General features: G+C 46.8%; 1 protein-coding gene across 1 annotated transcript; it reads left to right on the forward strand.

The window, feature by feature from the left end:
* Nucleotides 1-4,198: 4,198 nt before the first annotated feature.
* On the forward strand, nucleotides 4,199-50,307 carry SDAD1 (SDA1 domain containing 1). The gene is made up of 22 exons (XM_088456435.1): nucleotides 4,199-4,491; nucleotides 5,993-6,097; nucleotides 7,087-7,185; nucleotides 7,710-7,820; nucleotides 8,086-8,157; nucleotides 8,239-8,339; nucleotides 9,770-9,827; nucleotides 11,982-12,053; nucleotides 12,183-12,284; nucleotides 13,298-13,367; nucleotides 14,621-14,724; nucleotides 14,880-14,937; nucleotides 15,415-15,473; nucleotides 15,983-16,059; nucleotides 17,083-17,180; nucleotides 26,066-26,142; nucleotides 32,932-33,061; nucleotides 33,158-33,249; nucleotides 42,109-42,299; nucleotides 43,776-43,860; nucleotides 49,771-49,932; nucleotides 50,014-50,307. The coding sequence occupies exons 1-22, from the start codon at nucleotides 4,402-4,404 to the stop codon at nucleotides 50,062-50,064; spliced, it is 2,064 nt and encodes a 687-aa protein (XP_088312561.1). The 5' UTR covers nucleotides 4,199-4,401; the 3' UTR covers nucleotides 50,065-50,307.
* Nucleotides 50,308-60,948: the final 10,641 nt, after the last annotated feature.

A 60,948-nucleotide genomic window follows, 5' to 3' on the forward strand; every position in this document is an offset into this window, starting at 1 on the left:
GTTGTGCGACTATGTGTTTTGTGGAGTACATTATGGAGCGTGTCTTGCAGGGATACTTAGTTTATATGTTTTAGCGACTGTCTGTATTTATGTGGTAGGGAATTTTAATTTCTTTCTATTGCGTAGGAAACGCACGACGCTAAATAGCATCGTCGTATGTACTTATAGTGGCGAGTTTCACTAAAATGGCGCTGGGCGGCCAGTCGCAAAATGGCGTCTCGGTGCCATTTGAAAAATGGCGTTGCACAGATCTAATTTTAAACCGATCCTGTCTCAGCCAATTATCTGGCTTCGACAGTATATATATATATATATATATATATATATATAAATGTGTGTGTATACATATGTATATATACATGTGTGTGTAGACATGTGTACAGTATATATATATATATATATATGTGTGTGTGTGTGTGTGTATATATATATATATATATATATATATAGTGGAGCAAATGGACTGGCACTCAAGATTAGAAAAATCAATTTTACCGGGTGCCCCCACAGTATAGCAGACAGAATCCCAGAAGGTGCGGCACTCACGGAAGAAACATCCTGGTAGTGAAAATATTAAGGTTTCAGTTTATGTAACCCTTCAGGTAGAGAATTTCCCATATCCTAAATGCTCGGAACCAGGGGCATGTCGGATTTTCAGCATTTAGAATACCTTGGGGTACGACGGCATCGGTGGGTGTCCAGTGTCCAGCTTGCGTTGCGGGGATTCAGCTGCGTCCATGGCAGGGTGTGGGGGTTCAGCGGCATCCATGAAAGGGTGCAGGGGTCCAGCGGTGTTCGCGATGGTGTACAAGGGGGTTCGGCAGGGGTGTGGGAGGGTCCAGTGGCATCCACAGCTGTCAATGGCCATCATTACAGTATATCACAAAAATTGCTATTTTTATGGTATAAGGTGTTTAAAAAATATATTTTTCTATAAAATCATGTTTGATACGTATTAAAAGAACGTTCTTGACCTAATTCAGTCATAAGAAAAAAATGACAATTTGGAGCGAATTTTTGAAAAAAAAAAAATCGGCAGTTAAGTGGTTAAATTTGGGGTGCCTAAACTAATGAAAAAGTTGATTTTGGTGTATTTTAGCACTATTTTTTTTTTACTCCAAAAAATGACATTATGACAAATGATATTGGAAACTTCCAATTGCCTAATTAGTCATTAGGGGAAGTGTCCAAGGGGTTCAGCACAGTGGGCCTGATTCAGAGCCGGACGCTCTGAATCAGCGCCGGCCTTCTGGTTTTTTCGAACGGCCTCCTGGCCACTCGCATAGCTGTGGGTGACCACCTACAGCTATAGCGAGCGGCCCTAATGATGGTCGCGATGTTCAAGACCATCGGGCTTGCGACGAGACCCTTGTGGTAGGGTCTCGTTGCCGCAAGCCCCAGAGAGCTTTCGGCTCAAATAGAGCCGAAAGCTCTCCCACTGACATCACTTGTGATGTCAGTGGGGCCGGCCCAAGACGGTGGGCGTTCCCATGGGAACGCCTCCGTCTGGGCAGCCACGCCCCTCCCACCAAAGGGGGCGTGCTGTCACTCAACATCGACAGCACGCCCTCTTTGGTACGAGACCCGGAGCGATGGATTGCACGTCGCTATCCACGTCTCGCGCATGCGCACGACGGAGCTGGCTCCGTCGTTGCGAATGCGCACTAGGCCACCATCGACCCGCTTGCGAGCACATAGTGCTCGCGAGCGGGTCTGAATCAGGCCCAGTGTCCCAACATTTTAACCTTAAAATAAAGATTTTCCTGTCCATCTCTCAACTACAGGGAGGGGCGAATGGAAAAATGGGAATTCAGGGCCTGATTCAGAGCCGGACGCTCTTTCAGAGCGCTTGCTCTGAATCAGTGCCCTCCCTCTCTTTTTTTAGAGCGGCCTTCTGGCCGCTCGCATAGTTGCGGGTGACCACACACAGCTATAGCGAGTGGCCAAAAAGAGGGTCGCGATGGTCAAGACCATCGCGACCATCGGGCTTGCGACGAGACCCTTGTCGTAGGGTCTCGTCTGCCGCAAGCCCTAAACTGCTTTCGGCTCTGTCAGAGCCGAGAGCACTCCCACTGACATCACTTGTGATGTCAGTGGGGTCGGCCCCAAACGGAGGCGTTCACATGGGAACTCACCATCGACAGCACACCCCCTTTATAGCGAGAACCATAGCGACGGCTTGCCCGTCGCCATCTGGGTCTCGCGCATGCGCACGACGGAGCCGCCTCCGTCGTGCGCATGCACACTGGGCGAACATCGACCCGCTTGCGAGCGCTCAGCAAACAGGCCCTCAGTCTCTCTGGTTCAGTGCGAGATGCTAATTGGATTGCAAAATGAATTTGCTATGCGAATTCGAGAAAATAGCAACTCACACCTTGCAATTGGCACCAAATTGAATTGACCCCATACACTGTACCAATGCTATGGTGTGTGCAGCAATGAAAGTATCGTAGGATAAACACTGTGGAGGGATTAGCGTCGGTCTAGTACAGTATGCCCCAAGTCCCCCTCCATTCTGTGGCCATGTCACCTGCCTGGATGCACACCTCCAATGCTGGGAGGTGTAATACTTCAATTGATATTATATATACTTCGTATTGAGGTCAATACTTTCAAAGTGATTCTTAGACCACTGAAGGTTTGTATCCACTTGCCGACAATGAAGGACTGAACGATAACAATATAGTTATTGTTTAGTTGTTCATTATACTGTGCAGTGCCCACACTGAACGATATGTAGTTTAGTGCAGGCACCCTCCCTCATCCCCAAATATACACAACCTGCCGATATCGGCAGGTTTGCCTGCATGTTCAGGCGATGATAGATGTTGAAAACGACCAGCGGGAGCGCGCATTACTGGTTGTTTTCGATATTTTACTGCACGATTTATGAACGATTAATGAGTGAGTGAACGATATCGATGTCGTAATCGTTCACTTGCTCATTTTAATCATCTAGTGCAGTGATGGCCAACCTGTGGCTCTTCCGTTGTTCTGATGCGGCTCCCCTGCCGACTCTCCTGATTGATACATGGGGGGTTGCTGGAGTGACACATGGAAGGTTTGCTGGAGTGACACATGGAGGGTCTGCTGCTGTGACACAAGAGGGGCTGCTGGAGTGACAAATGAGGGGGACTAGAGTAACATGTAGGGCTGCCATGACACGGATTTATTTTCAATGTGTTTTTTGTGGATGTGACTTTTTCAGTGTATTTTGTGTGGATGTGGCTTTTTCAGTGTATTTTATGTGGATCTGTTTTTTTTTATTGTTTTTATGGCTTTTTCTTTCCCTTTAATAGTTACCTCCACGGTGATTGTGTGTGTGCGCTTTTACATGCTCCTACAAACATCATACCAGAGGCGTGGCCTAGCTGACCACGCCCCTTTATGCACATGCGCCTTCGGCGTGCGCATGATCTTGGCTCTTTGACATACCTACAGATATTTTTGGGCTCTTTGCCTCTGACTGGTTGGCCACCCCTGTTGTTAGTAGCAAAATCAAGAATGTGGAAACCCCTGGCTATAGGAGCACAGTCCTTGGCTAGAGTGGCTGCTCTAGCTAAATTATTACAGATAGGCAAAAGTATAGGGAAGTAAGAACTATGCAGTTGATCACAGGGGCGTTTCTAGAGAGGAGGGTGCCCGTGTGCAGTCTCCGACATGGGCCCCCTCCTCTCCGCCTGGCAGCGCACTGCATACGCGGCCAGCGCCAGAGTTATATACTCTGGGCACTAGAGTGTGTCCAGAGTCTATAGTGTATGCACAGATCACCGGGAAAATAGCCGCAGCAGCCATTTTCCTGTTGTTTGCGCAGGCGCAGTACAGGGAAAATGGCTTCCAGTCGTTTTACAGTGCCGGACCCCGCACAGACGTGGGACTCCGGAGAGGTAAGTGACATTATAGGTGCAGGGTGTGCGGTTCGAGGCCCATGTTCCCCGCACACCCTGCACCCATTATAGATATGCCCCTGGTTGGTCAATATTATAGATGGACAATAATTTGCACTGGCAAATCTTTAAAACCTGCTCATGTCCCTGCAATTAGGATCAGGCGATATGTGTGTGTCTCTTCCAGCGACTGTCTACAAAATCTTCCTCGCTCCGTCCTTTGTATAGTGATAGCGGCGCAGCCACCGCGGACATATAACACTACACTCTGTGGGCAGCAGGTGGCGAACTTTTTCTCTTTTCACAGATATATTTTGTCCTGAGTGCGCTTCCGTACGGTCGTCACCAGAAGTTCTTGTGCTAGTTAGGAAATGTAAAATGGCGGCTCCCATGAGTGTATACACGTGATCCGGGTGGTGAAACGTATTGCTGGGCAGAGTGTAGCTATTGCTTCGGTGCAGTCGGCGTTACAGTGGAAGTTGTGTGGTGACAGAAATCCGAGGTCTCCGCCGCCATGTCCGGGAGAAATAACAACAAGCTGCCGACCAACTTGCCCCAACTCCAGAACCTAATAAAGAGGGACCCGTGCTCTTATACAGAGGAGGTGAGAGCCGGGCACACATACATACACAGAGACCTACCTCCACCATGGGCGCCCAGGGCAGCGCTCGTTGTCTTGCAGAGGCTATAATACAGCTTTGTCTGTGCTCCCCCAATATAGAGCTAATCTGATGACAGTCTCTAGATAACCCCTGATATGTTGGTTATGTGACAGTCTGGGTTACATGTTATACGTGCGTTAGAGTAAGCTGCATGCATATACTGTAAATGTAAATCACACTTTCTTTAGGAATGAAAGTGTGATTTACATAGTAGTTTCCTATGGTAATGTACTGTTAAAAGAACCTTTTTGAACAAATAAGTAATGTCTAATCAGGTCCATGTGAAATGTGTTGGACTCTTTAAAAATATAATATATTAGCTTCTGTTTATTACTACTTTGTTACTACTATGTATGTTTGTTTTGTTTTTTTCAGGGCAGAGTGACAGCTGTTGCTATCACTGTTCTGACACTGCGCATACGCAGTTTTAGTTTGCTGGTTACCGGAACTTCTAAATACTAAATTAGCTTTGATTTCATCCATAACACACCATTATTCCTGCACCATTAGGACACTCAGAAATATTTTGGAGGAACTGTACAGTTCTTTAGTTACAGTAAGCTGGAAATTAATACATTACTTTTTAGCGGAGCTGCACTTGAATTATGGGATCACCCGAAACAATATATCTTACTTTCTTGGTTCACATCTGAAAATCTAAATTTTGGGGATTTGCGATCATTTAACCTATAAAGTACATTCTATAAAATGCTAGAAGTTGCCCTTGGCATCTAATCAGCTTCTTACATTTTATATAATGTACTTGATAAATGCTAATTAGAAGCTGGTTGTTTGCTATCGGCATCTTCTTACTTCTCCACTCTTTAGAAGATTTGATGTACTTTCCCCTAAATTCCAGTGTAGCATGGACTTATGAATAACTATGCTCTGTATAAGTGCTGCATAACAAGGTGGTACAAATAAATGACAATGACTGCTGTGTCTGATCTCTGCTGCTACAAGCTGAAGGAAAGCGTCTGAAGTACTATTGTTACGTAAGAAACTCATGGAGGACATCTCTCATCTGTATGTGCACTCCTGAATGCTGACCCCCTACACACCTGAGAAACAATTGTACCTCCTGAACATAGTTGCTTGTCATTTGCAAACAAAAGAGCTATTTCTAAATGAAAGCATTAAAAGATGATTGGTTGCTCTGGGCAACATCTCACTTGTCCACTTCTTCACTCTAGAAGGTTTGATACATTCTCCCTTATTCTTAATACTCTAGCACATACAGTAAATACAATGATCTAGCGAGGTGGGTGAATCTTATATTCCCAATCCTTTGAGAACCATTTGTAAACAGTGAAGATGAGCTATCTGAGTAAGCGTAATCATTTATAATTTTTCTTTTAGTGGAGGTTTAAGGTGCTCTGGCAAGGGCTACTGAATATATATATTTTTTTTTTAATTGTAAATGCTAAGTATTATTGTTTGTAGTTTTTACAGCAGTACAAACACTACCAGTCCATCATTGAGGTTTTCAAGCTCCAACCTGACAAGCCAAATAAGGATTTATCAACATTGGTCATGTTCATGGCACAGGTGAGAATGTGCACAGACTTTGCTTAAATTTTTTTACTCAGGTATGGGGTCAGTAGTGGTAATAAAGGATCATTACCACTTCATTATTCTTTGTTATTAGACATGTCTGTAAGGGGGCAATTTTATTTAAAGGTATCGCCTTAAGTTGCTAGCCTTTTGGACTGTTTCCCAATTTTTGCAAATCTGCATTATTCCTTTATTGTAATTCTCGGCAGTGTGCATATTAACAGGCATCACTCCTATAACATCCAGTCAATTCATATCTGGGGATACGTGGGCAAAATTAACTCCATCATAAACTAAAGGTGCACATCCACTATCTGATATTAATGAGCGATTGGTCGTAATCGTGCAATCGCTCATAAATCGTGCACTCCAATGTCGGAAACAACCAGCGATGCGCCCTCCCGCTGGTCGTTTCCGACATCAATCATCGGGTGAACATGCCGGTCAATCTGTTGATAACGACAGATTGGGCATGTTCACAGATGATGGAGAGTGCCTACACTGAACAACAAATTGCTCAGTGTATGCACTGCAGGGGAACAGCAACGACGGTACGATTGCAATGTTGTAATCATACTCTCGTAGGCAAAAAAGTGTTTCGCCTATTACATTGCATTGACTTTCCTCGTACGCGAAAAGTCTTTGCAATTGAGTACGGTGAAAAGTTTCCGTCTGGCGAAATGACTTCATACGCGATACTTTTTTAGCAGATTCTGACTTTTTGCCGCTAATTGAATACGGCCCTTAGTCTGCTGGAGTTACTTAATGGGGTTTATTGTCTAGCCCAGTACTTGCTAGAACACTAACAATAACAAGTGTTTTGCTCATGTAAGTGTCACGTTTTGGGGGCTCTCTGATTATCCTCTGTAGTTGAGCACTGTAATGTAGTGGCAGGTTAGTTATGAAGCTGATACTATAAGCACCCCTTATCTTAGCAACTACATGTAATTGCATTGAATTGTTCTGCATTTTATGCTTTTCAGACTGCGCATTGTTATCCTCAGCACCTTGAGGACTTCCCACAGCAGCTAAAGTCTATTCTGTCATCACAACACACAGTGATGGATCCTGATCTCAGAATGGTAATTCTAGAAATTACTAATCACGTCATCACTGTTCAATATGACGGCACCCAATACTGAGAATGTATGTGTATAGTTGGCCAGCTCTTGCATGGTTTTGTTGGAGGGCGAAGCATCACTGATCTCCACACATGGATCAGTATTACAGAATTTCAATATTTTGGAACACATTAGGTTTGAAGCTCGTTGAGATTTTATAAACTAAATATGTACAGTACATCAACCCTCTAAACAGTATTTTCCTTCTTCCCATTGATTTGATATTTTGGTTACTTTGCTAAATCATATCCTGATATATACGAGAGTGAATAAAAAAAATACTGTTATTAGGATTTATTTTTAAAATAATTTTTCTATTAAGTGTAAAAATGTAATGTTCAGTGTGAAAATAGCTTGTGTTTTCATTCTATATAATACTTTTTATTGTAAGCAGTTTCTATATTTTGAGGTCTTTCTTTGATGGGTGCAGTAATTCTGTAGCTTTATGCATGCAGTATATACATATGTTTTATTTTGTCTTCCAGACTTTATGCAGAGCTCTAATTATGCTAAGGAACAAAGATTTAATAACGCCCACAATAGTTCTTGAGCTTTTCTTCGAACTCCTGAGGTGCCATGATAAACTTTTACGGAAGGTAAAGTAATTTAGGATCACTTTGCTTGTTCTCCCTATATTCTGTTTTAAAAATTTACAATATAATCATTGAGTTTAGATGAATTATTTCAGGTTTAAATGTACTTTCGCTGGGGAACACTGAACCATGCGATTGTAGGTTGGGGTTGGGGCTGGAGCTGGCACTTAATAAAAGTTTTCTGTTTAAAAAGGAAAAACTAATTCTAACTGAAATCTACCACTTCATGGCAGCCCATATATCGTACTAATATAGTCTTTCTTTCTAGGCTTTGTATACTCACATTGTGACTGACATAAAAAACATAAATGCGAAACATAAAAACAACAAAGTGAACACCGTAAGTACCAAAATTTCTATGGACTGGGCAGAATAGAGACTTACCACAAAACACTGATAATTGCTTTCTGGCTTTATCTAGACTCTGCAGAACTTCATGTACACAATGCTTAGAGACAGCAATGCAATAGCTGCTAAAATGTCATTGGATGTTATGATTGAGCTATACAGAAGAAATATCTGGTAAGTGAAATTTAATAATTGAAGTTGGTAAGGGGAGATTATATATGTTGGTCCCTAGTGTCCTTTATAGCATAAGAAATTGTGGCAGGTTTTTTCTGTATTATTTAAACAAAGCGATATATGCGGCTATCTCTGGAGAGGGTTAGAGAGAGATTTATCAAAACTTGGAAGGAGATAAAGTACCAACCAATCAGCATCTAACTGCTGTGTTAGTCTGTTTGAGAAATGACAGCTAGGAGCTGATTGGTTGGTACTTTACCTCTCTCCACTTTAACTCTCTCCAAGCTTTGATAATTCTCTCCCCCTTCCATCTTGGAACCAGGAAAAAGAATAGGGGAAAAGGAGCCTAGAACAGTTCAGGGTACATAACTGGAAAGTGAGGACAGAGATGTTGTGGATCCAGTTCCTGTGCCTCTGATTGCTGCATGAAGAGTTAACACCAGAAATGAAAAAACAAAATTCTATTAACGTCCTGTTTCTTGTATAACTGGGTAATGTAAATATTTAGCTTTCGGTTTTGTTGCTGTACTTTTAGAAGCTGAACAGTTTTATGTTAGGGTTATTGGTACATTGCACATGAACAGATTCAGCTTTGTTGAGCTGTGTCTGCGTTTAATTAATTCCGGCGTAAGGCATTTATTTCTAAAAAAAAAAAAAAAAGTCCATGTCATTTGTGTAAAAGTGTCCGTGGGAAAATCCTAAAAGGTGTGAATGCTGGCTGTGACGCAGGTTCCAAGTTTTCTATGCCGACGATAATTGACATTAATATTGTTTGAACGAATCACTCTGTCCAGTCAAAGATGTGTTTCCCCTAGTTGTTGATGTATGTCACACCCGTGGCATTGTTAGATTGGACTGAAAGTAATAAACTCACATAGGCAACTCTTGTAGCTGGTGAAAGATGGTGCCTGACTTCTTTTTCACAAAAGAAGAATTGAAGTCCGATTGCCCCCTGTGGCCTGATAGGACGCTGCTCCTGGTTTGGTGCCCTGTATACCCCACTGTTGCCAGTGTCCCCTAGATGGACTTAGAAATATGGATTTAACTGTGAATATCAGATACCCTCTTTTACATTAGTGACCTTTTAACTGTCTTTCACAAAACCCAGTAATGCTACAGAAAGCTGTTTTGGTGTTGTATGTTAGATGAACCATTGGGAATGGGCTATTGCAGACATTTTTTTTTTTTTTTGAAGGTTGGTTTGTGTGCATTAATGCGAAGAATAGCGTTGGTCATTTTTTTAAACAGTCTGTTGTTTTTTTGTTTTGATTTTCTTATATTCCCTTAAAAGGATTTTGTTTTGTGTGTTCTGTAGTCGTGTTCTGCATACGTGTTATTTCTAAGTTTGATGGTCATTCTTTAATATTAGTGGTTGCTTTTTTTTTGTTTGTTTGTTTTTGTTTTTTTTAATCCTCTTGTGTTTTTGACAGGAATGATGCTAAAACTGTCAATGTGATAACAACAGCCTGTTTTTCTAAAGTAGTCAAGGTACGTTCGGAACTTAAAGGCAATGCCATTTTCATAGACCTTTTTTTAAATCTTATTCTATATAATAAGTTCAAAGAGTAACTTTTCTAAATGCTACATCCTACCTGTCATCTTTTATTAAAAATCAAAACAAAAAAAAAAAAAAACTTCTGAAAGAGTGTATAGCTAACAGTACCTGCAAAATAATGTTCTTTGGTCCCCGGAGGTCAAGCCTGCAGGTAATTGTGCCTCCAATGGTATTTCACCTGCCAGATATTAATCTATTTGAAAGTGACTGTGTAACTGGCTTTTCTGAAGACCTTCAATCACTGTTAAAGACCTTATTTTAACAAAGGAATTGTATATAGAATTAATTGGTCGGTGTGTTTGTCTGGTTATGTATTTGGACACCCCTGCACCGATGGGGATGAAGCCAACGTGAGGTGGTCCAGTTGGCTAGTTAGGGTCCCGTTCGGACCTCCCGTTGGTGTATGCTGGGCAGAACTTTGATCCGGGGAACCTGTTCTGGGCCTTCCACTAGATGGATTTGGATGACCTCACATAATAAAACCTAATAACTTGAAGATTTAAACCCGGGCAATGCGGGGTACTTCAGCTAGTTAGTTATACAGATGTGTCCAAATCTGTCCTCCGTGCACTGCAAGTCGCGCCACACGCGGGAGCACCGTATGTCTTGGTAGCGCCGAGTGCCTTTTAGCGCTACTGTTTACCTTCAAATGCGTCTTATTCGCACAGTGATGCCAGTAGATAGCACAAGCATTTTCTGCTGATTAAAAATGATATGCAGCATGCTTATGTTCTGTGAGCGAGTGCAGGTGTATCTGCATTCGAAATGCTACGTTAGTGTTACAGCCACTGACACTGTAATGTAGCCTTTTGCATACAGATACACCCGCACTTGCACACAGAGCATAGGCATGCTGCATATAATTTTAATCAGCAGAAGCTGCTTGTGCTATCTAAAGGATGCATTTGAAGGTAAAAAGTCGCACGAAAAGACACTCGGCGCTACAGGGTAACGCCACGGCATGGCGCGACTAGAAGGGCTGTTAAACGCACAAGGAGGCTAGATGTGTGAGGACCCATCTGTAAAAAGTCCCCACCTGCACATTTAATGTTATGACTCCTAGTTTAGTCAATATATAATATAATCATATTGGTATGTTAAGAATGGAAATCTCATTGTCAACAGCTATTTGAATGTTAATTTAAGTTCGACTTTTGTTTAAAGCCTTACATAAAGCTGTTTGGTGCAGTTAAAATTAATCTTATAAATAGAAATCCAGCCATGTTTTTGAAAAAGTCTTATGCAGTTGTATATTAGGATTTATAGGATGTGATTCTCACACAGGTGTTGTATTTTACCAGCATTGTGACAAAGGTTAACTGGTCTTTGCAGTAATAAAGCTGTCCACTGTGTACATCTTACATTCAGATGGCAGAACTTTATATCCTTGTGAATAAGTTCACACATTCTTGGAGGTTTTATTTAAAATCTTGTTCGATCTTTTTTTTTCTCTTGAAAATGAATGTTTTTTAATGTTTAAATCCTCAAATGTATCAATGTGCATAACATCAACGCTTTGTTGATGGGCAGTGCAACAAAGTAAAGGGTCAATTATAGCAATTAGAATTGCAAGCTTGCAATAGGTAGAGATCTGCAATAACTGGCTTCAAATGCAAACGCTCTATCTATTGCAGTAAGTTACTGGAGCTAATATTACTATTAAGATGAGTATTCTTTTTCAAAATTTAATTCTTGCATTTGAGAGTCAATGTTGGTAATATTCTCCTCTTGAAACAGTTTATGTATTTCATGATAGATAGATATATATATATATATATATATATATATATATATATATATATATATATATATATATATATATATATATATATATTAGTGTATGTGTATGGGAGGCACATATAGAAACCGTTGTAATTCCTACACCGTTCACGTGATTTGGATGCAATTACCCTCAAATTAAGTCTGCAAGTCTGCAGTTGAAGCACATCTTGTTTGTTTCATTTCAAAGCCATTGTGGTGGTGAATAGAGGCCAAAATATGAAAATTCTGTCAATGTCCCACTATTTATGCACCTGACTGTGTGTATGTATATGTAATATGTATGTATGTTTTTGGTTTCTTCTTAGATCCTTGTTGCTGCCTTGCAGTTCTTCTTAGGAAAGGATGAAGAGAAGAACGACAGTGACTCCGATTCAGAGGTCAGTTATGTTATGCTAAAGTAAATCTACTAGATTACACTTGAGTATTACATATGCTTAACTTTATAAGCAAGAGTTATGAGTTCACTGTTCATTAATGTGTATTTTCTAATGTGTGTTTCATTTAAGGATGATGGGCCCACAGCTAGAGACTTAATGGTGAGGTACTCCACTAGTAAAAAGAATACAAAGAGCAAGAAGAAGCTGGAAAAGGCCATGAAAGTTTTGAAGGTACATCTGTATAATAACTTTAATCTACCACAACAGAACAGTATATGGGAATTGTTGAGGTATTCAATAGCTCATTCAGCTACCACTAGAATTTTGGTAATTGCTGCATGATGGTGAACTAGCAAGCAAGGCTTCCAAAAGAATAAAGGTAGAGAATTGTTTGCTTTAAAAAAATCTTTTTAAGGCTACTATGAAGTATTCCAGCTGTCACCATGATGCTAAATACAACATAACTCCTCTTAGGACTCGGGGGCAAACGCAGGATTTGCTGGGGTGCGGGCTTCTTTCCTATACATATATATGCAGTGTATCTCATACTTACCTTCAGAGGTAAGATGCAATGCACCAGCTCTTGTTTATAAGAGTAGAATGATAAATGGCCTAATTCACAGTTGCACGTAAAGTGGCTGCAGTCTATGCAACCTCACCATCTGCTATCATCCACTAGTGAACGTAGACCTTATTATCAGCACGCATTTGCACCAGCCTTATTCTTGGTGCAAGAAGTCCAACTGAAGTCGGATGGATCTTTGCATACGCTGATCTCTGAATAGACAAACCTACGGCTCCTTCGTTCCAATGCCTGGTTACACTGAAACACCCATTATTGCTCAAAGTTGTATATGCAAGCCCCGAGACATGCGCGGTTTGCTAAAATCTTGAGATCCATAGACAGAGTTGCTTCTAACTCTGAATCGGGCCCAAAAAGTGCAGATCTACATTTCACTGTTGGTGTTGGCTATCGCCTTTTGATATGCTTCTTAAAACTCCTATTGATATTCCCCATTGTAATCTGTCCCCCCTCCAGTGTGGCCTTACAGAAGATTGTACTACAACACCATGTTTTTTGATCCTGAATTGCCTAACTGACAGGGAGTTTTCTCAGGCTTTTAGTCCTGATGATACCAGAGGGTTTGGGGAACCTATTTATTAATATTCTTTGTGTTTTGTAACTGGGCATACCTATGTACATACACACATTAACATGTTTCTTTTCTCTCTGAATTGCAAAGAAACATAAAAAGAAGAAAAGACCAGAGGTCTTCAACTTTTCAGCTATTCATTTGGTGCATGACCCTCAAGGTAAATTATAGACACACTGCTACAAATGTACTTTTAATACCCATTAAGTGTTTAATTAGCTTAGTCAACACCTGGCTTTCAGCCTTACAGCACACTCATTGAGAGGAATTTACATTATCCAAGTATTCCTACCTCTTGTGATTTTATATTTAGTGACACAGGTTTATGTAGTAATTATCTTAATTTAACTAATTCAGGTAATACCTGAAAACTTGCTATGTACACATACATGTGAAAAAGACTAGTTCTATAATCTAATGTATAGTGTCAGAAAAGATGTGCTCGTCATACACCATATAAAACCTCAACAAAAGAGTTTGTGCTAACACTTGGGCTCAAAGCGGGAATTCAGTTAGTCATAGGGTTTACCCCACAACTAATTGAACTTGCTTGCCCGATGCAGTTAGCTGCCAGAACCCTGCGCACTAAGCCCCAGAGGGTGGATTTTTCTTTGCAGCCCCAGCAACACTTTGCATGGAAACTATGGGATAGCGTGCATTAACCCATGGTTTACCATGCGGGGAAATTGGTGATTAATTGAATAGCTTCTGACGTGGAACCCTGAGCTTTTCCCGACACGGTAAACAGTCTGCCTCATTGAATTCTCCCCAAAAAGTGGCAAAGCAATGTCAGGTCAATGTGATCATTGCTATCCACAGACATCCCAGCCTTGCTGTAAATGCACTATTGGGTAAGTTCATTAGGCCTCAAAAGGAAATATTCACTTTAAGAACTTTACAAGCGGCACAACCTTGTCAATAATGGTAAGCAGCAAATCTAGTGGAAAGTATAATGCCGGGTAGACACTAGACGATATGTCATCCGATCCGGCTGGATCGGACGGCATGTCAGGCACATCATCTAGTGTGTACCCTCAATGTCACTGACAATGCACGCTCCCGCATGTCTTCAGCAACATCGCCCATTGGACCTGCATTCATGTCCAATGGGTGACCTAGTTAGCGAGGACTGTCGCTGCCGGCATTGGCAAGTGTGTGTGCACTTGCTATGCTGGAACCCTGCCAGGTCCCATCGCTTACGAGGTTGGTACACAACAGACATAGTCTAGTGTGTACCGGCCTTTAGAGCTAGTTTGTCAGATCTATTACAACAGAGACCACAGCAGCATCAAAGCTAATTGTCAGACCCATGCGAGTGACTGGACCCTTTTCAAATTTAGAAAGATTCTAATCAAGCTAGAAATCTGTTCGCTTTGTATGTATTTACAGATAAGTGTTTTAATATCCTTTCAGAGTTTGCAGAGAAACTGTTGAAGGAGTTAGAAAGTTCTAAGGAAAGATTTGAAGTTAAAATGATGCAAATGGACCTCATCTCCAGGCTAGTTGGAATCCATGAGGTAAATTGGTGTATTACAGCTGAACTTATTGACCTATTTATCTGTTACTTTCTCTATTTCTTAGTTAACAAGTTTATGCGATAGTTTGATTTGCATAATTTTTACTTAGGAATTTTGGTTGTAAAACCTGCTGACTGAACTATCCTTTCTTACAGTTGTTTCTCTTTAACTATTATCCATTTATACAAAGATTTCTACAGCCACACCAAAGAGGTAAGCACCCTATGAGTTGTATATTACATTTACTACAATTACAAAGTCTGCAAAAGTATTAAACCGTACTGAAGGACAACGGAGTGTATAACTTCAGTCATATGTGCAAGTTATTTTAAGGTGGCAACGTCATCACTGGCTGGCTAGGGTGTGCAGCACTGGATATCCTATGTTTTCCAGATCCGTTTCATATTTTGCTGCTTTAAATTTTGAACTCCACACTCTTCTTTCCTAGAATTTGGAAGCCTAATTCACTTTCATCGATCCTTGCAAATAGTTTGGCTTTCATTCTCACGTATACTGATCTACACACACTGCCTCTACTGTATATAGGCAAATGCTCCACTTTAATACTTTCATGTTCTGCTTCTCTTTCTAAGAATAATTTTGCAATGCCCACAGTTGTCCATGCTTAGACAGGTCATTCAGATCAGTGTGATTGCATTCTGTACTAATCCCCAATGTCTTGTCATTCAGAGGTGACCAAGATTCTGCTGTTTGCTGCTCAGGCCACTCATCACCTGGTCCCCCCAGAGGTATCTTCATACTTTTCCCATAATTGGTTTAGCAAATTAGATAAAATATAGACACCATGATCCTTTTGCACAATTCCTCATGCATCCTACCTGGGGGACACTGCAGACTGTGGGTTTAAAGGGGTGGCTGAAAATACATATGTGGTGTAAACTAGTACACTCCCTTAATCACTTTGTAATTGCACAAAATAAGTTTCCCATGGGAAAAGTCTTTATTCATAGTGTTTCACAAAATTGCATTAAACATAATTTATTAAACAGACTTTATCGTGCTTAATTAATGGGGAAGGACCATAGGTATGAAATACGTGCTGGTCCAGCTTTATGCTTTTTTTTTTTTTTTTTTTATTGTATATTTAAGAAATAAATGTTAGATTTCCTATAGCACTGTGGAAGAAGATGGCAGTTCCAATCCAATTCAGCCAATATATATTTTCAAAATTTCGAATTTGAAATGTGTTCGTGTAATGACTCTGCACTTTTATCTTTCTATCCCTGTGTCTTTCTAGATTGCTCAGTCTGTGCTCATGACCATCGCTAATAACTTTGTTACAGATAGAAATTCAGGAGAGGTGATGACTGTTGGGTGAGTGTCATTTTTGTTTCTAACTTGTCTGACACCACTTTACAAATGAGGTGGTTATGAGATTTTTTTTTTTTCTTTTGTTTAGGTTTAGTTTTTGCTTGAAACATTCTATAAATTGGTAAAAAAAATTCCTCACACCAGTGTAAGCTTTCACAGGAGAAGTCTTTCACAAAAGACTTCTATAATATGCCAGGGATATAACGCGCAGGGACAGCGGTTACCGCAACATTTGTCCCTTAAGCCGCATATCTACTAAACAATATAAATTAACGATAACTAACATCGTTCGCAATATTGTGCAGTGGACATGCCGTCAATGACCAGCGATGCGCGCTCCCACTGGTCGTTGACGCCGTTGTTCATCGCCCAGGGATGAGGAAGGGTGCCCACACTGAACGGTCTATCTTTCAGTGTGGGCTCCATATCCACTGCACAATATAATGAACGATAATTATGTCGTTATCGTTCAATCGTCCCTTAATTGTGTAGTGCATATACGGCATGAGAGTTCCCTTTGGCACATAGGGATATTTTCAATAAAAATTGAAATATCACCTGCGGTATGAAACCTTAATAATCGCAGCCGTTCCACGATTAGTAATACATAGGCCTCTTAATATGTTTTAGTATTGGCATTTTTATTTACTATGGATGCAGTGTTGAATCATGAAAGAGAACAAAATTCATGGAAAGGATGTCAGAAATTTGATTTTCTATTGAACAAGTCCAAAGTTTCTACCCTAGCTGGGCAATTCCGAGAATTCTCACATTGCTGCAAATTATGATCGAGAAGCATCACCGACTTTCCTGTGTATCTCTGTGGTGTTGGCGAGTTGCCGGGGGGGGGAAATGGTTCAAGCTCCAGTAACTCGCATTCGTGGCTTTTCATTGAATTGCCCCTTAGGACCGTTATAAGGGAGGGAAAAGTATGAATATGTTTATTTTATTAGTTTGTGCTTTTCGGTTGCAGCAACCCCATTTTGCTGAAAAAAATATATATTACACACACTCTCTTGTTTGCAGAATAAATGCCATTAAGGAGTTAACTGCTCGATGTCCACTGGCAATGACCGAAGACCTATTGCAGGATCTAGCACAGTACAAGACGCACAAAGATAAAAGTGAGTGAAATTTAATTGAGCACTAATCCCCAAAATGTAAATTTTCATTAAGGTACACAATTGTATATTGTTACCCTAACGTTTATGTGCAGTGCTGTTTAAAGATTGCATTACTATGTCAATTCATGATAGAAAGCTGTAGCATCTCACACTTCTTTTTTTTTTTTTAAGTAAATTACCCTAATGGGATCTGATGCAGATCAAAAACTTGCATTCAGGCTGCTATGACATCATTGGCCCTGCCTGTGGGTCAGATTCAATTACCCACAGTGTTTGCCGTGTTAAACCTGGAGCCATTTAATTATACTTAATTTTCCCTGCACGGTAAACCTGCAGGTACTGTGCGCTAAACCAAAGCTCAGGCACTAAAAGCGGAATCTATGGTTTCCCTGCGCATTAAGACATAGGGTGCATTTTAATGTGGGTTTTCTTTGCAGCTCCTGAGGCACCTATGTGAATAGGTCCTGGCTGACAATTAGTAATTTATTCTGCCCCTATGTGAATACACCAATTCGCACAGTGCATTTCTGCACAGCAAACCTGTTGGTCATACTCTTGCCTGCTTAGATAGATATGTGCCCCCCTTCTAACGTGGCAACTAGCTCCAGAAGGGTGAAAGAGAGCGTGATGGCCATATTTAGTTAAGTTACAAGCCCTGGAGGAAGTGCATAAAAAAGTGCGGAAGCCATCCTGGACCCCCAAAAAATAACTGAGATAGCAGGAACCAATAGAAGGCTCATTGGCCATAAGGAAAGTACTGGAGATTCTTAAAAGATGTCAACTGGTTGATTTTTGCACTTTTTATTAATGGTTGCAAAATGATAGCAAGCAAAACTGGATTTTTGTTCTTACCTGTAAAATCCTTTTCTCTGAATCCATGGGGGACACTGGAGACCATGGGTACACGGTGGAGCTGGAGGAGCCGGGCATCAAAGAGTTAAGTTTGTAGCAGCAGCACAGGTCTTAACTTCGGTTTCTTACCAATACCCTTCTTGTTAGGAAGGAGGAGAGAAAAACAGCTTTAGACAAATTGGTAATTTCTACATCAGGGTCCATAGGGTATCCACAGGATACCTTGGGGGTATAGGTGATGACGTCAGGCATCGGGCACCATAGAGTTAAGTTTTCAGCCTCCCAGGATGCACTAGGTCCCCGTCCTATACCCCGCCCCCGAGCCAGGGCATCTAAGTTTCATTGGTGCCCGGCTTGGAGTCTGAGCACCTGTTTAGAGGGGGGCTAAGGATAGCCCCTGAAGTTTTCTTCGCGGCAGCTGTGGCTGCACATCTGGAAGTACAGCATGGACAGTCACTACTGACGTCCATGCTGTCTTCCCTACATCCCGCCGATACCAGAACGCCGGTACTGATCTGGGGATGCTGGTAAGCATCTGGGGTCACAGCTAGCGGTGACCCCAGATGTTTTGGACTATGGCCGGATTCAAGGGGGCAGCGGGGTCCCGCGGTGGGTCCCTGCTGATACATGGTCCAGAGTCCCCAGGCAGGGGGCTCCCTGGGGACTGGCTGCAGCATGAAGCCAGGTAACCAACCTGCGCTTCCACTACCCCCCTGGGACAGCGGACAGCAGCTGAGCGGTAGCGCTGCGGCATCCCAGGGGTTAATTGCATGCCAGGGGAGCGCGCCTTCCCTGTACACAGCCGGCGCCTCCCCCGCTGCACACAGCCCTCTCTGTACCTGACGATTGGCCCTGTGGCAGCGCTCCTCCCCCAGGCCGGCCTCCTCTCCGCTCCTCGGTGGCCATCTTTCAAGAAGCATGGTGGAAGCTGCTGATCGTTGGCATCGCGGTCTGGGTCCCCCGGCATACCTCTCCTCCGTTGAAACAGGTCTGTGTATGCAGTGCTGTGTCCTACCAGGCTCTGTGTCTGCGTAGTTGAGGAACAGCGCTGATAGTGCAGGGATTAATTTCTTTGCGTAGTATGTGACTTCTGCTAGCGTCTGCTGCCTGTACTTTCACTTTCTACTGTCAGCCATTTCACTGTCCCTGCTCTCTTCTGCTAAAACCCCTGCGGTGCGGTGATTGCAGGGTGGTTCTCCCACTATACTAACAAGTATCAGTGAGAGGGGTCACATGCTTACCATCTTGTCGGAGAGTGAGTTTCCTCTCCAGCTTATGTGTACTAAGTGCAATGTACCAATAGCGGAGGGGGAGGGTAACGCGGAGGGGCTATGTCGGCAGTTATTTATTGGCGCGGCCAATTACTGTCACGGCTCCGGTACAGGAACCGCAGCGCTTACAACCCTAGTGGGCCAGTTAGCTCCGCCACCTACGTTTTCACAGATGGGATTGTCCCAGCAGTCAATGGTGTCGTCACCCATGCAGGGGTTCCCAAGACAACTGATGGTACCCCACAGTCTCCCTATTTCCCCTCCCCAGGTCTCTCAGGACCCTGTGTGGGTTAATTCACTGACAAATTCGGTACAGCATTTGTCGGACGTGTTACAAGGGGAGTCTGTGTTGCGGCCTGTGGCGTCTCTGTCCGCTCCTTATGAGGATGACGACCGATGATGGGGAGATTCTGGATCTATCTGACCAAGAACCTCTCCGTACTAAAGAGTCGGATGCTAAGTCCAAGGTTTATATTCCTGGCCTTATTCGGGCAGTCTGCACAGCTTTAGTTATTGAGGATGATGCTCCTCTGGTGTCCAAGTCCAAATATGCCTTTTTTAAGGATATTAAGGGTGACTCCACAGTGTTTCCTCTTTCAGGTCAGTTATTAGACCATTTAGAGGAGGCGTGGAAAGACCCTGGTAAACGGTATCAGCCTCAAAGACGCTTAGCGGTGGCTTAACCGTTTGCGGACAATTATTTTTCTAAGTGGGAATCCCCTCCACAGGTGGATTCTTATGTGACACGCCTAGTCCGAAGTGCCACATTGCCCATGCCCTCCATGTCCTCCTTGAAGGATGCTACGGACCGCAAGGTGGAGATCTGCCTAAAGTCCATTTATTCCCTCGCGGGGGGGGGGGGGGGCATCCAGACCGGCTATGGCCGTATGTTGGGTAGCCAGAGCTATGGAGCGCTGGGCTGATAGTTTGGAGGCATCTTTGGATTACGACTGTTCAGCTGAACAGGCCGAGTTGGTAGACAATCTCGGGGATTCGGCCACTTACATCAATGAAGCGGCCTTGGATATCAATACCCTCACATCTCGGATTTCTTCGGCAGCTGTTGCTGCTCGTCGCACCTTATGGTTGCGATCCTGGAAGGCGGACGCTGATTCCAAAAAGGGCTTGGAAGCTTTGCCTTTTAATGGAGAAGTCCTATTTGGTCCGGATCTGGACAAAATTGTGGCCACGCTGGCGGCAGCCAAGTCTGCATGTCTCCCGTCTGCTGCGGTCCCTTCCAGTTCGGGTACGTCGTCCTTTCGGCTTTACAGGGCCCAGGGTAGGCCTAAAGCACAGTCTTTTCCCCGACAGGCTGGCCCCAAGAAATCGGCCAAGCCCAGGAAACAGGCCTGGAGTACCAGACGTCCGGTCCCTAAGTCTGATGACAAACCTGCGGCCTGACGGTCCGGGCCTCCCTTTGGGGGATCCCAAAGTGGGAGGCCGCCTGCTGCAGTTCGCCCAGTGTTGGTCAGTAACCACGACAGACAATTGGGTTCACGAGGTGGTTTCTCACGGGTATGCCCTCTCCTTTCGGCACAGGCCCCCATCCCGTTTCTTCACCACGGGTGTTCCCTTACCAGGAACAAAGCCATGGAACTGCGGAAGGTTTGGCACACTATGCTCCAGGCTGGAGTTATATTGCCTGTTCCATTCTCCCAGAGGGCCCAGGGTTTCTATTCCAATCTATTTTTGGTGCAGAAACCCAATGGGTCGTACCGTCTGATTCTCAACCTCAAAGCCCTCAACAAGTCCTTGTGGGTGCCGCGGTTTCGGATGGAGACCCTATGGTACATCATTCTGGCGCTGGAACCTGGGGATTACATGGTGTCGTTGGACATACAGGACGCTTACCTGCATGTCTCTATTCTTTTACGCCATCAACAGTTCAACGATCACTTTCAGTTCCGGGCGTTACCTTTTGGCCTGGCGACAGCACCACGAGTGTTCACCAAGGTTATGGCGGTCATGGCGGCTTTCCTGCTGCTGCAGGGAGTCCGCATGTTGCCGTACCTAGACGACCTTCTGTTGATAGCAGGATCTCCAGAGCTCCTTCTACGCCACTTGGATCTGACGATTGTGGTACTGCAACGGCACGGCTGGTTAATAAACTGGCAAAAGTCCACCATGATCCCGTCTCAGAGGATTCTGCACCTCGGAGCCTTATTGGACTCCACAGCAAAGGATCTGTGTGACGGGGGAAAAGATCTCTTCCCATTCAGTTAAGGGTGCGCAGTTGTCTGCAGAGTCGCCGTGTGTCCCTGCACTCGGCGATGAGGTTACTGGGTTCCATGGTGTCAGTATTCGACATGGTGGAATATGCCCAGTTTCACTCCAGACCTCTGCAGCAATTGATCCTGTCCAAATAGAATGGACTGCCTCAGAGTCTAAAGTCCCAGACGATGGTGCTCACTCCGGAGGTTCGCCTGTCCCTAGCCTGGTGGTTGCAGACGACCCATCTCAACAAGGGTCGTCCATTTTGGGTGGCAAACTGGGTCCTGTTGACAACGGACGCCAGCCTTCGAGGCTGGGGAGCAGTCACGGGTCCACACTTGTTCCATGGCAGATCAACTCAGGCGGAAAAGGAGCTTCCAATAAACATCTTGGAACTCCGGCGGTTTTCAATGCTCTCCAGCAGGCACATCGGGTTCTCCAAGGTCACCCCGTGCAGGTCCAGTCGGACAACGCCACCACCGTGGCCTACATAAATCGGCAAGGAGGAACCCGAAGTCGGGCGGCACTCGTAGAGATGTCCCGCATCCTGGTCTGGGCAGAGCGCAATCTCCCGGCCATATCAGCAGTATTCATCCCGGGAGTCCTCAACTGGGAGGCGGACTTTCTCAGTCGCCAGGACGTTCATCCGGGGGAGTGGACTCGGCACCAGGACGTCTTTCAACTTCTGGTGGACAGGTGGGGTCTTCCAGAGATCGACCTCATGGCGTCACGGCACAACAACAATTTGCCGGTGTACGGGTCTCGAACAAGAGACGAAAAGGCGTCTCTGGTGGATGCCCTGTCCGTCCAGTTGACGTTCCAGTTTGCTTTTCTCTTTCCTCCGTTTTCCCTTCTTCCACGGGTAAATTCAAACAGGAAGGAGGGACGCTCCTGTTGATAGCTCCCGCGTGGCCCAGGCGGCACTGGTTCTCAGACCTTCAAGGTCTGTCCGTGGACATTCCTCTGCAGTTGCCGCTATGATTGGACCTACTGTCACAGGGTCCTTATCCTCACCCGGACCTGACTCGGCTGTCTTTGACGGCGTGGCTGTTGAGACGGCCATGTTAAGGTCCCGGGGGTTTTCCAGCTCTGTAGTACGAACTATGCTAAGAGCTCGGAAACCATCTTCTGCAAGGATATACCATCGTGTGTGGCATACGTTCTTCCAGTGGTGTCGACTGAGAGGTTATGCTCCTCGGGAGTTCCATCTATCTAGAGTGTTAGCTTTCCTACAGGCGGGACTAGACCATGGACTTCGTCTTGCTTCTCTGAAGGTGCAGGTGTCTGCCCTGTCCTTCTGGTTCCATCGTAGGATTGCTGCAATCCCTGATGTGCGCACCTTTTATGCAAGGTTTCTTCGAATTCAGCTGCCCTTTGTTCCACCGGTGGCGCCTTGAGATTTAGCTGTGGTCCTGAGGGCTCTCCAGGGACCGCCGTTTGAACCACTGGGCTCATTGGACCTTAAATGGCTGACAGCTAAAACAATTTTCCTTCTGGCCATCGCTTCGGCCAGACATGTTTCTGACTTAGGGGCTCTCTCCTGTAGACCCCCTTTCCTGATTTTTCATGGGAACACTGCAGTGCTGCGCACTCATCCTGAATTTCTTCCCAAAGTTGTTTCACGTTTCCATATCAACGAGGAAATCGTTGTGCCGGCTTTTAACTCGCCTGATCTTTCAGTGGGTGAGGCCACTTTGGACGTTGTGCAGGCCTTAAGGATTTATGTTGACCGCACTTCTTCGTTTAGGAAGTCTGATGCCTTGTTTGTCTTCTATGGCTTCCATAAAAAGGGTTGGCCTGCTTCAAAGCAAACTTTGGCAGGTTGGATTCGTATGGCAACTTCAGAAGCTTCTCTTCATGAAGGCCTTCCGGTTCCATCCTCTGTGAGGGCTCATTCCACTAGGTCTGTGGGTCCTTCGTGGGCAGCTCGACGTGGTGCCTCTGCAGTCCAGATCTGCAAGACTGCCACGTGGTCCTCTGTCCACACCTTTGTGAGGTATTACGCGTTTGACACCTTTGCCTCTCAGGATGCTTCCTTCGGGCGGCGGATTCTCCTTTCAGCACAGGAGCGTCCCCACCCTTGAAGAATACTGCTTTGGGACATCCCCAAGGTATCCTGTGGATACCCTATGGACCCTGATGTAGAAAATATGAGATATGGTAAGAACATACCTTTTTGTTATCTCTATTTGTACAGGATGGAGTAGTCCGTAGTCCCAAAAATAGGCATCCCCCAGGTGAGGTAGAGACCGATTCGTGACTGGTAGTGGTAAACAGGGCCAGATAAAAGTACCCATCCCTGTAAGGGGCTGAACCACAGGTAACTAGACTGTCGCACCATGGTGGAGCAGCTAGGACCTAGACAGGCGTTGCCTTCCGGCGAGGCGTTACCCACTAATGCTGGTGAGCTGGCCTGATAGTAGCCTGTGAGGCGATTCCCGCAGAAGGCACAAAAAGTGGCCTGAGGGGAAGGCTGTGCACTGAACTGTGAAGCTCATGTTATTACATACGTGGGTACACACTATAGCGATATATCTGCAGATGATGGTGGTTCTTACACAGCCAATGCGATGTGTCTGTGAACGACGTCGAGACCCGAGCTCTGGGCTCTATTATACCACAGCAGCGCCTGCGTACAGGGAAAGTTCAGTTTGAACAAAAAACTCAAGTCATTGTCCATACAGTCAACACCTTTAAAGGTGAGGTAGGGACAGGGACACTATACCAAATCATCACAGTTCCTGGGAGGATTGTAGTACACTCTATACACAGTATTGTATGGCCTGTGACTTGAACAGAGAGAACTGTAAATCCTGGCATGCATAGGACATGGACAGAGACAACTGTCAGTTCTTTTTGGCAGGTATTTTAGGAACTTGTGGCCATATGCTTAGAATTCAGGGCTATAAACAGAGCTGAATGAAATATACAGTCTCTACTAAGCCATTTGCTAAATATTAGTAATGGCCAGCCCAGCATCCTAAAATGGCCGCCTAGGAGAGTGCAGGACCGTTTGGGCGCTGCCCTGTGGAAGGGAGCGCGCCAAAAGGGTGAGGGAGGAGAGAACGGGAAATGTCTCGCCTCCCCCCATGGCTGACTTAACGATCGGGAACTTGCCGCCGTTTTATAATGGCGTCCCGTTACAGTATATCCCCGGTGGTCCAGTGGGTGGGTAGAAAGTACCAGGTCCCTACTGCCATCCCCTCCAGGGCATCCTACACCAGAGGGGGCTCGCCGCTGAATACTGGCTCCCCGCACCGCCCCTGGAGCTCCGGGCGTGGCTGTGTCCCTACTGCTCTATGTCCGGGGACAGCCTGTGTCACGGACAGATAAGCCAGTGCGCCGGCCACCTGAGCCGGGGGAAAGAGCAGTCAGCATGAGCGCGCTACGGACCACAGTAAAAAAAAAAAAAAAACTTAACCAGCTGTGCAGGAGCAGCTGAAAAATAAGTGCCGAAGAAAGGACATGGGGTATAGGGAGGAAGGAGCCTGTGCTGCTGCTACAAAGTTATCTCTTTGGTGCCTGGCTCCACCCTATACCCATGGTCTCCAGTGTCCCCCATGGCATGAAGGAGAAATGTTTTTTAGCAAATTAAAGTTTTTCCAGCATTTTGGGGTACAGAAAAATGTCTGGTTCTTCTGTGTATTTATACAAGTTTGTAAAAAGTTGGAATAAACACTATTATCTCTCCTCTGCAAGTTCTACAACCCCTCTCCCATCAATTCAACACCCCCACATACCTACCATTGACACCTCCAGATACCTGTCCCGCATCATTTACATCTCCACATACCTGTCCCGCATCATGTATACCTCCACATACTGGTCCACATCATTTACACCACCTAACATCCTGCTCCACATCATTTGCACATCCTGGTCCACATCATGTATACTTCCTAATACCTGCTCCACATAATTTACACCTCCACATACCTGTCCCGCATCATGTATACCTCCACATACAGTTCCACATACCTGCTCCGCATCATTTACACCTCCACATACCTGTCCCGCATCATGTATACCTCCACATACAGTTCCACATACCTGCTCCGCATCATTTACACCTCCACATACCTGTCCCGCATCATTTACATCTCCACATGCCTGTCCCGCATCATGTATACCTCCACATACAGTTCCACATACTGGTCCACATCATTTACACCTCCATATACCTGTCCTGCATCATTTAACCCATTATTGAGAAATTTACTTGAAAACTTTTGGCAAAATTATTCTATTTATTGGGAGGGATGCACCAGAGGTTCTGCATGTGACAGGACATTTTTACCTTGAGATAAAGGTTTTCCCTGCACAACCCCCCCCGCGAATTTCCTCAGACAAAGCAATCTAAGTTTGGAATTAAATAGCGAATACTATTTGCTATGTGAGTTGCTGTGAGAGCGGCTAGCAGTACCCAACTCACATCTAATTTAATTGACACCATTGTTTTGTGTGTTTGACCAAATGAAACTTTCTTTGCATAGTTTTTATCTATAATTGATTAGACTTGCACTAGTGAAATATTTTATGTCTCTCAATTAGATGTGTGCATGTCTGCCAGAGGGTTAATACAGCTATTCCGGACATTGGACCCTCACATGTTGCAGAGGAAATTCCGGGTGAGTGATATACAAAGACTTCAGGAGCCCAATGCTGTCTGTTTTTTGGTATATAGTATGTAGTATGGATACAGAAAAAGAAAAACATTCGTATAACTATTTTTCTACTTCAGGGTCCATAGGGGGTCCACAGGGTTGACCTTGGGGTTATAGCTGGAACAGGATCCATGGGCACCACACAGTTAAGCTTTTAGCTCCCAGGATGCACTTGGGTCCTCCTCTATACCCCGCCCCCGAGCCACAGGCACCTCAGTGTAAGCTGGTGCCTGGCCGGAGTCGGTCACCGCGCATGGGGGCTGCAGGAGCAGCCCCCAGAAGCTTTTTATTTTAAGTTAAATTTTATTTATTTTTAATCTATTTTTACTACAGACGGCAGCGAAGGGCTGTCTGTACAGACGCCCACGCTGCCGCTCTGATCCCCGACTGGCGCCGCGACGCCAGTACTGATCTGGGGATCGCGGCGGGAGGGCAGAGTCCGTACTAGCCGGACTCTGTCTACCTCCCAGGACTGCTGCCGGAGTCGCCGGGGATTCAGGTAAGCCGCGCGTCGCTGGCTAGCGGCGGCGCGCGGAATGCCTTAAATGCAGTCCTTTAGCCTCCGGTCCGGGGGAAAGACCGGAGGCTACTGGCAGTGGCGGCGGGCCCCCCCATAACCCGTGGGACCACTAGACCACCAGGGATAACCGGCAAGCGGGAAGCCAGCATCCCTGGGGTTATGGCCAGCCAGGGGAGGAAGCCTTCCCTGTCAGCGGCTCCTCCCCTCAGCTCAGCGCGCCTTTCAGCACGCAGTCTGGCGTCGCTGAGCTGCAGATTCCTCGGCCACTCCTCCTCTGAGGTCTCCAGCGGCCATTTTCCCAGTGGCAGCGCAGATCTCAGGGAGCACGCGGACCGGTCCCCCTGTGTACCTCTCCCCTGATTAAGGACAGCGTACACAGCACTATAGCCCTCCCAGACACTGAATCTGGGCAGGTTGATTGTAGTGTAAAGGTGCAGTGAGTATATCTTCCTGCATGGTATGTGACTTTTTGCTAGTGCTGCCTGTCTGTGCTTATTTTCCGCTTACTGTCAGCTTATACCTATCCCTTTACTTCTCCTACAAGCCCTGCAGGTGTGTGGGGGAGGGGCGTTTCTACTGACCTCACTTATATAGATCACGTATTTGTGAGGTCCGTCACATACAGTTGTGTGCTACTCAGTGCCATATTGTGGGCTGTTGTTCAGCACACCGGTGAGTGCGTTTTACTTCTACCCTGGTGCCAGATATATAATATATTCTGTCATGTCAGACGAGGAGGTTGAGCGCTCAGTGGCTCCGGTGTTGGCCTCCTGCGGACGCTGTTCTGCAGGAGTAGATAGGGAGGATTTGTCACAGGATGGCCTGTGTAGTCGATGCCAGGTGGCTCCTGGCCCATCCAGACCTTCTCTGGCGCAGGAACCACCGTGGGCGATGTTTTCTCAAGTGCTGGTGTCTATTGCGGACCGTCTGTCGGTCCCGACTGCTCTCCCTACTAGGGCGGTGCCCCAGCCGACCATCCCCCATTCCCCGGGTGTCCCGCAGTTATTGCGGAGTCCTCCTGGGTCTCAATCAGTTGGTCCCTATGCGGGGTTGCCTATGTATATACAGGCTTCCCCTGTGCCGCAGCAGCCTGTGGTACCTTTTCAGGCCCCTATGGCGACGCCTCCACCATGGGTGGATGTGCTCTCCAACTCCGTGCAAAATTTGGCGGCCGCTTCCTCGGCTTTTCAGTCAATGTTGCAGACTGACATGCCTTCTAGGATTTCTAAACGCCCACTCATGACACGGGCTGCTCAGGTATCGGACTCAGAGGGTTCCTCAGATGATGGGGAGGTCCCTGATGACACTGACTCGGACGCCTCGGTCCAGGAAATGGATACCAAGTCGTCCATTAATGTGCGAGCACTAGTTAGGGCGGTGCGAGCTATTCTTCTTATAGAGGATGAGGCACCGGTTCCTAGGTCGAAGTTTCCTAGTTTAAAAAAAACTAAGGTGGCTTCTGCGGTGTTTCCCCTGTCGGATCAGTTGACGGATCATATGGCGGTAGCTTGGCAGGCGCCCAGTAAGAGATTCCTTCCTCAGAAGCGGTTGGCTTCTAATTACCCCTTCCCTGAGGCACATTGTAAAAAATGGGAAACTCCACCGGCGGTGGATTCCCATGTCACCCGTTTAACTCGGGGCGCCACCTTACCATTACCGTCGATATCCTCGCTGAAGGATCCCACGGACAGGAAAGTTGAGACTTGCTTAAAGTCTATTTACTCCCTCTCCGGGGCGGTGGCCCGACCGTCCATGGCCATTTCCTGGGTGGCCAAGGCCATTGAGGGGTGGGCCAATGCATTGGAAGATACCTTCCCGGACGACGCTCCGGATGTCCAGCGGGCGTTGTTGGGACAAATGAGGGACGCCGCTTCTTACATTGGAGAAGCTTCTTTAGATGCTAGTCTGCTGACCTCGCGGGTATCGGCTGCAGCGGTGTCTGCCCGCCGATCCTTATGGTTGCGGTCCTGGAGAGCGGACTCTGATTCAAAGAAAGGTCTGGAGGCCTTACCTTTCAATGGGGAATTACTATTTGGTCCGGACTTGGACAAAATAGTGGACACCCTGGCTAAATCCAAGTCGGCCTTCCTCCCTTCGGCGGCACTGCCTGCTAAGGTTCGGAGTTCGGCTTTTCGTTCCTTTCGGGTTCAGGGTAAGGCGAAAGGTCAGTCCTTCCCGAGACAGTCTGCGAGTAAGACGGCCTCTAAACCCAAGAAGCAAGCCTGGAGTGCTCGGCGCCCTTCTTCCAAGCAGGAAGATAAACCTACGGCCTGATGGGACGGGCCTCCCTCTGGGGGACCTCAGAGTGGGAGGCCGACTTCTTCTATTTGCCCAGTGCTGGCACAATACCACCACGGATGCCTGGGTTCGAGAAGTGGTCTCCCAGGGGTACGCCCTGTCTTTTCGGCACAGACCACCCCACCAGTTTTTCTGCACAAGTCCTTCTCAGAACAAGACCAAGGCGTTACAGGTTCAGGAGGCTATAGAGTCCTTGCTGAAAGCAGGGGTCATTGTTCCCGTTCCTCTATCACAACGAGGGACGGGGTATTATTCGTCTCTGTTTCTGGTGCAGAAACCCAATGGTTCTCATCGCCCTATCCTCAACTTGAAGTCTCTGAACAAATTCCTCAGAGTTCCCAAGTTCAGGATGGAAACGTTACGTTCCATCATTCTGGCGATGGAACCGGGGGATTACATGGTGTCCCTGGACATCCAGGACGCCTACCTCCATGTTCCGATAGCATCTTCACACTAGCGGTATCTGAGGTTCGCTATCCTTCAACACCACTATCAGTTCCGGGCGCTACCCTTTGGTCTCTCCACGGCACCGAGGGTGTTCACGAAGATTATGGCGGTCATGGCCGCACATCTTCGGAACCAGAATGTACGGCTGCTGCCGTACCTGGACGACCTCCTGTTGCTGGCGAGCTCCCCGGAGGTACTGCTTCAACATCTCCACCTGACGATCGCTTGCCTGCAAGCACACGGGTGGTTGATAAATTGGAAAAAGTCCTCTCTGATTCCATCACAGCGGATGGTTCATTTGGGAGCCCTGCTGGATTCGCGTCAGCAAAGGATCTTCCTGACTCCGGAGAAGGTCGCCTCACTACAGCTGCGGATACGCAGTTGCCTGAGCCGTTGCCGCCTGTCGGTCCATTCGGCTATGAGAGTTCTGGGGTCCATGGTGTCAACATTCGACATGGTGGAATTTGCCCAGTTCCATTCCCGGCCCCTGCAGGGGCTGATTCTATCAGAATGGAACGGGTTACCTCACCGGATCCGCTCTCAGGTGCTGGTGTTGTCTCCGGACGTTCGGCTATCTTTGGCTTGGTGGCTTCAGACAGCTCATCTGGTCGAGGGGCGCCCATTTTGGATCCCGGACTGGGTCCTGCTCACGACGGATGCCAGTCTCCGGGGTTGGGGGGCAGTGACCGGCTCTTTGTCGCTTCAGGGTCGTTGGTCAGCGGAAGAAGCACTTCTCCCCATCAACATCCTGGAACTGCGGGCAGTATACAAGGCCCTGCAGTCGTCCGGCCCCGCTCTTCACGGAAGGGCGGTACAGGTGCAGTCCGACAACGCCACCACGGTGGCGTATATCAATCACCAAGGCGGAACTCGCAGTCAGGCAGCGATGTCGGAGGTGTCTCGTATCCTGTCTTGGGCGGAGGGTCACATTCCAGCGATCTCGGCGGTCTTCATCCCCGGAGTCCTCAATTGGGAGGCGGACTTCCTCAGCCGTCACGACGTGCATCCCGGGGAATGGTCGCTTCACCCAGAGGTGTTTCAGCTACTCGTGGACAGGTGGGGACTGCCGGAGCTGGACTTGATGGCCTCCCGTAACAATCACAAGTTGCACCCTTTAACGGGTCAAGGACAAGAGACGCAGGCGCAAGTCTGGTGGACGCGCTGTCGGTGACATGGACGTTTCACCTGGCGTATCTGTTTCCTCCGATATCCCTGCTTCCTCGGGTTCTGCGGAAATTCAAGCAGGACGGCGGCATGCTCATGCTGGTAGCTCCGGCGTGGCCCAGACGTCCTTGGTACTCCGATCTGAGGAGCCTCTCCATCGACGCTCCGTACCTTCTTCCTCAACGTCGGGACCTGTTGTCTCTGGGGCCCTGCCTTTACCCGGATCTGGGTCGGCTGTCTTTGACGGCGTGGCTCTTGAGACAGCCGTCTTGAGGTCTCGGGGCTTCTCCAGTTCGGTTATTGGTACGATGCTCAGGGCACGCAAGCCTGCTTCAGCACGGATTTATCACCGAGTGTGGCACACTTACTTTCAGTGGTGTGAGTCCAGACTTTATGATCCTCAGGTGTTCCGAGTTTCTAGGATCTTGGAATTTCTTCAGTCAGGATTGGATCTCGGCTTACGCCTTGCATCTCTGAAGGTTCATGTGTCCGCCTTGTCCGTGTGGTTTCAACGGCGGATTGCAATACTACCAGACGTTCACACCTTTTTCCAAGGTGTTCTCAGGATCCAGCCTCCCTTTGTTCCTCCTGTGGCTCCTTGGGACTTGGCGGTGGTGCTACGGGTCCTGCAGGGTCCTCCGTTTGAGCCTCTTGAGGCGGTGGAGCTCAAGTGGCTGACATTTAAGACGGTTTTTCTCCTGGCAATTGCTTCGGCCAGGAGGGTGTCTGAATTGGGGGCGCTTTCCTGTCGCCCTCCTTTCCTGATTTTTCACCAGGACAGAGCGGTGCTCCGCACTCGTCCTGAGTTTTTGCCCAAAGTGGTCTCGGAAGTTCCATATTAATCAGGAACTTGTTGTGCCAGCTTTTCAGTCCCCTGATCTTTCAGCTGGTGAGACTTCCTTAGATGTGGTCCGGGCGCTTAGAATTTATGTAGACCGGACGGCTTCGGTTAGGAAGTCTGATTCCTTGTTTATCCTCTTTGGTTTTCACAAGAGGGGTTGGCCTGCCAACAAACAAACGTTAGCCCGTTGGCTTCGTTCCGTTATTTGTGAGGCTTATACACAGGAGGGCTTACCTGTGCCAGCCTCTGTTAAGGCTCATTCCACTCGTTCTGTGGGTCCCTCTTGGGCTGCTAGACGTGGCGCTTCTGCTGTTCAGCTGTGTAGGGCGGCCACTTGGTCTTCAATTCAAACGTTTTTGAGGTTCTATGCGTTTGACACCTTTGCCTCTCAGGATGCATCCTTTGGGCGCCGGGTACTCCTTTCAGCACAGGAGCGTCCCCGCCCTTAGTTGTACTGCTTTGGGACATCCCCAAGGTCAACCCTGTGGACCCCCTATGGACCCTGAAGTAGAAAACAAGAGATATGGTAAGAACTTACCTTTGTTATCTCTGTTTCTACGAAGTCCATAGGGTCCACAGGGCGCCCGCCCTGACGCACCTGGCTTCAAATGGGCTGTGTGGCTGGTCACCGGTTTTCCGTCTCCTATTGCTGTGAGTATGGTTTCTTGTGTGTTCCAGTCTTCCTTCTCTCTGTTCCATATTCTCCTCCGGCCTAGGCTGCTTACCAACTGAGGTGCCTGTGGCTCGGGGGCGGGGTATAGAGGAGGACCCAAGTGCATCCTGGGAGCTAAAAGCTTAACTGTGTGGTGCCCATGGATCCTGTTCCAGCTATAACCCCAAGGTCAACCCTGTGGACCCTATGGACTTCGTAGAAACAGAGATAACAAAGGTAAGTTCTTACCATATCTCTTGTTTTTTTTTTTTTTTATAAAATTACCTGAGCATTTTGTAAATTTTGATACGATCAGTGTTTGTTTCACACCATTTGTATGTGATCTGCTGAAATTTCATGCTGTACAATTACCAAAATGTAATTTTGAAGGGATCTAATCCATTTTTAAACATAAAAGGCAATGATGTCAGATTATTGCAGACTACAAATTACTCCTATTTCATTTTCAAGTGTTCGTCACTGCCTTAAGGCCTCCATACATCTGCAAAGGATTGTGGCAGTTCCCAGATGCAGAGGTTGGGGCAGAGGTTGGGGCATCGGTGAAATCCAACATGTTGGATTTCCCTGATTTGCCTATCCCAACCAAAATATAATCGTGATCATCAGCAAATCGGGGATTTTTAATATTAAGAATTTCACAGGTTCCCTGACGGATATGCAGTACATGTATGGGGCACTTCATTTGCGTTGTATCACTGTTATTTGCAGGCACTGCCAGCTTGTTATGCACATAGTAAATGTTTTATGTAGAATTTCCTGCATTTTGCAGAAAATAAGTGAGATCTAAACATCAGCTTTTTATTCATGCAGGGCAAACCAACGGAGGCTACTACAGAGGCAAAAATTCATGCATATGGAGAATTGGTTGCAAAGGATTATATTCCTGGGGCTGAGGTGCTGGAAGTAGAAACTAAACCTACAGAAGAGGCGGCAGAGGATGGTAAGTGAGCAGATTATTTTGTGTATAGGCTTCTTCTTTTTTTTTTTTATTCATGTGAAATTTCTAAATGGTAATATATACATACTGTTTTCTCAGATGGCTGGGAAAGTGCCAGTCTAAGTGATGATGATGAAGATGGAGAGTGGATCGATGTCCACCATTCCTCTGATGAGGAGCAGAAGGAACTAGTGAGTATATTATCGCTATTTATGATAAATCGAATATTGACTCAGGCCATTGTGACTGGAATGCCAGATGGGGCTTCCAGCTCTTTGAAGACACCCCTCTCTCCATTGCATGAAGATGGTAAAAAGCCTCAAATTGCCTGTATTGGTTCCATTAGCCAGATAAGCATGTATGCACCAGTGACACCAACGAAGCACAGGATTATAATAGCATTGACATTCATCCCATGTGATTACAAACCAAAAGCACTTATAGTTATACCAGAGCTTAAGAAAGTGTACTTATTGTATTTTGTTAATAAATTAATTACACTGGATATTTTATTGCAGGCAAATGTTCAGTAGCTTATACCTTTCATTCCGAGAATACATAGAATATAGATTTTACTGTAGCAGTGGACCATATAGCGACCGCTTACTGGAATTCCACCCCCCCTGCCAAATAAGTGTGTGTAGTAAGGATTCATTTTATATAGAAGAATGTCATTTGAAAGTGTTTAGTTATTAAAGTGAAACTAATGTAGTTTTTAAAAAATTTTATGGAATGAACAGAATGTATAAATGTAAGAATTGAAGGACATTGCTTATTGCTTCCATTGGGTGCATGTTTTCTCATGTGGAATTCAATATATACATTTCCCTAAAATTTTAGCCAACGTCTTTTATTTCATAGACCATGGATGGGGCTGATGTAAACTCTAGAAATGTGCAATTTTATTGCATTTGTAATCTGTGTCCCTATAATTCAAAAGTAGTAGGATGACTAAATCAACCCATCATTATTTATACCTGTGCAATATAGGGTAATTGACGGGATATCTTCAGAAAAGCATGTTTCTACTTCAGAGTCCATAGGGGGTCCACAGGGTTGACCTTGGGGTATAGCTGGATCTGGATCCATGGGCACCACGCAGTTAAAGCTTTAGCTGCTCCCAGGATGCACTTGGGTCCGTCCTCCTCTATACCCCGCCCCCAGCCACAGCACCTCAGTTTGAGTTGGTGCCCGGCCGGAGTCGGGTCACCTGCGCAGGGGGGCTGCAGGAGCAGCCCCCAAAAGCTTTCTATTTTTATTTAAAAAAAAAAAAAAGAGCCTGTTAGATTTTTATTTTAAAACAGAGTCTCTAGTGTGGCAGCGACGGGCTGTCTATGCAGACGCCCACGCTGCCGCTCTCCTTCCCCGCTGGCGCCGCGACGCCAGTACTGCACTGGGGATCGCGGCGGGAGGCCAGAGTCCGTACTAGCCGGACTCTGGGTCCCTCCCTGGACTGCTGCCGGAGTCGCCGGGGACAAGGTAAGCCGCGAGTCGCCGATTAGCGGTGGCTCGCGGGTATTGCCTGCACATGCAGTCCTTTGCCCCCGGTCCTAGGGGACAGACCGGGGGCCGCTAGCGGTGGCGGCGGGCTCCCCCTCTGAGGAGGAATAACCCGTGGGACCACTAGACCACCAGGGATATATGGCAAGCGGGATGCCGGCAAGCCCTGGGGTTAATATGCTAGCCAGGGGAGGAAGCCTTCCCTGTCAGCGGCTCCTCCCCTCAGCTCAGCGCGCCTTTCAGCACGGAGTCTGGCGTCGCTGAGCTGCAGTTACACGGCCACTCCTCCTCTGAGGTCTCTGGGGGCCATTTTCTACAAGTGGCAGCGCAGATCTTCAGGGAGCACGCGGACCGGTCCCCCTGTACCTCTCCCCTGATTAAGGACAGCGTACACAGCACTATAGCCCTCCCAGACACTGAATCTGGGCAGGTTGATTGTAGTGGAAAGGTGCAGTGAGTATATCTTCCTGCATGGTATGTGACTTTTGCTAGTGCTGCCTGTCTGTGCTTATTTTCCGCTTACTGTCAGCTTATACCTATCCCTTTACTTCTCCTACAAGCCCTACAGGTGTGTGGGGGAGGGGCGTTTCTGCAGACCTCACCTATATAAATCACGTATTTGTGAGGTCCGTCGCATACAGTTGTGTGCTACACAGTGCCGTATTGTGGGCTGTTGTTTAGCACACCGGTGAGTGCGTTTTCTTCTGCCCTGTTGCCAGATATATTTTTTGACTATATAATATATTCTGTCATGTCAGACGAGGAGGTTGAGCGGTCAGTGGCTCCGGTGTTGGCCTCCTGCGGACGCTGTTCTGCAGGAGTAGATAGAGCGGATTTGTCACAGGATGGCCTGTGTAGTCGATGCCAGGTGGCTCCTGGCCCATCCAGACCTTCTCTGGCGCAGGAACCACCGTGGGCGATGTTTTCTCAAGTGCTGGTGTCTATTGCGGACCGTCTGTCGGTCCCGACTGCTCTCCCTACTAGGGCGTTGCCCCAGCCGACCATCCCCCATTCCCCGGGTGTCCCGCAGTTATTGCGGAGTCCTCCTGGGTCTCAATCAGTAGGTCCCTATGCGGGGTTGCCTATGTAATACAGGCTTCCCCTGTGCCGCAGCAGCCTGTGGTACCTTTTCAGGCCCCTATGGCGACTCCTCCACCATGGGTGGATGTGCTCTCCAACTCCGTGCAAAATTTGGCGGCCGCTTCCTTGGCTTTTCAGTCAATGTTGCAGACTGACATGCCTTCTAGGATTTCAAAACGCCCACTCATGACACGGGCTGCTCAGGTATCGGACTCAGAGGGTTCCTCAGATGATGGGGAGGTCCCTGATGACACTGACTCGGACGCCTCGGTCCAGGAAATGGATACCAAGTCGTCCATTAATGTGCGAGCACTAGTTAGGGCGGTGCGAGCTATTCTTCTTATAGAGGATGAGGCACCGGTTCCTAAGTCGAAGTTTCTTAGTTTAAAAAAGACTAAGGTGGCTTCTGCGGTGTTTCCCCTGTCGGATCAGTTGACGGATCATATGGCGGTAGCTTGGCAGGTGCCCAGTAAGAGATTCCTTCCTCAGAAGCGGTTGGCTTCTAATTACCCCTTCCCTGAGGCACATTGTAAAAAATGGGAAACTCCACCGGCGGTGGATTCCCATGTCACCCGTTTAACTCGGGGCGCCACCTTACCATTACCGTCGATATCCTCGCTGAAGGATCCCACGGACAGGAAAGTTGAGACTTGCTTAAAGTCTATTTACTCCCTCTCCGGGGCGGTGGCCCGACCGTCCATGGCCATCTCTTGGGTGGCCAAGGCCATTGAGGGGTGGGCCAATGCATTGGAAGATACCTTCCCGGACGGCGCTCCGGATGTCCAGCGGGCGTTGTTGGGACAAATGAGGGACGCTGCTTCTTACATTGGAGAAGCTTCTTTAGATGCTAGTCTGCTGACCTCGCGGGTATCGGCTGCAGCGGTGTCTGCCCGCCGATCCTTATGGTAGCGGTCCTGGAGAGCGGACTCTGATTCAAAGAAAGGTCTGGAGGCCTTACCTTTCAATGGGGAATTACTATTTGGTCCGGACTTGGACAAAATAGTGGACACCCTGGCTAAATCCAAGTAGGCCTTCCTCCCTTCGGCGGCACTGCCTGCTAAGGTTCGGAGTTCGGCTTTTCGTTCCTTTTGGGTTCAGGGTAAGGTGAAAGGTCAGTCCTTCCCGAGACAGTCTGCGAGTAAGACTGCCTCTAAACCCAAGAAGCAAGCCTGGAGTGCTCGGCGCCCTTCTTCCAAGCAGGAAGATAAACCTGCGGCCTGATGGGACGGGCCTCCCTCTGGGGGACCTCAGAGTGGGAGGCCGACTTCTTCTATTTGCCCAGTGCTGGCACAATACCACCACGGATGCCTGGGTTCGAGAAGTGGTCTCCCAGGGGTACGCCCTGTCTTTTCGGCACAGACCACCCCACCAGTTTTTCTGCACAAGTCCTTCTCAGGACAAGACCAAGGCGTTACAGGTTCAGGAGGCTATAGAGTCCTTGCTGAAAGCAGGGGTCATTGTTCCCGTTCCTCTATCACAACGAGGGACGGGGTATTATTCGTCTCTGTTTCTGGTGCAGAAACCCAATGGTTCTCATCGCCCTATCCTCAACTTGACGTCTCTGAACAAATTCCTCAGAGTTCCCAAGTTCAGGATGGAAACGTTACGTTCCATCATTCTGGCGATGGAACCGGGGGATTACATGGTGTCCCTGGACATCCAGGACGCCTACCTCCATGTTCCGATAGCATCTTCACACCAGCGGTATCTGAGGTTCGCTATCCTTCAACACCACTATCAGTTCCGGGCGCTACCCTTTGGTCTCTCCACGGCACCGAGGGTGTTCACGAAGATTATGGCGGTCATGGCCGCACATCTTCGGAACCAGAATGTACGGCTGCTGCCGTATCTGGACGACCTCCTGTTGCTGGCGAGCTCCCCGGAGGTACTGCTTCAACATCTCCACCTGACGATTGCTTGCCTGCAAGCACACGGGTGGTTGATAAATTGGAAAAAGTCCTCCCTGATTCCATCACAGCGGATGGTTCATTTGGGAGCCCTGCTGGATTTGCGTCAGCAAAGGATCTTCCTGACTCCAGAGAAGGTCGCCTCCCTACAGCTGCGGATACGCAGTTGCCTGAGCCGTTGCCGCCTGTCGGTCCATTCGGCTATGAGAGTTCTGGGGTCCATGGTGTCGACATTCGACATGGTGGAATTTGCCCAGTTCCATTCCCGGCCCCTGCAGGGGCTGATTCTGTCAGAATGGAACGGGTTACCTCACCGGATCCGCTCTCAGGTGCTGGTGTTGTCTCCGGACGTTCGGCAATCTTTGGCTTGGTGGCTTCAGACAGCTCATCTGGTCGAGGGGTGCCCATTTTGGATTCCGGACTGGGTCCTGCTCACGACGGATGCCAGTCTCCGGGGTTGGGGGGCAGTGACCGGCTCTTGGTCGCTTCAGGGTCGTTGGTCAGCGGAAGAAGCACTTCTCCCCATCAACATCCTGGAACTGCGGGCAGTATACAGGGCCCTGCAGTCGTCCGGCCCCGCTCTTCACGGAAGGGCGGTACAGGTGCAGTCCGACAACGCCACCACGGTGGCGTATATCAACCACCAAGGCGGAACTCGCAGTCAGGCAGCGATGTCGGAGGTGTCTCGTATCCTGACTTGGGCGGAGGGTCACATTCCAGCGATCTCGGCGGTCTTCATCCCTGGAGTCCTCAATTGGGAGGCGGACTTCCTCAGCCGTCACGATGTGCATCCCGGGGAATGGTCGCTTCACCCAGAGGTGTTTCAGCTACTCGTGGACAGGTGGGGACTGCCGGAGCTGGACTTGATGGCCTCCCGTCACAATCACAAGTTGCCCGTTTACGGGTCAAGGACAAGAGACGCAGGCGCAAGTCTGGTGGACGCGCTGTCGGTGAAATGGACGTTTCACCTGGCGTATCTGTTTCCTCCGATATCCCTGCTTCCTCGGGTTCTGCGGAAATTCAAGCAGGACGGCGGCATGCTCGTGCTGGTAGCTCCGGCGTGGCCCAGACGTCCTTGGTACTCCGATCTCAGGAGCCTCTCCATCGACGCTCCGTACCTTCTTCCTCAGCGTCGGGACCTGTTGTCTCAGGGGCCCTGCCTTTACCCGGATCTGGGTCGGCTGTCTTTGACGGCGTGGCTCTTGAGACAGCCGTCTTGAGGTCTCGGGGCTTCTCCAGTTCGGTTATTGGTACCATGCTCAGGGCACGCAAGCCTGCTTCAGCACAGATTTATCAGAGTGTGGCACACTTACTTTCAGTGGTGTGAGTCCAGACATTATGATCCTCAGGTGTTCCGAGTTTCTAGGATCTTGGAATTTCTTCAGTCAAGATTGGATCTCGGCTTACGCCTTGCATCTCTGAAGGTTCATGTGTCCGCCTTGTCCGTGTGGTTTCAACGGCGGATTGCAATACTACCAGACGTTCACACCTTTTTCCAAGGTGTTCTCAGGATCCAGCCTCCCTTTGTGCCTCCTGTGGCTCCTTGGGACTTGGCGGTGGTGCTACGGGTCCTGCAGGGTCCTCCGTTTGAGCCTCTTGAGGCGGTGGAGCTCAAGTGGCTGACATTTAAAACGGTTTTTCTCCTGGCAATTGCTTCGGCCAGGAGGGTGTCTGAATTGGGGGCGCTTTCCTGTCGCCCTCCTTTCCTGATTTTTCACCAGGACAGAGCAGTGCTCCGCACTCGTCCAGAGTTTTTGCCCAAAGTGGTCTCGAAGTTCCACATTAATCAGGAACTTGTTGTGCCAGCTTTTCAGTCCCCTGATCTTTCAGCTGGTGAGACTTCCTTAGATGTGGTCCGGGCGCTTAGAATTTATGTAGACCGGACGGCTTCGGTTAGGAAGTCTGATTCCTTGTTTATCCTCTTTGGTTTTCACAAGAGGGGTTGGCCTGCCAACAAACAAATGGTAGCCCGTTGGCTTCGTTATTTGTGAGGCTTATGCACAGGAGGGCTTACCTGTGCCAGCCTCTGTTAAGGCTCATTTCACTCGTTCTGTGGGTCCCTCTTGGGCTGCTAGACGTGGCGCTTCTGCTGTTCAGCTGTGTAAGGCGGCCACTTGGTCTTCAATTCAAACGTTTTTGAGGTTCTATGCGTTTGACACCTTCGCCTCTCAGGATGCATCCTTTGGGCGCCGGGTACTCCTTTCAGCACAGGAGCGTCCCCGCCCTTAGTTGTACTGCTTTGGGACATCCCCAAGGTCAACCCTGTGGACCCCCTATGGACCCTGAAGTAGAAAACAAGAGATATGGTAAGAACTTACCTTTGTTATCTCTGTTTCTACGAAGTCCATAGGGTCCACAGGGCGCCCGCCCTGACGCACCTGGCTTCAAAGGGGCTGTGTGGCTGGTCACCGGTTTTCCGTCTCCCATTTCTGTGAGTATGGTTTCTTGTGTGTTCCAGTCTTCCTTCTCTCTGTTTAGTCTCCTCCTCCGGCCTTGGCTGCTTACCAACTGAGGTGCTGTGGCCGGGGGAGGGGTATAGAGGAGGACAGACCCAAGTGCATCCTGGGAGCAGCTAAAGCTTTAACTGCGTGGTGCCCACGGATCCAGATCCAGCTATACCCCAAGGTCAACCCTGTGGACCCTATGGACTTCGTAGAAACAGAGATAACAAAGGTAAGTTCTTACCATATCTCTTGTTTTTTTGTACTGAAATATTTCATTATTCTATTTGTATGCGGCAGCTATGTGTCACTCCCCTTTGATGCAGGGATTGATTATGACTTGGTTGGCAGATGCATTGATTGCTATGCAAAAGCTCATGCAACCTGCCAAAATTCAAACCCTGTGTTGTCACTTTGGTGATCTGAAGCTGCTGTAAACAGTGTTTTATTTTTTTTGGGAATAGGGGGGTGGCTGTTTACAATGCAGATCTGCCATCATAGTAACTAGTGCATCCATCATCCATGCTGGACTCATTGCTGCATGGTAAGTTGTTTTATTTTCAGAAACTGTTGTAGGTGTTAAAATCCTGTATTGTAATCTGGGAACTCAGAGAGAACATGTCACTTCTACTTTCTTACTGGGATTTTGACTTCATTGCACCTGGGTATTTATTTATTACCAGTTATTTATGTAGCGTGCACACATTCTGCAGCGCTTTACAGAGAATATTTGGCCATTCACATCAGTCCCTGCCCCAGTGGAGTTTACAATCTATAGTCCCTATCACATGCTAACACACACACACTAGGGTTAATTTTGTTGGGATCCAATTAACTTACCAATATATTTTTGGAGTGTAGGAGGAAACCGGAGTATCCAGAAGAAACCCACGCAAGCACAGGGAGAATATACAAACTCCACACAGTTAGGGCCGTAGTGGGAATCGAACCCACAACCTTAGTGCTGTGAGGCAGTAATGCTAACCTTTACACAGTCTGTGCTGGGTAAAAATATTACAACATTTAGAAGAACTGTGAAGTCATTGAGTGGAGCCACCACTACAAAGAAAACTGCACACTGATTTTTGGACTAGAGAGTAAAGTCCTGTGATGCCTCTATCCATTTCACTTGAAATAGTGGGCAGTGTTACAAAATCACTATAATATGCCAATGTATGACCTGCTGAAGGATTGAATTCGTGTAGCCAAGAAGATCTGTTCAGAATTGTTTCCTGTTTGTGTGAAAATACTGATGGGGGATATGTTGTATAGTAATTCTGCCACTAGTAGCCAGAATATACTGTAATATGCAACTGTATAGCTAATTGCCTTGAGAAACCTGGAAATGGTAAAGTAGTAGCTCTCTGTGATGTCGCCTTTATGATTGGTCCATTCACTGAAAGAATAAGGAACAGAAGTCTCCTCACCTAATAAACTTATGTTTCTCACAAAAAGACATTTTCTTTATCCCTTGCTCTAAGACAGGGGTGGGGAACTTTTTTTCTGCCGAGGGCCATTTTGATATATATAACATTATTCGTGGGCCCGGTTCGGGCCACGCCCCCCCCCCCGCGTGATGTCACAAGGGGCGGGGCCACAATTGCCGGTGATTACAGCAATGCCCGGAGCATCCTGAGGATGTCCTGGAGAGCTGTAAGGGCAGCGGTGTGACCGTCTGAAGCATCCTAAGGACGCTCCAAGCGGCACTGCTGCGCATAGATTCCGGCTGCAGGGTGCCATTCTAGACACCCTGCTGGCCAGATAAGGCTAGCATAAAACCACTCCGAGGGCCAGACCAAATGATTCCGGGGGCCTTATACGGCCCCCGGTCCTGAGGTTCCCTATCCCCGCTCTGAGACACCAGATTAATATGCGCAGTGCCACTGGTACGTGCATATTCTGCAAATCCCGAACAATCCTGTAAGAACAGATGTTTTTATTTACTCCTTTCAAATTGTAATTGAATGCTTTCTTATTTTGCTGTCGCCTATACCTCTTCCTGTTCATTCCTGTATTTGGTGCAGACACTCCTCGTCAGTCAACAAAAATGTAGTGCAGTAATACAAACAATAGCACCAGTAGAATATTTGTCACAACTTCATAGACTACAAATGTTTTACAGTCAGAAAAGATTCAAGCAATGCCAGAAAATGAGCGAAAGGCCAAGGCTGTAGCTGTTAGTGCCAGCAGACTTCTCACCCAAGAAGAGTTCAAGAAAATTCGTATTGCACAGATTGCCAAAGAAGTAACTTCTGCACCTGGTAAAGCGGAGAAGAGGAAAAATATTGAAATAGACAGTGATGAAGAGAGCAGGTCTGTATTATTTTCCGCCATAAAGGATTTGTTTCTATGTATGTCTACAGTTGATGAAAATGACTTGACCCATCTAGTCTATACTTGTCCATTTGTAATTGTGTTAGTCTTATATTTCTGTTTTAGCCGAAGTTGTGTTTAAGAATGTTTATGCTACACTGTTGTTACAACCTACAGTACTGCAGTAGTTGTTTTGTTCTGAAACGTCTGTGTTGAGCTCTGCATGTGCTGTGCAAAAAAAAGGTTTGATATTACAGTACATGAACATGTGCTTTAGATGTGTTTTTCATGTATATATTTATTTTTTTGAGAAAGCATAACTGGAAAGGATCATTTGATAGCTGTAGGCCTAAGGGGAAGCTACATAAGAGGAAATGGTATGACATGCCGCCGGACCTAAGCCCGGCTGATGAAATACCGATGCTGGAAGTCCGGCAGATGAAGATCCCGATGGCGCCTGGTAACTCTTGATCAATGTGATCAACTCAAAAAGTGCCAAAATAGGTTCAGGAGACCAGCCTTAGCGGGAAACAGGTTAAAGCTTAAAAATTACTATCAGCCAACCTAGTGCAAGATTGTATGTTTGTCCGTGTGATAGGGAATATAGATTGCAAGCTTCACTGGGGTGGGAACTTATATAAATGTCTCAAATATTCTCTGTAAAATGAGCTGCAGAATAGGTGTGTGCTACACATATAACTGTTGAATAGATAAAGCTCTATGGGTAGGTCAAGCTTGCTTATATTAAATAAGGCCATTTAATGCATAATGCTGTGACATTTGAATGCTGGTAAACACCATTTTCTATTCGTTAATTTCTGTTAAATTTAGGTGCCATTTATTTGTAGTTCGCTTAATTCATGTCGTACTCCCATGTTGTTGAAATGGTCAGTATTTTACTATATTATATATTAACTAAGGGGGGTATCCAATCCCAACATTGTTCGGGCGCTAATGGATTCCCCGGGGCTATCCAATTAGCTCCAAAGTGAACCCAATGCCGGCACTTATCTGGGGCTTTTTCATCCACGATAAGTGCCGTTTTTTCACCAAAGGCAAAAACACATATCGCAGACCCTATGTGTTTTCGTGAGATATATCCTATTATTTAGTTCGAAATAATAGGTTAGGGTGAAAAAAAACATCGGCTTAAAACGGGGATAATCGGTGAAAAATCCCAGTTTTTCGCCGATCGCAGGGATCAATTAGCGTCCGAACAATGTTCCGGGCTATTTGGATACCGCTCTTTTATTTTTGATTAGTTTAGTTTAAACATTATTATATTAAGTCTCCATTTTGGAAAGGACCTGTTGATTTCTGTATCTATGCTTTTTTCTAGTTTATTCTTTTTCAATAGAAATAGACACTATTTTTTGTAGATTGTCATTCTACAAGTTAAAATATCCTGTATAAAAGTAAATTTCCTTAAGTCTTATTTCTCATACTGACTTACCACAATGATTATATATCTTGTAGAGGGGAATTGCTTTCACTCCGAGATATTGAGCATCTGCATAAAAAGCCAAAGTCTGACAAAGAGACCAGACTTGCAACAGTTATGGTGAGTGTGTAACATTTATTGTGTTTTATATAGTAGATTTTTTTTTTTTTTTTTGTATGTGTTATGGTAATTTGCTGTATAGCTGGGTACACACTAGACGACGATATGTCGTCTGATCAATGGGTAACCATCGAGAAGTCTCAGGTTTTAATATAATTGGTTCAGCAATACTAGTATTTGTTATTTCAGAGAAGAACAGAGAGGTAATTTGTTCCTTTTTGTCTTCTCCATATCATTACACCATCTATGGATAGTGTAATGAGCCTCGCTGAGGGAGAAGAGTAATGAAGTGTAATATCTTCCTCGCCCAATAGCAGAGCTCCCATGTCTCACCCGCTTCTCCTCCTGACCCATTTCCTAGTATTTACCAGACTCTGATCAGTGATTAGCGTGCCAACAGTGTCAAGGATTTCTGGTCGGGAGCAGGGCACCGATCAACAGAGAGCCAGACATAAATGCTTGATCTGGGGATTATTATTGGTGGCATTGTTTTTGTTAAGTTACTTGTATAGTGCCAGCATATTCCCTTGTTCTTTATAATTGGGAACAATCACTCTTTTTCAGCCATTTTGACAGCAGCCAAAGGTTTCTAACCATGCCACCGCTCTCTCCATAATCCCTGCACTACATGGGTCTTTGGCCCTGATTCAGACCCACTCGCGAGCGGCTGTCCGCTCGCAAGTGGGTCGATGTTGTGCACTGCGCATGCGCACGACGGCGGGAGCTCCATCGTGCGCATGCGCCAGACGCGACGAGCGAAGGACTTTCCTTCGCTCGTTGTGTCTGATCAAAGGGGGCGTGCTGTCGATGTTGATTGACAGCACACCCCCTTTGGTGGGCGTGCCGGGGACGTGCCTCCCTGACGGGGCGTTCCCAAGGGAACGCCTACTGTCAGAAGCCAGCACACTGACATCACTAGTGATGTCAGTGGGAGTGATTTTGGCTCTGATAGAGCCAAAATCACTCCGGGCCTTGCGGTTGAAAACCTCAACCGCAGGCTCCGGCTCACAGTTTCGATGGTCGCGATGGTCACGACCATCGCGGCCATCAAACTGCACGCTTGTATAGGCTGTGGGTGGTGACCCACAGCTATACGAGTGTCCAGGAGGACGCTCCAGAATTATGGAGGGCGGCCCTCATTCAGAGCGTGCGCTCTGCTCAGAGCATACGGCTCTGAATGAGGGCCTTTGTCAGGGAATTTTGTCTAACTGGACATAAGAAATAATAGAATCCACAGCATTGTAGTGCAGAATCCCACTGCAATACAGTGATACTTCAGGTCCCAGAGGAATATTTTCCCTGACACATGTGCCATCTCTATTTTTGTGTATATTGCCCTGTATGTGCGTCATACTAAATGTATTGCTGGAGTGATAAGTGTCCCTGAATGACATGGAAAAAAACACATTTTCGCAACGAAAATGTGAGCTGCTGTGGTAAGATTTCCTATCACCTTATGAAAGCTTTATGAATAGAGTCCTAAGTACAACCTTTAGGGGTTTATTTATCAACCAGTGGAGAAGTTGCCCATGGCAACCAATCAGCTTTAAAGTAATATTTATTAAGTACAGTCTATAAAATAATAGGTAGGAGCTGATTGGCTGCCATGGCCAACTTCTTCACTGGTCCGCTTCACTGAGTTTTTCACTGCTTGATAAATAAACCTCTTAAGCTTATTTGTCTCCGTCCTGCTTATCCATTCCAAACAGAAATAAGGGTCTGTCTCAGTGAAAGAAGATCATCAGTCCCTTGTGGATGTTCCCTCTCTAGTAAGGGCGGCTAGATCTGTTCTCCATATGGAGGAAGAGGAGCTGTCTCTGGCATCTAAGGAGCCAATCTTTAGGCGTCAGTCGGTGACTAAGGATTATTTCCCTCAGTCTGGGCAGCTGTCGAATCTCATGTCTGAAGCATGGGATACTCCTAGTAAGCATTTTCATGCCACAAGGAATATAACCTCTCTGTACCCATTTGCTCCAGGGGTGTGTAATAAATGGGAAGTTCCCCCAACGATAGATGACCATGTGACGAGATTAATTTGGAGCGCTACGTTACCCATTCCTGCAGCATCCTCTTTAAAAGAGGTTATAGATAGATAGATAGACAACTTGATAATCACTTGAAATCAATGTTTTCACTATCTGGAGCTATTACCAGGCCAGCTATGGCTGTAGCTTGGGTGGCCAAGGCTATGGAGGATTGGATGAAATCTCTGGAGGATATTATAGTTGATCCAACCAAGGAGCAGCAGTCCCTTGTCTGCCAGATGCGGGAAGCAGCTATGTATACGGGGGAAGTGGGAATTGACGCAGGCATCCTGCCTTTCTAGGGTCTCTGCTAACTCTACTGCAGCCCGTAGAGCCCTTTGGCTAAAGACCTGGAAGGCGGATGCAGGGTCTAAGAGGCTCTGGAATCTTTGCCTTTTGCAGGGAAGGTACTGTTTGGACCAGGGTTGGATGACATAATGACTACTTTGGCAATACCGAAGTCTGCTGAATTGCCATCTACGTCTACCTCTAGGAGGTAGTCGTCCTTTCGTCCACAGGGTAGGACAAAGAAACAGTCCTCTGCCAGACAGTCAGTCCCACAGGAAGCCACAGCCCAAAAAATATTGGTCAACTAAACGCTCGGCTTCCAAGCCAGACGGTAAGCCTACGGGCTGATGGGGCTTGCCTCCCCCTGGAGGATGTCTGGGTCGGAGGCCGACTTTTACAGTTCTCCCAGGCCTGGCAGCAAACCACTACAGATGCCTGGTTGCGAGAGCTGGTCTCCCAGGGTTATGCCCTCACATTCCTAAGGCTTCCCCCTCAGAGGTTTGTTGCTACAAACCTTCTTGCAGATCTGGTCAGAGCTTCAGCCTACCGGGATTCTATTGGGGCACTTCTGAGGTCAGGAGTCATAGTCCCCGTTCCTGTGATTCAACAGGGAAGGGGTTATTATTCAAATTTATTTTTGATTCAAAAACCCAATGGGTCACACCACACTATACAGAATCTGAAGTCTATCAACAGGTTCATCAAGGTGCCCAAATTCAGTATAGAAACTCTAGGGTCAATTATGCTGGCGATGGAGCGTGGAGACTTCATGGTCTCACTGGACATACAGGATGCATATCTGCATGTCCCCATTGCAAGATCCCACCAGGTCTTTCTCAGGTAGATCAGCAACATTACCAATTTCAGGCTCTACCCTTCGGTCTGGCCACAGCCCCTCGGGTATTTACCAAGATAATGTTAGTCATGAAGGCTCGTCTCAGAAAACAAGGAGTCAAGATACTGCCATATCTAGACGACCTCCTGATATTGGCACAATCTCAGGAGATGTTCGTGTTATCTACGGGTGACCATAGTCTGCCTACAGGAGCACGGTTGGGTAATCAATTAAGAAAAGTGTTTTCTTTCTCCAACTCAGCAGATGGTGCACTTGGGGGCACTGCTGGAGTCTCTGCACAATCTTGTCCTCTGGTAGAAGAATCCTCTGCCCACATGAGATTGTAGTGCTACAATCTACTTTGAAAGCAAACCGTGTCAGTTCACTTGGCTATGCAGATACTGGGCTCCATGGTAGCCATATTCGACATGGTGGCTTCTGCACAGTTCCACTCCAGGACCCTACAGCTGTGGATCCTGGCCCAGTGGGATGGTCAGTGTCATCGGATAAAGCATCAAATGATTTGCATCTCACCAGATGTTCGTCTCTCCCTTGCTTAGTGGCTGGAGACGACTCATTTAGACAAGAGTCATCCGTTATGGATCCCAGAATGGTTACTCCTCACCACGAACGCAAGACTGCGAGGATGGGGAGCAGTGACGGGTCATCACACCTTTCAAAGAAGGTGGATGGTCCAGGAAAGCTCGCTTACCAATAAAATATATTGGAGCTTCGAGCAGTGTACAAAGCACTTAATCTGGCACAGGACCTTCTTCTGGCAGGCCTGTCCAAATTCAGTCCGAAAATGCAACAGCAGTGGCCTATATAAATCATCAAGGAGGCACACGAAGTCCAGCAGCCATGAGGTAGGTGGCAAAGATTCTGCTGTGGGCAGAGGGCTATCTTCCAGCAATCTCTGCAATATTCATCCCAGTTGTTGTCAGCTGGGAGGCAGACTTCCTAAGTCACCAGGACATACACGCCGGAAAATGGGCTCTTCATCAGGAGGTGTTTCAACTCCTGGTGGACAGGTGGGAATTACCGGACGTAGATCTCATCGTCATAACCACAAGGTCCTCAGGTATGGGTCCAGAACAAGGGACGCCTCAGCTGCCTACATGGATCCTCTGGCAGTGAGTTGGAACTTCAGGTTGGCATACCGGTTTCCTCCAATCTCCCTCCTCTCAAGAGTCATCAGAAAGTTCAAACAGGAGGGAAGCAGGATGATGCTAATAGCCCTTGTCTGGCCCAGGAGGCATTGGTTCTCCGATCTGACACGTCTATCTGTAGACAGTCCACTTCCACTGCTTCTAAGACAGGATTTGCTAATGCAGTGTCCCTGCCTTTACCAGGATTTACCTCGGCTGGCTTTGACGGCATGGCTCTAGAGTCGTCCGTCTTAAAGGCCAGAGGTTTCTCTGCTTCTGTGATTGACTATGCTGAGAGCAAGGAAGCCAGCTTCTCACATCTATCAGAATTTGGCATTCATTTTTTTTTTGGTGTTCCCACAGATAATGACCCTAAAGTTTTTTCAAGGTATCGAGAATACTAGGTTTTCTTCAGGCCGGATTAGACTTAGGTCTTCGTCTGGCTATCTTGAGAGTCCAAGTTTCTTCTTTGACAGTTTGGTTCCAGCACAAGTTTGCTCCTCTGCCGGATTTTAGAACATTCTTACAGGGGGTTTTGCGGCTGCAACCTCCATTTCTCCCACCGGTGGCACTGTGGGATTTGTCTTTGTTTTTCAGGGTACTGAAGTTACACCGTTTTGAACCCTTGGATAAAGTGGACTTAAGATGGCTGGCTGCGAAGACACTTTTTCTTTTCGCCATCTCTTCAGCTCGCAGAGTTTCTGACTTGGCAGCATTGTCATGATGTTCTCCATATTTGATCTTTCATCCAAATAGAGCAGTCCTCCTTACCAAGGCGGACTACCTCCCAAAGGTTGTTTCCCGTTTCCATATACATGAGGTAATTGTAGTCCCGGCCTTCAAGTCTTCAGACCTGTTTACAGGTGAAGCTTCCTTGGAAGCAAACAAACAAACGTTAGCTCACTGGCTTCATATGACTATTTGTCACGTCTACTGTATACACAGGATGATCTCCCTGTTCCTAACAAGGTGACAGCACATTCCACTTGGTCTGTTGGACCATCGTGGGCGGTAAAACATGGCGCCTCGGCTGAACAGCTTTGCAAGGCAGCCACTTGGTCTTCCGTTAATATGTTTATGAAATTCTATGCTTTTGATATGTTTGCCTCCTAGAATGCTTCCTTTGGGCGGCGGATTCTCCTCTCTGCGCAGGAGCGTCCCCACCCTTAAGGGAACTTCTTTAGGATGTCCCCAAAGTAGATCCTGTGGAACCTATGGAACCTGAAGAAGAAATACAGAATTATGGTATAACATACCTTGGATCATTATTTTTCTTCGAGGTCCATAGGGTCCACCGGGCACCCACCCTGACGCACCTGGCCTCAGTTGGGATTTGTTCTTCGCCCTTTTTTCACAGATTTCCTCCTCATATGTTGAGTGTTTCTTGTGCAATTTTTCTTCCTTCTCCACTCTCTCTTGCCTTTTAGGCTTGGTTACAAACTGAATGCCTGTGGCTGGGGGAGGGGTATATAGGGAGGAGGACCAGTGCCTGCTGGGAGATTCAAAGCTTTGCTGTTTGCATGGGATGCAATCCAACTACATACCCCAAGGTAGATCCAAGGTATGTTATACCATAATTCTGTGTTTTTTCTCACCATATTTGTCTTTTGAATAGGCTGGCAGAACAGACCGAAAAGAGTTTGTGAGGAAAAAAACAAAATTGAATCCCTACGCCAGCTCCACCAACAAGGAAAAGAAAAAGAATAAAAGCTTCATGATGATGCGATACAGCCAGAATATTCGCTGCAAGAACAAGCGTTCCTTCAGAGATAAACAGGTAATCATTACAGAATACATTAGCGAAACGCGTGTTCAGCACAGGCATTGGAAAATAAGCTTACTGTATCTTTGTTTCCAGATTGCCCTGCGGGATGCACTTCTGAAGAAACGGAAACGGCTTATGAAATAACTGCAGTTTATAATGTTACTGTGAAAATTAAAGACTTTTACATGTACAACTTCTACTACTAAAAAGCGGCCAAGTGCAAATTGTGCAACAATGGCAGTACACTTAATGCGTCAGTTTAAAAAAAAAAAAAAATCTAACTGGACCTAACCATGGATGTTGCTAAGAATGCTGATCCATCTGTTTTATTACAGACTACAACCTGTGATGTATCTTCAAAATACATGTTTGCTGTTTCTGTTGTAAGCCGTGATTAATTTTCTTTCATTTATGCATTATTATACTCTGTATAGATATCATGGTTTAGTGTTCACTCTAGGTCTGGCGCCGGACCTAGAGAAAGGGCACTCCGGCGCGCTCCTGAAAAGGGGGCGTGACCATGAGAAAAAAGGGTTGTCTTTAATTTTCATCACTCTTAGAGGCGTGCCAGGCACTTACGTACATGCAGGGGTGCACCCAAGCTCTTTGACTAGATGCTGGGCGCATGTCCCCGGCACCTATTCACCGGCGGTGATCGCTACACCACAGTTTTCCACACCCGTGGGACACTGCAGCCCGTGGATGGGAATGGCATTGCAGGCTGTTTTAACAGGCCTCCACGAAAACGGGCAGGGTGCGGCTCTCTGCTAAAACAGCCTAGTGGGAACGCTATGGTTTGCCATAGTGCTAAAGTATTATGCTTTGTTAAATACAGGGATAACTACTTGAAAATACTGGTAATTAATGATATGCAGTAATAGTAATCAGACCACACACTACCTTTTTACTTGAATCATAGAATATAATGTATTGTAGTGAGTGACTGACTTATTTATCGCTTACAAGGACACAGATGTATTTAGGATTCAGATATAGGTAATGTACATTATTTACTAATACTTCAAGTGCTAGACAAGCCATTGTTGGATATTCTATTTATATAGAATAACATGTTTTTCTGAACTGAATGATAGGCATGAAATAACTAATGTTTATACCTCACTAAACATGTCCAACAATACTCTCTCCTCCTCATACGACAACTTGATGCAGAGGAGCTTCTCTAGAATACTTGCTTCACAAACGTTGTGTACGAATCCACCAAGCCACGCACTGAGGTGGCTATTATGTTACACCATCTCAAATTACTGCTCCCATTAGTATCCAATTTAAATTTCAGACTGTCAGTTGTGGTATTAAAAACAATTTCTTCTTCGGGGTCAATAGTGATCCACAGGGATACCATGGGGCATATTATGGTTGGAAGACCAGGCACCAAACACTTAAAGCTTCTGCTCCCAGAATGTATATATGGAGGGTCCTCCTCCATATATACCCTGCCCCTAGCCATAGGACTTCAGTTGTTCGTTTGGTGCGGCAGGATCAAGGCGCACCTTTGTAATAGGAGGACCGCTCAGAGCAGTCCTAAGCTTTTATTTTATGTTTGTCTGAGTTGGCAGTACCAAGCATCTGAATTAAGACTCAAGTACTGCGACTCCATCTACCTCCGCCGGGCCGTGACGTCAGTAATTGTGTTTCTGATTTCGGCGGGTCGTGGCTGAGCTTAGCTAGCAACAATGCTGCATCCTGGACTGCACCGTATGCTCAGAGATGTCAGGTAAGGCGATTCCTCGCTTAAGAGGAATCGCGTGTGGCAGTCCTTGTTTTTGGTGTCAGACGCACCAGAAGCCGCTGATGTCAGGGCCCGGGATTGTCCGTCTCCTCACTACACCAGCATGGGCCTTATCGTTTGATGCCGGGGATTGGCAGCAGATGCTATCTGCTGCCACGAGGCCAGCGTACCTGGCTGGTTAATGCAGCTTAGGGGAGGTAGGGCGCTCCCTCGGCAGCTCCTCCCCAGACAGTCCCTACAAAAGGGTTTCACACGTCTGGGTTGCTCCGCCTACCCTCCATATGTATATGAGACGCTCACGGTCCACACTCAGTGCGTCCTGTAGCTATGGTCTCAGGAGGGTCTGGGTCAGTCTCCCTGTATACCTCTCCCTTGGTTAATGTATATGGTGCTCTATGTCTTACCATTCCTTTGCATTGTTGTAGTTGATTTAGAGCTGATTGTAATAATATTACATATGAATTGTATGTGACTGCTAGCTGCTGATTGACACTCTTTTATTTCTAAATCTGTCAATTATAACTATCACTGTTTTCTCTTTATCTTTTTGGGTGGAGGTTTCTTTGAGTACTACACATTCCATTAAGATTTTGTGAAGGCTGTCACATAACATTGCAATTATTGCCTTTATTGACCATGTCAAAAGATAAAGGGAAACAGGAGGAGGAGCAGCCTGTGCTGGTTCCATGTAAGTGATGTACGGCTTATGTGTCCTCTCGGGACGTAAAGGATGGTTTGTGTGTTGTCTGTTATAAAGAGTCACCTCACCAATCCAGCTTACTTGTCCCTGGACAAAAGCCATCTTGGGTTTCCTCTTGTTCCCAGGTTATGATGAAGGTTGTGGATCATATGGCTGCTCCTACGATGCCTCCTTTGATGAGGTGTCCACAGTATACTATGTTTGCACCTCCTATGCATCCTTCATGGAAGAATGTTTATGGCCATTCTAGTCAGAGTATTACACCATCTAAAGTTGATAACTTGCACTTTGGTCACTACCAGTCTGTTATCTTTTTTCAGTCTGCCCAACATATGGATTCAGACGCATTATCAGGGGAATCGGATGATGCACTGTGATCCTCTTTAGGATCCAGCTCTGGGGGAGAAGGATCATCCATCCACGGTGATTGTTCCTCCTTTGGTGAGGGCGGTTAATTCAGTCCTAGATATTCAGGATGATGTACCAGCTCATAGTAAGGCTCCGGAAGGTGGTCAAAACGGAGTTCCCTGTATCTGAACAGCTTACAGTGCTTATCGAGGAGGCATGGGGTAACCCTAATAATGATTTTATGTGAATAAAAGAATATCATTATTGTATCCCTTCCCACCTTCTGTATGTACTAAGTGGGAGGTACCTCCTGTGGATGCTCATGTAACACTTTTTATTAGAAATGCTCTATTGCCTATTCCATCAGCATTTTCGCTGAAGGATTCCACAGATAAAAAGATTGAAGCCTGTCTTAAAACAATATTTTCGACATCTGGAGCGGTTGCTCGTCCAACTATGGCTGGAGCCTGGGTTGCCCAAGCTGTTGAAGAATGGATAGGGGCATTGGAAGATTCGTTCCAAATGCTGCCAGAGAACAGATGATGAATATCTTCCACATATGGGAAGCAGCTTCTTATATGGGAAGGGCTGCAGTGGATGCTGGAATTTTAGCTTCTAGGGCATCAATAGTGGCACGCAGGGCCCTTTGGTTAAGATATTGGAAAGCTGATAAATGGATCAAAGAGGGCGCTGGAAGTACTGCCTCGCTATGGAAATGTACTTTTTGGAGCATAGTTGGATAATATAATCACTACAATGGCAGCTTCAAAATTTGCAGGTCTGCCATCTATGTCAAAGACTAGATCTAGGCAGGTTTCTTTTCAGTCCTTCCGTCCTCAGGGACGAGCAAAGGAACAGTCTTCCTCTAGGCCAACTAGTTTCCGCAAGTCTAAACGACAAACTAAGAGGTCTGGCCCGGCAAGACGTCCAGCTTCTAAACCGGACAACAAGCACTAAGCTTGATGGAGTGGGCCTCTTCCTGGGGGATCCCAGGGTGGGAGGCCGACTTCTTCAGTTTGCGGATTATTGGCATCAGACCAATACAGATGTCTGGGTCCGAGAAGTAGTCTCTCAAGGGTATGCCCTCACTTTTAGTAGACATCCTCCCCAGAAGTTATTTTGCACAGATCCTCCATCAGATGTGGTCAAGGCCTTGGCCTCCCAGGAAAACCATTCACTCCCCGCTGCAGGTGGTGGTGGTAATCCCGGTTCCTGTGTCTCAACAGGGAAGGAGTGGTTATTCAAATTTGTTTCTGGTTCGGAAACCGAATGAGGCTTATCGCCTTATACTAAATCTAAAAACCCTCAACAGGTTTATCCATGTACCCAAGTTTCGTATGAAATGGAGCCTGGGGATTACATGGATTCCCTGGACATTCAGGATGCATATCTGCATGTTCCTATTAAACCATTCCACCAACAATTCTTACGGTTTGCTGTCCTTCAGCAACATTACCAATTTCATGCTCTACCCTTTGGCCTATCTACGGCTCCCCGGGTATTTATCAAAATATTGGCAGCCATGATGGTCTATCTCAGGCGTCTGGGAGTCAGATTCTGCCATATCTGGGCAACCTTCTGATATTGGTACAGACTCCCAGTTATGTTAAAAAAACACACCTTCAGATGACCATAGCCTACAAAGGCATGGCTGGATAATCAATTGGAAGAAATTGACACTTTCTCCAACTCAGCAAATGGTACATCTGGGAGCTTTTCTGGATTCTCGGGCACAAAGGGTGTTTCTACCAGAGGACAAGATTGCGGATCTATCTGTGAATACGCAGTCAACGGGTATCCATTCTGTTAGCAATGCAGGTCCTGGGATCAATGGTATCCACCTTTGACATGGTGGAGTATGCTCAGTTCCATTCCAGGCCTCTACAAAGACTGATTCTCTCCAGGTGGAACAGACAGCATCACCTTATAAGGTCTCAGAGGATCTTTCTCACTCCAGAGGTTTGTCACTCCCCCCTGTGGTAGCCGAGAAAGGAACATCTACAAAGGGCACTTGTTCTTCCAAATTAGGTGCTTCTCACCATGGATGCAAGGCTTCGTGGATGTAGGGCAATGACAGGTCATCACACCTTTCAGGGAAGACTGACAAATCAAGAAAGTCATCTGCCAATAAACATTCTGGAACTGCGAGCAGTATACAGGGTTCTTGTTATGGCTGGCCGGACCAGATCCAGTCCAACAATGCGACTACAGTGGCCTACCTAAATCATCTGGGAGGCACAAGGAGTTATGCAGCCATGAAGGAAGTGACAAAGGTTCTGAATTGGGCAGAATGACCTCTTCGGCCATCTCTGGGTCTACCAGAGATAGATCTCATGGCATCACGCCACAACCACAAGGGTGGAACAGTAATACTGGTGGCTCTGGCTTGGCCCAGACGTCATTGGTTCACTGACATCCAGAATCTGTCCATAGACAGTCCATACCCTCTTCCTCTATGGCAGGATCTGCTAATGCAGGGTCCATGTCGACATCCGGACTTACCTCGTTTGGCTTTGACGGCGTGGCTCTTGAATCTTTCTTCCTAATAGCCAAAGGTTTTTCCAGTTCTGTAATTTGAAGTGGTTAACGGCAAAGACACTTTTTCTTCTTGCTATTTCTTCTGCTTGCAGAGTCTCTGATTTGGCAGCTCTATCTTGTCGCTCACCATTTTTGATTTTTCACCATGATAAAGCTGTTCTCTGTACATGGGAGGGTTACCATCCTAAGGTAGTGTCCTTTTTTCATGTGAATGAAGAAATTGTTCCAGCTTTTCAGGCTATAGACCTTTTCTGTAGATGAAGCCTGTCTGGATGTAGTTCGTTCTCTCCATATTTATGTGGGGCGTTTAAACTCTGTTAGAAAATCATATGCTCTTTTCGTATTATATGGTTTTCACAAAAGAGCATGGCCAACTAACAAGTAGACCCTGGCTCGATTTAGTTTCGTATGACTCTCTCAGGTGTACACACAGGTTGATCTCACTGTCCCAAACACGTTGACAGCACATTCTACTCTGTCTGTAGGGCCATTGTGGGCATTCCCTCGTGTTACCTCTGCTGAGGAGCAATTGTGCAAGGCAGACACGTGGACTTCTGTTCACACCTTTCTTAGGTTTTATGCCTATGATACTTTTGCCTCTCAGGATGCTTCCTTTGGGTGATGAGTTCTCCTTTCTGATCAGGAGCATCCCCCATCCTAGGGGAACAGCTTTGGGACATCCCCATGGCATCCCTGTGGATCCCTATGGACCCTGAAGAAGAAAAGTAGTGTTATGGTAGACTTACCTAGATAACTCCCTTTTCTTCGAGGTCCACAGGGCACCCACCCTGACGCACCTGGCTGCATTCGGTTATTTTATTTTGATCACAGATTCCCTCATCTTATTCAAGATTGTTTCTTGTGTACAATTGTTCTTCCTTCTCCTGCCTTGAGGCTTGTTAACTAAACTAAAGTCCTATGGCTAGGGGTGGGGTATATATATGGAGGAGTACCTGGGGCATTCTGGGAGCAGAAGCTTTAACATGTTTGGTGCTTGGTCTCCCAACCATAATATCCCCCATTGTATCCCTGTGAACCTTATGGACCTCGAAGAAAAGGAGTTCTCTAAGTCCTAAGGGATCATTTTAGATCTTAGGTTGGGATTTAGATAAACCATACATTTTTCTTTTGAGTCATTAAACATTTACCACTTGCAGAATTTATAGCCTATGAAAAGAACAAAACAAGGTTGTAATGAAGATAGTGTCGACCCATTCTGTGCTATTGGGGGTAGTAAGAAAATAGGAAAAAATAGGAAATTCTGCTGGAATCAAGAATAATGGAGCTAATTCTGTGCTGAACACTTACAGCCACATTCCAGTATAGACTAGGGATGTGCAGGCTCGGATAGGTTAGAATTTGCACGCCGAGTTCGGATTTTTCCCTCCAAAAAACGGAACTCAGAAAGAGGCAATTTGTCATCTTGCATGGACAAACATCATCATTCCTGGACTTTTGTCCAGGAATGATGATGTTTGTCCATGTAAGATGACTTTTTACCTTTTTCTGAGTCCCGGTTTTTGGAGGAATAATCCGAACACTGCATGCAAATTCGAACCTATCCGAGCATGCACATCCCTAGTATAGACATGTGAAATTCCACAACCAAATGCAGGATGAGGGAATTATTCAGGGGAACAGTTACCTCAGATCAGGCCCAAAGCTATTAGGGGTAAATTTACTAAAATGAGAGGTTTTTTAGAAGTGAGTTTTAAAAGTGATGTTGCCCATAGCAACCAATCAGATTCTAGCTATTATCTTCTAGAAGGTGCTAGTTAAATGTTAAGTAGAATCTGATTGGTTGCTATGGGCAACATCACTTTTAAAACTCACTTCTAAAAACTCTCACTTTAGTAAATTTACCACTTAGTGTCTAAAATGTGGTTTCTGGATTGGCTGGAGTAAACCTTTTTTATCTCAGTCATATGCCAATTAGTGACTGGGCCTGATTCAGAGATGACCACATATCACACAGCAGCTGTGCCATAATATGCTAAAACCACAGGAGACTTCTTGTGTAAATAGATGCCTCCTGCCAGCTTCTCTGATCCGCTGCTGCTGCTTCTGAGGACACCGCATCGGATCATCGACGTGAACATTGCTCATCTGAGTAAAACCCTCAGGCTACCCAGGATGACTGGGAAATTCACGCTGTTGAAGCCAGTAGCTTCAGCACGCCAAGAAAATGGGGCCAACGTCCCTATTTTTCGGAATGCTGACTGTCGTCACCACCAAATGCCAGCAGCATGTCAATCATGCTGCAGTGTTTAGACACTGCAAGCAACATTGCAGCCTCAGATCTATGCATGCACAGTGTAACTCGCATGTGCAGATATAACATTGGAGATGTAAATCATTGGGTTTGTGTACATCTCTGAAAAAGGCCCTACAGTATATGCCCACAAATATTTATGCCTGTGCTTACAAGATGTAAAGGATCCAAATTACGAGTTAAAATCAGGAAAATATCTTACAGATGTACACATCTTTGCTGCAGTTAGGCCAAAAAGGCGCTCTCAGCACACCAGGTCCCGTGAAACTGTTAGCGCCTGGTGTCTTTTTATATTTGTTTGCCCGAAAATGCGTCTCTCACAGTGTGATGTGACTAGGATGCAGACGACTGTGCTGATGTTAATAGCCAAGGATTCCTCACATGGTAAAATAAAAAACAAGAAAATTAATAGTTGCAATGCAGAGCAGCAAACTCCAAATCAGCCTATCTTATACTAAGCAATAATAGGAGGCTGACCATACTCCACCCCTCCCCCCTAATTAGGTAACACCCTCTGTAGTACATTTATGAGGTACACCAGGGAGTATGAGGGATAATACCATAATTTTTTTTCCCTAAATCTACTCCACAAGCAGAATGACTTCTACTTACCCAGATTGCAAGCATTTCTGTCAACTTTTAAAATTAAATTAGTTTTTTAACAAATGACAACCACTTCACACTGCAAGTCACACAGCACTTCTATTATTAAAAGACCCAAACCGTGCATAATCCAAAGAAAAGAGGTGCAAGATGGGATTGTCTTTGGGTTGTATATTAAAAAGGATATGCACAGTCTAACAATCCACTTCAGCAACAAGCACTGCCACTTTTGTGGCTGAAGTGTTTGGTTTGTTCAGGCCCGCACAAAACAAGCTACCAATGGGCTTAACAGTGTTGGTAATGATCACTTAAGGCAGCTAACAGTGATGTTTATGATCTCTTGTTTAAATTTGTGGCGCTTTGGCCACCTCCTAGGGGCTCTCAGAAGGACCCCCTCTGATATTAAATTTGGGGCACTTCGGCCGCCACCAAGGGGTTCTCAGCAGGTCCCCCTCTGCTGATAAATTTGCGGCGCTTTGGCCGCCTCTTAGGAGTTCTCAGCGGGTCCCCCTCTGCTTCTAAATTTGCGGTGCTTCGTCCGCCTCTTAGGGGTTCTCAGCAGGTCCCACTCTGCTGATAAATTTGCAGCACTTCGGCAGCCTTTTAGGGTTTCTGAGCAGGTCCCCCTCTGATAAATTTGCGGTGCTTCGGCCGCCTCTTAGGGGTTCTCAGCAGGTCCCCCACTGCTAATCACTGTGGAGCTTTGCCCACCTGATAGGGGTTTTTAGCAGGTCCACCTCTGCTGTTCTGTGCAACATGAGTGCGGTACTTCGGCCACCTCTTAGGGGTTCTCAGCAGGTTCCCCTCCGCTGATAAGTTTGCGGCGCTTCAGCCACCTTTAAGGGGTTTTCAGCAGGTCCCCCTCTGCTAGTCACTGCGGCACTTTGTCTGCCTGATAGGGGTTCTCAGCAGGTCCCCCTTTGCGGATAAATTTGCAGCGCTTCAGCCACCTCTAAGGGGTTCTCAGCAGGTCCCCTTATGCTGATAAAATTGGCGGTGCTTCGGCCTCTTAGGGGTTCTCAGCAGGTCCTCCTCTGGTAATAAATTTGTGGCGCTTTGGCCGCCTTTAAGGGGTTCTCAGTACATCCCCCTCTGCTGATAAATTGCAGCGCTTTGGCCGCCTCTTAGGGGTTCTCAGCAGGTCCCCCTCTGCTAATCATTGCGGCGCTTCATCCGGCTGTTGGGGGTTCTCAGCTGGTCCCCCTCTGCTGTTCCGTGCAATATCACTGCAGCACTTCGGCCGCCTCTTAGGGGTTCTCAGCAGGTCCCCCTCTGCTAATAAATTTGTGGCACTTCGGCCGCCTCTTACAGGTTCTCAGGAGGTCCCCCTCTGCTGATAAATTTGATGCACTTCGCCGCCACTTAGGGGTTCTCAGCAGGTCCCCATCTGCTGATAAATTTGCGGCGCTTCGGCCGCCTCTTAGGGGTTTTTAGTAGGTCTTCCTATGCTGATGAATTTGCGGCGCTTCGGCCGTTCTTAATGGGTACTCAGCAGGTCCCCCTCTGCTGATAAATTTGTGCTTCAGCCGCCTCTTAGGGGTTTTCAGCAGGTCCACTACTGCTGATAAATTGCGGTGCTTCGTCTGCCTCTTGTGGGTTCTCAGCACATCCCCCTCTGTTGATAAATTTACAGCGCTTCGACCACCTCTTAGGGGTTCTCAGCACGTCCCCCTCTGTTGATAAATTGCGGTGCTTCGTCTGCCTCTTGGGGGTTTTCAGCAGGTCCCTCTTTGCTGATAAATTTGCAGCGCTTCGGCCGCCTCTTAGGGGTTCTCAGCAGTTTCCCCTCTGCTAATCACTGCGTCGCTTTGCCCACCTGATAGGGGGTTTTAGCAGGTCCTCCTCTGCTAGTAAATTTGCGGCATTTCAGCTGCCTTTAATGGGTTCTCAGCAGGTCCCCGTCTGCTGATAAATTTGTGGCGCTTTGGCCACCTCTTTGGGGTTCTCAGCAGGTCCCCCTCTGCTAATCACTGCGGCGCTTTGCCCACCTGATAGGGGTTCTTAGCACGTCCCCCTCTGCTGTACCGTGCAATATCACTGCGGCGCTTCGGCCACCTCTTAGGGGTTTTTAGCAGGTCCTCCTCTGCTGATAAATTTGCGGCGCTTCAGCTGCCTTTAATGGGTTCTCAGCAGGTACCCCTCTGCTGATAAATTTCTGGCGCTTCGGACACCTTTAAGGGGTTCTCAGCATGTCTTGCTCTGCTAATAAATTTGCGGCACTTCGGCCGCCTGTTATGGGTTCTCAGGACCTCCCCCTCTGCTGATAAATTTGCAGCTCTACTGCCGCCTCTTAGGGGTTCTCAGCAGGTCCCCATCTGCTGATAAAGGTTAAAGCGCCGTAAATTTTATCAGAAGAGGGGGGCATGCTGAGAACCCCTTAGAGGTGGCCGAAGCATCGCAAATTTATCAGTAGAGGGGAACCTGCTGGGAACCCCTTAAAGGCGGTTAAAGCGCCGTAAATTTAAGGGGTTCTCAGCAGGTTCCCCTCTACTGATAAAATTGCGGCGCTTTGCCCGCCTGATGTGGGTTACTCAGCAGGTCCCCCTCTGCTGATAAATATGCGGCGCTTCAGCTGTCTTTTAGGAGTTCTCAGCAGGTCCCCTCTGCTGTTAAATTAGTGGCACTTCCGTCGCCTCTTGGGTTCTCAGCAGGTCCCCCTCTGCTGATAAATTTGTGGCGCTACTGCCGCCTCTTAGGGGTTCTCAGCAGGTCCCCATCTGCTGATAAATTTGTGGCGCTTCGGCCGCTCTTAATGAGTACTCAGCAGGTCCCCCTCTGCTGATAAATTTGCGGTTCTTCAGCCGCCTTTAAGGG

The sequence above is a fragment of the Taudactylus pleione genome, unplaced genomic scaffold, assembly GCF_031769625.1.
Source record: "Taudactylus pleione unplaced genomic scaffold, aTauple2 ptg000703l, whole genome shotgun sequence".
Taxonomy (NCBI): domain Eukaryota; kingdom Metazoa; phylum Chordata; class Amphibia; order Anura; family Myobatrachidae; genus Taudactylus; species Taudactylus pleione.

Coding starts and splice junctions, on each gene's coding strand:
- SDAD1 (XM_088456435.1), top strand. CDS start 4,402: ATGTCCGGGAGAAATAACAACAAGCTGCCGACCAACTTGCCCCAACTC. Junction 4,492..5,992: donor CGTGCTCTTATACAGAGGAG/GTGAGAGCCGGG, acceptor TATTGTTTGTAG/TTTTTACAGCAGTACAAACA. Junction 16,060..17,082: donor GGAGAGGTGATGACTGTTGG/GTGAGTGTCATT, acceptor TCTTGTTTGCAG/AATAAATGCCATTAAGGAGT.